We start from the raw sequence: 72089 nt of genomic DNA on the forward strand, positions 1-72089 counted from the left end.
CCCCCAGCTTTGTACGGACACCTTCGATTGATTGAGAATTTTCTTTTATGCCCTCCAGTATTGTTCGGGCACTTTCAATCGTTGAGGTTTTTCATGCCCCCAAGAGTTATTTGGGCACTTTCAATCATTGAGGATTTTTTTGGCACTTGCCCCCCAGTGTAGGGTGTGATCCTAGCCAAGGTTATTTCAAGAAAAATGCATTGGGCTCAAAAGGGGACTTCAAAGGATATATTTCAGCCTTGTGAAAGGATTATCAAAGATGGCCTTTCTTCATCTCAAATGCATGCAATTAGGATCGATAAGTCTTGCGTTCATGCGAGTATGCAGAGTGATTTCTTATTATTCATGCAGCCAAAACTCAGCTTTAGAGTCACATCATTGTGTTTTTTTTTCTGGGTTTTCTAGGTGTATGGTTACCTCTCTAAGGAATCACCTGAATTTCTGTCTTTTGTACTAAACTTTGAATTTCCAAAAATCCTTGTGAAAACATGCATGGTTTTGGAAGAAAGGGAAAAACACCAAAGAATTCTTGGTGCGATGGTTTTGTAAGTACAAAGGTGTGCTCAATATGTTATTTGCATGAACACACAAAAAAAGAAAACACCTGCTTTTATTCACAGGAAAGGCTCATTTGACAGAGAAAGTCTTGTGGCATTTTGAGCCAAATTACCGACAAAAACTGGAATAGGTTAAAACAAAAATCAAGGAGTTTTTTTTTGCAAGCATGATCAAGCAGGGGTATACAAGAACTAGCTCGCCATTTTGCGGTGCAATTCCCCTTCGGATTGTGTTGAGGCTTCTGACCATGTTTGCCCCCCAGTTTCTTTGGGTTAAGTTGTTGTTGGGGTTTGAACCAAGATGATAGGTCAGTTGGAAGGAACTTCCCTATGGTCATTTCTCAGTATTTGCTCGAGTAAGCTAGAGGCGAGTCAAGCTTTTGTTCAGAGACTCCAACTCTTTTTGAAAATGGGTGCTGCGGAGAGCACGTTCTTTATCTCCAATGTTTTCTTGCTTAAAATTAGGTGTTGTAGCCTCGGAGGGGACCCACCTTTTATTCTGGTGCATGCATGAGAAAATGTATGAACATGCAATCTATATGATGAACTTGCCCTTCGAGGGGTGACATATGATCGTCACTTTTGTATAATGAAACAAGAATATTGATTCTTGCCCAAACTCTACAATGAAAATTTTCGGAGTGACGATCATTCTGTCACCCACAAGTCTTGAATTCAAGATGTTTCAAGAAGGGTTCGTCCCAATGCAGATAAATGATAGCACATACAACCTAAAGACAGGTTCTATTCATCATGTGAACATGGGTAGGTTTTCTACCTGGTCTTAAAAGGGTCTATGAACTGCCCAGTGACCACCTCATGCGAAGGCGGTATAGGGGTTTACAAGGAATGGTCAGGGCACCCTGTAACCGCCATTACCGAGTAAACACTCAGCTCATAGTTGAATGTTTCACAAATCTGAACCCCGACTAAAAGTCATGAGGCAGACCGCTACTCCCCACCTAGCTTAGAGGCTTGTGTGTGCTTTCAAAAATAAATACAAGTGATGCATGAAACAATTCTAAAAATGCATGGATAAAATAAAACAAGACAAAAATGGCAAAATTTAAACACATCAAATACACAAAGCTTAGTCCAATGTTGTTAGAAACAATACCTTCCCAGTGGAGTCGCCATTCTGTCGCACGTCGGAAAACACCCCGCGCGCAGCGTCGCCCCGTCCTGGTGATGGCGGTTTTTGCTCTCTCTGTTATTTGGAATTGATTTTGTTTGGAGTCGCCACCTAGTATTTAATTGAGGGTTACTAGGAAACCCAAGTTGACTGGTCTTGTCAGAGATTCGCGGGTAAGGGACTGATTGTGTTTAGGGAAGGTATTAGCACCCCTAACGCACCCTACCTAAGGTAAGCTGCTTCGTGGCTGTGATGTGTTAAAGAAGTTTTAAAAACTTTGTCTTTTCATCGGATTTTAGAAACACAACTTCCGTACAAGTTTGTACTTCTACACCGTGATCCAATCAAAATATTAAATCTTCTTTATTCTTTTGTCGTCTCATTGAGATCCCTGAAATAAATACAAATATGCATTTTTGTTCTTTTGTTTTTTCTTTTTTTCTTTTTTTTTAATTCAATAACATAATAATAAAAGAAATACAAGCACAAACACACATTTTTTTATTATATTATATTTTTTCTTTTTTTTCTTTTTCTTTTTTTTTTTTACATCCACAATACAAATTATAAAATTCAAAAATAAATAAAAATTACACCAAATAATTCCAAATTTACAAAACAGTACTAAAAGCTCCAGAAATTGCAAGGGAACCACCGAAACTGCAGGAATTCACGCCGCAGGAATGCTGGTGGCGCGTGTTCCAACGCGCCGCCGTCACTGGCGGCGCGTGGGTTCACACGCCGTGAGGAAAACAGCCGGCCGGAACTGGCTTCTTCTCCTCCGCAACGCCGGCGACGCCGTAACCTGCAAAACAACGAAGAAACGCAACACAGGCAGTTGATTTTAGATTTGTTTTTTCTTCACACCCACTGATTGTGCATCAAAAGTATCATTAAGTCTCTTATTTTACATATGTATTTATTATTTTTATTTGAGTTTTTTATAATAATTGATGTGCTTTTTAGTAATGAAGTTTCTTTTAATGTCTCGATAGGTTTTTGGAGCTTAAATGATTTATTTTAGAAAATTCAACGTCAGAATTCGGAACAAAGAATTGAAGAGAAATTTAGTTGAAGATTGAAGCAAATCTTGGTTCAAATAAGTGCTCCAAATTTACCCCAAAAATCAATTCTAGTCCAATTCTAGAAAAGAATATCATATGATCTATTTCAAGCCCAAACATGCCTTATGTTGTGTGCAAACTTCAACCATCAAACACTCAAGGTTTTAATGTCAATCTTAGACCAAATAATATGTACATTTGTATCCTTATTTGATGCTTAAATTCAGCCCCAAATCAGCCCCAAATCAGCCCCCAAATCAGCCCAAACACAATTCATGATCCTACATGTCCACACAATAAATAACATTTGATTTATTTGGGTAATTCATTGATCCAAGAGGGCAAGCACATGGATGGAAAGCTGGAGGGGACATTGTAACATTATTTTGGGTCAAAAGAAGAAAGAGACAACTCATAAAGGAGGAAGAAAAACGTGCACCAAAGTGTTCTCCAAGCTGGCCTGGTTTAATTTTCCAGAACACCTTTCGGTGTTTTGTCCATACCTTTTGACTCAGATGTCCAAATGAGCTGTTCTTTAATGATCTGGAAAGATAACAGAATGGCCTATAAATATGTCTCTAATAGCCATCTCCGGGAGAGGCTTCTAAAAGGGTCGAATTGCTGTCCAAAGTTAGAGTCAGATTTGTGTCCGAATTTTTACTGAAATTGTGTTGTGTTCTTCTTTATAGATTTCAGTTCTTTAGCTTGTAAAACTCATTATTTCAGTTTGATTCAAGTCATTTTATGTTTATTAAAGTGTTATTATATATAATCATGGTTGGCTAATCTTCTTCTTGGATCCAAATCAAGGATGATGGTGGTTGAGGTGAGTTCTTTAAGATATGAATGAATCTTAATGTCTATCTTTTCATTTTCTTCATGAATGTTTATTATTGCAAAGAAATTTTAGAAATCATTTAGGTAATGTTATAATCTTGAATTTTTATGCACAAACCTTAGTTTTGGTATAGAGATTGCTTGATTCAATGTCTTACTTAATATGAAAATACTTGTTCATTCTTAAGCAATAATCAATTATCATCTTTTTAAACTTCATTGTAATATCTTCCGATCTAATATCACCATCGTTGATATTAGGTTGAGTTATCTTATATATGTTGAAGGAATCACCAATACATCACCATTAAAATTGATTTGGACCAAGACTTACTTTTTCTTGTCATTTAAAATCTATTTACACTTTTTCATCTTTGAAAACAAATCCATCAATCATTTTCAACCAAGTTATTGTTAATTTAATTTCTCTTGAGTTTTGTTTTGTTACCTAGCTTAATTTCCAGATCTAGCTCTTTGTGGATATGACCTCGATCTTACCGAGTTAATTGCTACATCGCACACTCGTGCACTTGCGAGTTAAAACAAGCCGAACATAAAAAGCGGTCAAGCACCCACAGCCGTCGTTCATCACCGTTGAAGCTACGGTGGAGATGGCTGCTTCGCTGATGGTCTTCACTCCAGTCGGCGGTGGCAGTCTGGGATGGCTGCTTCACTGGCGGTGCTTCGCCAGTTGAAGAGGCAGGCTGGACAGGCATTCGGCAGTTGTAGGAGGCCGGATCTGCAGATCGAAGGAGGGGCGTCGCCGCTGGGCTGAAGAAAGGAGTCAATCGCTCGGCCGTCGCGGGAGGCTGGATGGCGCCGAAGGAGATGACGGAGGCCGCTAGATGCAGTGGAAATCGGTTGAGATAAGGGGAAGACGCCGCTGCTGATGGCGAAGACCGGCTGAGAGGAGAGTAAAAGAGGCTGCCTCTTGCCGGTTGTGGGGTGAAGATTGAGAGAAGATGAGGAGCTGGAGTGGGTTCCTTGGCCGGCGAGAAGAAGGAAGATTATGTCAGTTTTTGGGAGAGAACCAGCTGCGGGTTGAAAGGAGGAAGGAAATTTTTAATCAGGTGGGAGGCGGCGGCTTCCCTTGAAAAAATGGGTTTAGGGTTAGGTTTTTTTGTATATTTTTTTTAAGTTGTCAAAATTGCCCCCCTCTTTAGCTGAAAATGAAGGCTATTTATAGGCAAAATAGTTTTTTCGGGTTTCAAAATTGGTCCCTCAAGTTTTGTGTTTGGCCCCTGATTTTAATCAATTCACTTGGTAAAAATTAAATTGGGTCTCTTAAAATTCTGATTTTTCAATTAAGTCCAAATTAAGCTCCCAAACTTAATTTTCACCAATTAAGCCCTCCAATTAATTTTGACCCGCTTAAAGTATAATTAAGTCCTTGCACTTAATTAACTCCTTCAATTGGACCTAAATTAATTCTTAAACATAATTAAAATTCAATTTGGCCCATGATTAAATCAAATTGGCCCATTAAAAATTTAATTATGTCATTGGACTTAATTTTTATGCAAATTCGTCCGATACTCATTTACTTTGACCTTTGAATTTGTATTTTTCTATTTTTGGGCATAACAGCATATACTTGGGCCTTTAAATTCTTCCAAAAATTGCAGCTTGATTGGAGAAGAGATTCAAAGAAGAGAGAAAGAGCAAAGAATTGCACCAATATACACAGATATCAGTTATTATGAGAAACTGAAAGAACCGACTTAAGTCACGGAGTACCGTTATCCGCCTTTTGACCGGGGTGAGAGAAACTAGCAAAATGAAACACAAAACAATGTGAGAAAACAAATCAATCTTTATATAGAGGATCACTCAATTCAATCGAGTCATTTTCAACTGAAAAATTATCAAAGTAGACTTTCAAACGATGTCCATTTACCTTGAAAACATTGTCATTCTTTGAATTCTCGATATCACAGGCCCCATATGGATACACATGTTTCACAATGAAAGGACCACTCCATCTTGATTTTAGTTTTCCAGGAAATAAATGGAGTCGAGAATTATAAAGCAAAACTTTTTGACCAACATTGAATGTTTTTCTCAATATTTTCTTGTCATGCAACTCTTTGATTCTTGCTTTATGAATTCTTGAATTTTCATATGCATCATTTCTTATTTCCTCAAGCTCATTTATTTGTAATTTTCACAGTTGACCAGCATCATCAAGGTTTGAATTAAAAGCTTTAATAGCCCAATAAGCTTTATGTTCAAGTTCCACAGGCAAGTGACAAGGTTTTCCATAGACTAGTCTATAAGGTGACATACCTAATGATGTTTTATAAGCAGTTCGATAAGCCCAAAGTGCATCATTAAGTCTTAAAGACCAGTCTTTCCTATTAGGGTTCACTGTTTTCTCCAAGATTTGTTTGATCTCCCTATTAGCAAGCTCTACCTGTCCACTAGTCTAAGGGTGATAAGGGGTGGCAACTTTGTGAGTGATTCCATATTTCTTCATTAAAGACTCAAATGGCTTGTTGCAGAAATGTGTTCCACCATCACTTATCATGGCTCGAGGGATTCCAAATCGACTCAAAATATTTTCTTTCAAGAATTTTATCACTGTTTTGTGATCATTGTTTCGACTTGGAATTGCCTCTATCCATTTTGAAACATAATCTACTGCGACTAATATGTACACGAAACCAAACGATGAAGGAAATGGACCCATGAAATCTATACCCCAACAGTCAAAGATCTTAATGACAATTTTCATAAATCTTACAAAATGCATGGGAGTCCTTGAACATGGTGGGCCAGTAAAATCCGCATTGTAAGATTTTTGCAGTTGTCTTTCTTGATGAGAAATGGCCCCCACATGCCTCAGAATGACAAAATTTAATGACATTACTTACCTCATTGTCAGGAATGCATCTTCGAAATATTTGATCAGAACAATATTTGAATAATTCATCAATCTCAATTTCACTGGAAGTGGTTTGAAATTGATCATGAACTAATTTTTCAGTAAAGTCCACTTCCTGTAAATCATTATCATCTCCAGGTTGCTTGCAAATGTTGAAAATATTCATCTCCAATGTCATGTTTCCAAAAGATAGCTTCATCAGTCCATTCCTACAATTAATCAATGCATTAGAAGTTGCAAGAAATGGACGCCCTAAAATAACAAGAAATGAATTACATGCTTCAACAGGTTGTGTGTCCAAGACAATAAAATCCATAGGATAAATGAATTTATCGACTTGTACTAACACATCTTCAACTATTCCTCTAGGCACTTTTACAGATCTATCGGCAAGTAAAAGAGTTACAGAAGTTGGTTTTAACTTACCTAGATTGAGACTTTGGAAAACTGAATATGGAAGTAAATTCACACTAGCTTCAAGATCAAGTAAGGCTTTTTCAATTTTATGTTCTCCAATAAAGCAAGAAATTGTAGGACAACCAGGGTCTTTATATTTCAATGCATTATTGTTCTGAAGAATGGCACTTACTTGTTCGGCTAAAAAGGCTTTCTTTTTCACATTCAGTTTTCTCTTCACAGTGCACAGATCTTTCAAAAATTTAGCATAAGAAGGAACCTGTTTGATAGCATCCAGCAAAGGTATATTGATCCTTACCTGTTTGAAAGTTTCAAAGATTTTAGAGTTGTGATTGACTTTCCTTTGTTTAGTCATGGCATGAGGAAATGGAAGTGCTGACAGAGAATCAGTCTTTTCTTTGCAATGATCAGATTCAACCCCTTCCTTACCCTCAGAGATTGATTCATCATCATTCTCACAAGGTTCAAGAGTGGGTTTTTCAATAACCTTACCACTGCGAAGAGTGATGACTGATTTGACGTGATCCATGTGTTGGCTTCCCGAACTACCTGCATTCAAATTGTATTGCTCCTTTGGATTTTGTTGTGGTTGAGAAGGAAACTTACCTTTCTCTTGGAAACGGAGAACAGATGTCAATTTTGCAAGAGTATCTTTAAAATCTGTCATGCTTTGAGCAAGTTGAGTGTTAATTGCCTCTTGCTTTTCCATAAATACATGTAATGTTTCTTCAAGATTTCTTCTAGGAGGTGGAGCATAAGGAGGTGCATATCCATGAGAATTTTGGAAATTATGATGTGCTTGAAATGGTGGCTGTGAAGTTTGAGCATTATTATTCTCACTCTTCCAACTGAAATTTGGATGATTTCTCCAACCAGGGTTATATGTTTGCGAATATGGGTTATGATTGGGCCTTTGAAAACTGTTTAATGCATGGGCTTGTTCATGGAGACATTCTTTAAAAGAAGGTAAGGTTGGACAGTCATTGGTTGAATGTTCGTTGGTTTCACAAATTTGACATGCAATGTCTTGAACAGATTTTAATTGACCACTCTTTTTCAATTCTAGTGCTTCGACTTTTTTAGCTAAAGATGCAAACTTGGCTTGGAGGTCATGATCTTTCTTAAGGTTGTACATAACCCCCACTAGATGTATGAGGCTGGGTTTTACTTGGTGCCTCATAAGTACCTGTGGTGTCCCAATTTTGTGCATTTTCAGCTAGTAAATCTAAGTACTCCATTGTTTCGTTAGGGTCTTTATCTTCAAAAGTTCCATTGCACATCAATTCAACCATTTGCCTATCTCTCGAAGTTAACCCTTCATAAAAATGTGAAACTAATCTCCATGTTTCAAAACCATGATGGGGGCAAGTATTAAGGAAGTCTCGATACCTATCCCAACATTGATAAAATGTTTCTCCTGGTTTTTGAGAGAAAGTAATGATTTGTCTTTTGAAAGAGTTTGTTCTGTGGGATGGAAAAAACTTCTTTAAAAATTGTTGTTGCATTTCATCCCAAGCACGAATGGATCCAGGTCTCAAATTTTATAGCCATGTTTTAGCTTTATCTTTTAATGAAAAAGGAAAAAGCTTCAATCTAATGGTGTTCATGCTACAATTCGAGTCATTATAGGTGTTGCAAACCTCCTCAAATTCCCTTAAATGCAAGTATGGATTTTCTAAATCTAAGCCATGAAAAGATGGTAAAAGTTGAATAATGTCGGTCTTAAAATTAAAATGAGATGCATCAGGAGGAAAAACTATGCATGAGGGTGCACTTGTTCTTGTGGGATTCATGTGGTCTCTAAGAGTTCTAACCCGAATATTCTCATTATTCTCATTATAAAGCGATTGGTTATCTTCTTCAGCCATATTTTTTGAAAATGATGAGGATATCCTACACAGTCTACCACTTAATGTACGTGACCACACTCTCATGCACGTGTAAGAAGAAAATAAAAACAAAGAGAAACAAAACAAAAGTAACAAAGTTAGATACAAGAAAAGAGAAAAGAGAAAATAAAGTAAATACTATAATTTGTACAAGAATTTACCTCCCCGACAACGGCGCCAAAAAACTTGACATGACCAAAAGATTGATGTCTTTTCCCAAGTGCAGGAGTGTCGAAGTAATAAATAACCCGGCAAGACCGGGGTCGAACCACAGGGAGGTTACTTGTATAAATTATAGATAACAATAATACTACAACAATAGTAACAATAACAATAACAATAATAATAATAATAATAATAATGATAACAATAATAGTGAAGAAGAACAGGAAGAAGTTGATGAGAACTTTGAGATGAAAGATTAACGTAAGGATTAAACAATGATAACAACAAATATCAAGGTTAGAGGATCCACTAATGGTACATCAAACAAGTATATTATAAACTCTTATTATTCAATTGGAAACCACGCACAAAGGAGGTTCCAATCGGATTATAAATTGTTAACTTGATTACATTAGTTATCTTATTCGAATAATGCTAATACTTGTAAATGTTGTCAGGCATTCATGATTATAACTTATGTTAACAACAAATCAAGTTCCTTTCATAGCTCAGGTGTCGGTTATACCATACAGTATGGGCTATGAAAGTGCCAAGTATTTGTTGTACCAAATGTTATACAACATAAATCTAGATTAACCATTTAACAAGCAAAGTATTATAAGTGAACAAGATAGCAAATATAAAGCATGTTAGTATCCAACATTAAGGTCCATGTTAAGTTTATATTATACTTATTCTTACACCATTAGTGTACCCTTTTCACCTTGACATAATAAACTTAGTTAAACATAATGAAAGAAAGAAACATAAATAAACAAGGAAAGGAAATGAAAAGCATAAGCAAGAGATTAATTATAAGCAAAACTTAAGCATTACAAAATATAAAGAGAGAAAGCAAGAGCATGATCTTGATCTGAACACCAAGATGCCTCAATACATGGCAAATGCCTCCTTTTATAGGCCAAAATTCGGAACTATTGATTTGTTGACTAATTGATGAGTGGGTGGCCACATCTTGACTTGGTGACAATTCTTATCTTCTTGTCTGCCAAAAACGTCATTGATGACGTCATAATTTGAACAAACTTGAATCATGAAAGTTCTAGGAAATTGTCTCATCTTTCTAGGGTAAAAATCTGAGATCATTTGGACTTCTAGAACTCGAGATATGGGCTGAACACTGAACAGTGTCTGGGCTGCAGGATAGATTCGGACTTCTTCTTTGTTGCTACAATTTGGACTTGAAAATGACCTTGTTAAATCTTAGGCTCCACATGAAAGTTGTAGGCCTATGTCTTAGCTTTCCATCCATATAAAATTGACCTCAATCCAAGATCTACAGCTTCAGATATGACCCAATTACCGAACTGTGTTCCAGTTTGGACTGCACCAGCATCTCTTTAAAACTGGAAATATCTTCATCAAGCATGAAAAGGATAGGAAATGTAGCACGGGAGCATATTCTAGTTCAAGAGGATAAGTGGGGCAAACAAATGGAAACAAGAGCTCAAAGAAGTCTACAATGTAAAGGGGGGACCTATGTTTCCAAAATAGATAACAAAACATGCATGCTATATTATCATAACACTAACCTAGCAGGAAAGGTGTGATGAAAGACAAAATAGCTCCAAGGTTTTGGGAATCGCTGAGGTACAAAATCTCAGGTCAACAGAATTATGAAAAAGAAAATGAACCAGCACAACTTCATTCCTCGAGGTAAGATGATTTCTTTTGAAGTTTAAAATGGGTAAGTCACTTGATATCGAGACCATTTTATAGAAAAAGCATGGAGTTTTTCTAAAAATCTTAAAACAGGCAGGTCATCCGATATAGAGACCATTTCCTAAAAAAACATGGATTTTTTTCTAAAATCTTTACAATGGGCAAGCCTCTATATATTCAGACCCCTTTCTAAAAACCTTTTCACTTACATCTGGGTAGGTCACCCATCATAATGAGACCATCATCTTTCATCTGGGTAGGTCACCCATCACAATAAGACCATCATCTTCCATCTAGGTAGGTCACCCATCACAATGAGACCATCATGTTTTTGGGTAGGTCACCCATCATAATGAGACCATCTTGCATTTAGGTAGGTCACCCATCACAACGAGATCATATTTTTTTTCCACTAAGGTAGATCACCCATCACAATGAGACCATTATTTTTCTAGGTAGACCACCTATCATAATAAGACCATCATTGTTTTTCTTTCTCTAGGTAGGCCTCCCTAACCTAAGCAATTAAGCCCGAAGGGGTGTTTTAACACCTAATATGTAAACACCCAAGAGAAAATATAGGTGTGTATATATATATATATATATATATATATAAATTGATGGTGCAGTTTTCGCTGTCGATTTCATGATCGGCAGCGACGCAATTTTCGCTGCCGATCTCAGTTTTCGCTACCGATTTCATGATCGGCAGTTTTCGCTGCCGATTCCTGCATCGGCAGTGACGCAGTTTTCGCTACCGATTTCTGCATCCGTAGTGACGCAGTTACTGTTAAAAAAAATTAAAATTAAATTAATTAACTTAAAGAGCTGGTAGAGAGGGGTAAAACCGGTTTTAGATAAACCAAAACAAGGATAAGAACACATCTAAACCAACCCCCAAACAACCCACCTCATTTCATGGGGAGTATAAGTACAAGGAGGAGAGAGAGAGGATGATCCATCCTCTTCCCAGAACAGCAACTGCATGTCATTCTTCCCTTCCTCTTTCACAACAGAAACCTATACCAAACCAATATATAGTGCTTTGTGAACGTGTGAGGGTAAGATGAGACCTTGAGAGAAGACTGGACAGCAGCCTAGAGGAAAGGAAGAAGAGGGCTGGAAAACGTGAGAGCAAGAAGAAGGAGGAGAACCAGCAGGAGAAGAGAAAGAATAGTGTCAAACCTTCCTCAACTTAGTTAGATTCGAAAGGTATGGGTCATGAAACTCCCTTCCTCTTCCCTTTAAGACCAAAAAACGAAAATGAAGAAGAAAAACCCTAAGGAAATTGACCTAAGACCTAAGCTAGCTGTGAAGGAAATTGAAATTAACTAGGAGAACAAGGAAACTGAAATGAAATGAAGCCAATTTCAGAACATCTAACAAAGAAATATGAATAAAATGGAAATAACAAATCATGGTAGAGGGCTGACTTTAACTAGGGGGTTGGCCAGCATAAAATGTGTGTGTTCTGCTGGAATTTATTGAAAGATTATATGGTGAAATTGATGGTTTTCAATGTGTGTGTTTTGCTGGGATTTTGTTGAAGGATTAGGTGCAGAAATTGATGGTTTCAATGTGTGTATTCTGCTGGAACTTAGTGATAGTGTATATGCTAGGGTTGTTAAAACATGTGTGGTGTGTGTGTTCATGCCGAATTGTGTGTTGTGCAACGAAACTCTGATTCGTTGTCGAAACTGTGTCAGCTGCAGCGAGTTAGCATTCGCTGCCGAAACTGAGTCTTCTGCAGCGAACTAGCATTCGCTGTCGAATTGGGTGTTGTGCAGCGAAACTCTGATTCGTTGCGGAAATTGTGATGGCTGCAGCGAAATTGTGATTCAGTGCTAAATTGTGTGTTGTGCAACGAAACTCTGATCCGCTGCCGAAACGGTGCCAGCTGCAGCGAATTTGTGATTCGCTGCCGAAACTGAGTCTTCTGCAGCGAACTAGCATACACTGCCGAATTGTGTGTTGTGCAGCGAAACTCTGATTCGCTGCCGAAACTGTGTCAGCTGCAGCGAGTTAGCATTCGCTGCCGAAACTGAGTCTTCTGCAGCGAACTAGCATTCGCTGTCGAATTGGGTGTTGTGTAGCGAAACTCTGATTTGCTGCCAAAATTGTGATGGCTGCAGCAAAATTGTGATTCACTGCCGAATTGTGTGTTGTGCAACGAAACTCTGATCCGCTGCCGAAACTGTGTCAGCTGCAGCGAATTTGTGATTCGCTGCCGAAACTGAGTCTTCTGCAGCGAACTAGCATACACTGCCGAATTGTGTGTTGTGCAGCGAAACTCTGATTCGCTGCCGAAACTGTGTCAGCTGCAGCAAGTTAGCATTCGCTGCCGAAACTGAGTCTTCTGCAGCGAACTAGCATTCGCTGCCGAATTCGGTGTTGTGCAGCGAAACTCTGATTCGTTGCCAAAACCATGATGGCTGCAGCGAAATTGTGATTCACTGCCGAATTGTGTGTTGTGCAGCGAAGCTCTGATCTGCTGCCGAAACCGTGTCAGCTGCAACGAATTTGTGATTCGCTGCCAAAACTGAGTCTTCTGCAGCGAACTAGCATACGCTGCCGAATTGTGTGTTGTGCAGCGAAACTCTGATTTGCTGCCGAAACTATGTCAGCCGTAGCGAATTAGCATTTGCTGCCGAAACTGAGTCTTCTGCAGCGAACTAGCATTCGCTGCCGAATTGTGTGTTGTGCAGCGAAACTCTGATTCGCTGCCGAAACCGTAATGGCTACAGTGAAATTGTGATTCGCTGCCGAATTGTGTGTTATGCAGCGAAACTCTGATTCGCTGCCGAAACCGTGATAGCAGCGAAATTGTGATTTGCTGCCGAAACTGTGGCGCCAACAACGAAACAGTTTTTGCTGCTGAACTAGCTGTCGGCAGCGAAATAGTTTTCGCTGCCGAACTAGCTGCCTGCACCGAAACAGTTTTCGCTGCCGAATTGGGTAGCCTGCAGCGAACAAGTTTTCACTGCCGATTTCTAAAATAAGCCTCCTAGGCAAAAATGACTTAAATGCTAGTAACAATTTCATAGTATGATGGTGTAAAATGTGGAACACTTGAATGTGAACATATGAACTTTTGAAATAAGTGTGGTGACGAATGTGATTCAAAAATATAAATGTGCTGATTTATGACCGTTGATGTCTTAGGTGGTGCGGTCGGGATTGGACCATCGTCAAGACAAGAACAACCCACAGGTGGAGCAGGTAGGTGACTTGCACCTTCCTTTTTTTTCATACGCTGATTAATGAAATACTTTAACATGATTATTACCATATTGTGTTAGAACTGATATTAGAATGTCGAACGCTTAAATGTTGACAAATGGTTGATTAGCTTCGGCTAATGGCATCCGAATGGATGGCCGGGACAAAGAATGATTAGCTTCAGCTAATGGCATCTGAAGGGATGGCCGGGACAAATGAATGATTAGCTTCGGCTAATGGCATCCAAATGGATGGCCGGGACAAATGAATAATTAGCTTTGGCTAATGGCATCCGAATGGATGGTCGGGACAAAGAATGATTAGCTTCGGCTAATGGCATCTGAAGGGATGGCCGGGACAAATCAATGATTAGCTTCGGCTAATGGCATCCTAATGGATGGCTGGGACAAATGAATGCTTAGCTTCGGCTAATGGCATCCGAAGGGATGGCCGGGGGTGAGTGAATGGTTAACCTCAGCAAATAATGCCTTAAGAGGATAACCGGGTTTAAGATTATGGTTGATTGTAAAAATTGGTGCATTTATATACACTACAAGCTGTTTATACCCAGTACATGAAGAAATTATAAATGACAATGCTTCACTTAACTGCCAGACTGTTTAGCTACCATTATTATTATTTAGTAATTACATTCTCTTAAATGTTTTGTACTGCTACAGGGACGTCACACCCACGAGATGTCTAGGGAACCCGATACACGGGGACCTACTTTTGCAAGGGATCATGTAGATGCATTCTAAATCACAATTGTATTTTGTATTAATCAATGTACTGAATGTATAACTTTTATTAGATCTTTTTTGTTTAAATTTGTAATGGCTATTAGTACGATAGGAATGCAAACTCATGTCTATGTGTGTATATTTTTTAACATGAACTTTTAATCATGTGATTAGTACTTAAAAGTGCATTTTTATCAAGGTTTTATATCATCATTTTGCACTTAAAGTATCAATAACTCCTTAACTAAAGCATGTTTTATAATAACATATAAAATTATATAAGATACCTTTAATGTATGGTAAATGTTCATCTTAAATGCAGGCCTATCAAATAAATGAAAGAATTGATTGATGAGTTGAAGTACTGAAATTGAAAGGACAAAAAGATAGCCAAAGAGATGCTGGTGCAGTCCAAACTGGAACACAGTTTGGTAATTGGGTCATATCTGGAGCTGTAGATCTTGAATTTAGGTCCATTTTATATGGATGAAAAGCTAAGACATAGGCCTACAACTTTCATGTGGAGCCTAAGATTTAACAAGGCCGTTTTCAAGTCCAAATTGTAGCAACAAAGAAGAAGTCTGAATCTGTCCTGCAGCCCAAACACTGTTCAGTGTTCAGCCCATATCTCGAGTTCTAGAAGTTCAAATGATCTCAAATTTTTACCCTAGAAAGATGAGACAATTTCCTAGAACTTTCATGATTTAAGTTTGTTCAAATTATGATGTCATCAATGACGTGTTTGGCAGACAAGAAGATAAGAATTGTCACCAAGTCAAGATGTGGCCACCAAATCATCAATTAGTCAACAAATCAATAGTTCCGAATTTTGGCCTATAAAAGGAGGCATTTGCCATGTATTGAGGCATCTTGGTGTTCAGATCAAGATCATGCTCTTGTTTTCTCTCTTTATATTTTGTAATGCTTAAGTTTTGCTTATAATTAATCTCTTGCGTATGCTTTTCATTTCCTTTCCTTGTTTATTTATGTTTCTTTCTTTCATTATGTTTAACTAAGTTTATTATGTCAAGGTGAAAAGGGTACACTAATGGTGTAAGAATAAGTATAATACAAACTTAACATGGACCTTAATGTTGGATACTAACATGCTTTATATTTGCTATCTTGTTCACTTATAATACTTTGCTTGTTAAATGCTTAATCTAGATTTATGTTGTATAACATTTGGTACAACAAATACTTGGCACTTTCATAGCCCATACTGTATGGTATAACCGACACCTGAGCTATGAAAGGAACTTGATTTGTTGTTAACATAAGTTATAATCATGAATGCCTGACAACATTTACAAGTATTAGCATTATTCAAATAAGATAACTAATGTAATCATGTTAACAATTTATAATCCGATTGGAACCTCCTTTGTGTGTGGTTTCCAGTTGAATAATAAGAGTTTATAATATACTTGTTTGATGTACCATTAGTGGATCCTCTAACCTTGGTATTTGTTGTTATCATTGTTTAATCCTTACGTTAATCTTTCATCTCAAAGTTCTCATCAACTTCTTCCTGTTCTTCTTCACTATTATTGTTATCACTATTATTATTATTATTATTATTATTATTATTATTATTATTATTATTGTTACTATTGTTGTAGTATTATTGTTATCTATAATTTATACAAGTAACCTCCCTGTGGTTCGACCCCGGTCTTGCCGGGTTATTTATTACTTCGACACTCCTGCACTTGGAAAAAGACATCAATCTTTTTGTCATGTCAAGTTTTTTGGCGCCGTTGCCGGGGAGGTAAATTCTTGTACAAATTATAGTATTTACTTTATTTTCTCTTTTCTCTTTTCTCTTTTCTTGTATCTAACTTTGTTACTTTTGTTTTGTTTCTCTTTGTTTTTATTTTCTTCTTACACGTGCATGAGAATGTGGTCACGTACATTAAGTGGTAGACTGTGTAGGATATCCTCATCATTTTCAGAAAATATGGCTGAAGAAGATAACCAATCGCTTCATAATGAGAATAATGAGAATATTCGGGTTAGAACTCTTAGAGACCACATGAATCCCACAAGAACAAATGCACCCTCATGCATAGTTTTTCCTCCTGATGCATCTCATTTTAATTTTAAGACCGACATTATTCAACTTTTACCATCTTTTCATGGCTTAGATTTAGAAAATCCATACTTGCATTTAAGGGAATTTGAGGAGGTTTGCAACACCTATAATGACTCGAATTGTAGCATGAACACCATTAGATTGAAGCTTTTTCCTTTTTCATTAAAAGATAAAGCTAAAACATGGCTACAAAATTTGAGACCTGGATCCATTCGTGCTTGGGATGAAATGCAACAACAATTTTTAAAGAAGTTTTTTCCATCCCACAGAACAAACTCTTTCAAAAGACAAATCATTACTTTCTCTCAAAAACCAGGAGAAACATTTTATCAATGTTGGGATAGGTATCGAGACTTCCTTAATACTTGCCCTCATCATGGTTTTGAAACATGGAGATTAGTTTCACATTTTTATGAAGGGTTAACTCCGAGAGATAGGAAAATGGTTGAATTGATGTGCAATGGAACTTTTGAGGATAAAGACCCTAATGAAACAATGGAGTACTTAGATTTACTAGCTGAAAATGCACAAAATTGGGACACCACAGGTACTTATGAGGCACCAAGTAAAACTCAACCTCATACATCTAGTGGGGGTTATGTACAACCTTAGGGAAGATCATGACCTCCAAGCCAAGTTTGCATCTTTACCTAAAAAAGTCGAAGCACTAGAATTGAAAAAGAGTGGTCAATTAAAATCTGTTCAAGACATTGCATGTCAAATCTGTGAAACCAACGAACATTCAACCAATGACTGTCCAACCTTACCTTCTTTTAAATAATGTCTCCATGAACAAGCCCATGCATTAAACAGTTTTCAAAGGCCCAATCATAACCCATATTCGCAAACATATAACCCTGGTTGGAGAAATCATCCAAATTTCAGTTGGAAGAGTGAGAACAATAATGCTCAAACTTCACAGCCACTATTTCAAGCACATCATAATTTCCAAAATTCTCATGGATATGCACCTCCTTATGCTCCACCTCCTAGAAGAAATCTTGAAGAAACATTACATGTATTTATGGAAAAGCAAGAGGCAATTAACACTCAACTTGCTCAAAGCATGACAGATTTTAAAGATACTCTTGCAAAATTGACATCTGTTCTCAGTTTCCAAGAGAAAGGTAAGTTTCCTTCTCAACCACAACAAAATCCAAAGGAGCAATACAATTTGAATGCAGGTAGTTCGGGAAGCCAACACATGGATCACGTCAAATCAGTCATCACTCTTCGCAGTGGTAAGGTTATTGAAAAACCCACTCTTGAACCTTGTGAGAATGATGATGAATCAATCTCTGAGGGTAAGGAAGGGGTTGAATCTGATCATTGCAAAGAAAAGACTGATTCTCCATCAGCACTTCCATTTCCTCATGCCATGACTAAATAAAGGAAAGTCAATCACAACTCTGAAATCTTTGAAACTTTCAAACAGGTAAGGATCAATATACCTTTGCTGGATGCTATCAAACAGGTTCCTTCTTATGCTAAATTTTTGAAAGATCTGTGCACTATGAAGAGAAAACTGAATGTGAAAAAGAAAGCCTTTTTAGCCGAACAAGTAAGTGCCATTCTTTAGAACAATAATGCATTGAAATATAAAGACCCTGGTTGTCCTACAATTTCTTGCTTTATTGGAGAACATAAAATTGAAAAAGCCTTACTTGATCTTGAAGCTAGTGTGAATTTACTTCCATATTAAGTTTTTCAAAGTCTCAATCTAGGTGAGTTAAAACCAACTTCTGTAACTCTTTTACTTGCCGATAGATCTGTAAAAGTGCCTAGAGGAATAGTTGAAGATGTGTTAGTACAAGTCGATAAATTCATTTATCCTGTGGATTTTATTGTCTTGGACACACAACCTGTTGAAGCATGTAATTCATTTCCTGTTATTTTAGGGCGTCCATTTCTTGCAACTTCTAATGCATTGATTAATTGTAGGAATGGACTAATGAAGCTATCTTTTGGAAACATGACATTGGAGATGAATATTTTCAACATTTGCAAGCAACCTGGAGATGATAATGATTTACAGGAAGTGGACTTTACTAAAAAATTAGTTCATGATCAATTTCAAACCACTTCCAGTGAAATTGAGATTGATGAATCTGACGATTTGCAAATGGTCTATTTTCAGGAAGAATCAAACGCAAGTAATTGGAGACCACAAATTGAGGAATTGCCACCACGATCAATTGAGCCAATACCTTCAAGTGTTCAACCACCAAAACCTGATCTGAAGCCGTTACCCCTCAATCTCAAATACTCATTTTTGGGAGAAAATGAAACTTTTCCAGTAATAATCTCTTCCAAACTTAATGCACAGCAAGAAGGTAAGTTATTACAAACTCTGAAAATGCACAAAAATGCATTAGGATGGACCATAGTTGACATAAAAGGAATTAGTCCTTTGATTTGCACTCACAGGATTTATTTGGAGGAAAATGCTAAACCCTCTAGAGAATTGCAACGAAGGCTTAATCCTAATATGAAAGAAGTAGTGAAAAATAAAGTCATTAAGCTTCTAGATAATGGAATCATTTATCCTATTTCTAACAGCAAATGGGTAAGTCCTACTCAAGTGGTACCTAAGAAGTCTGGAGTTACTGTGATAACAAATGAAAAAAATGAGTTAATTCCAACTAGGACTATTACTGGTTGGCGCATGTGCATTGATTATAGGAAACTTAATTCAATGACTAGAAAAGATCATTTTCCTTTACCTTTCATAGATCAAATTCTAGAAAGAGTTGCAGGTCATGAATTTTATTGTTTCCTCGATGGCTATTCAAGCTACAACCAAATTGAAATTGCATTAGAAGATCAAGAGAAAACTACTTTCACATGTCCATTTGGTACTTTTGCATATCGAAGATTGCCTTTCAGATTATGTAATACACCAGCCACGTTTCAAAGATGCATGCTTAGTATATTCAGTGATATGGTTGAACGTTTTCTTGAGATTTTTATGGATGATTTTTCTGTTTTTGGTGATTCATTTGATGATTGTTTGACTAACTTAGAAAAGGTTTTGAGCAGGTGTGAAGAGATGAATCTTGTACTAAATTGGAAAAAATGTCACTTTATGGTAACAGACGGCATTGTACTTGGTCACATTGTTTCATCAAAAGGAATTGAGGTTGACAAATCTAAAATTGAGTTAATTGCTAACTTGCCAACACCAAAATCTATTAAAGATGTTAGATCATTCTTATGACATGCTGGTTTTTATAGAAGGTTCATCAAAGATTTTAGTGTGATATCTAAGCCCTTGAGTAGCCTTCTAACAAAGGATAATATTTTTGAATGGACTGAACATTGCGAAGAAGCCTTTGTTAAACTTAAAAACCTGCTTACTTCTGCTCCTGTCATTCAACCTCCTGATTGGTCATTACCTTTTGAAATAATGTGTGACGCTAGTGACTATGCCGTGGGTGCTGTCTTGGAACAAAGAGAAGATAAGAAACCCTATGTGATTTACTATGCAAGTAAAACTTTGAATAGTGCTCAAATGAATTACACCACCACTGAAAAAGAATTACTTGCAGTAGTATTTGAATGTGAAAAATTCAGGTCTTATCTTGTTGGCTCACCTGTTGTTGTTTTTAGTGATCATGCAGCCTTGAAATATCTTCTTTCTAAGAAAGATTCTAAGGCTAGATTGGTTCGGTGGATTTTGTTACTTCAAGAATTTGACATCACAATCAAAGACAAGAAAGGCACCGAAAATGTTGTCGCCGATCATTTGTCAAGATTGACAACAGATTCAAAATCTGACATCACACCAATCGATGACTACTTTCCTGATGAATCTTTATTTTCTGTCTCTACGATGCCTTGGTTTGCTAATATTGTTAATTTTCTTGTTTCAGGACAATTGCCAGCTCATTGGAGTACCCAGGACAAATGAAAGTTCTTGAACGAAGTAAAGAACTTTTATTGGGATGACCCTTATTTATTCAAATATTGTTCTGATCAAATATTTCGAAGATGCATTCCTGACAATGAGGTAAGTAGTGTCATTAAATTTTGTCATTCTGAGGCATGTGGGGGCCATTTCTCATCAAGAAAGACAACTGCAAAAATCTTACAATGCGGATTTTACTGGCCTACCATGTTCAAGGACTCACATGCATTTTGTAAGATTTGTGAAAATTGTCAAAAGTTGGGATCGATTTCAAAACGTCACATGATGCCTTTAAATCCTATTCTTGTCATTAAGATCTTTGACTGTTGGGGTATAGATTTCATGGGTCCATTTCCTTCATCGTTTGGTTTCGTGTACATATTAGTCGCAGTAGATTATGTTTCAAAATGGATAGAGGCAATTCCAAGTCGAAACAATGATCACAAAACAGTGATAAAATTCTTGAAAGAAAATATTTTAAGTCGATTTGGAATCCCTCGAGCCATGATAAGTGATGGTGGAACACATTTCTGCAACAAGCCATTTGAGTCTTTAATGAAGAAATATGGAATCACTCACAAAGTTGCCACCCCTTATCACCGTTAGACTAGTGGACAGGTAGAGCTTGCTAATAGGGAGATCAAACAAATCTTGGAGAAAACAATGAACCCTAATAGGAAAGACTGGTCTTTAAGACTTAATGATGCACTTTGGGCTTATCGAACTGCTTATAAAACATCATTAGGTATGTCACCTTATAGACTAGTCTATGGAAAACCTTGTCACTTGCCTGTGGAACTTGAACATAAAGCTTATTGGGCTATTAAAGCTTTTAATTCAAACCTTGATGATGTTGGTCAACTGCGAAAATTACAAATAAATGAGCTTGAGGAAATAAGAAATGATGCATATGAAAATTCAAGAATTCATAAAGCAAGAATCAAAGAGTTGCATAACAAGAAAATATTGAGAAAAACATTCAATGTTGGTCAAAAAGTTTTGCTTTATAATTCTCAACTCCATTTATTTCCTGGAAAACTAAGATCAAGATGGAGTGGTCCTTTCATTGTGAAACATGTGTATCCATATGGGGCCTGTGATATCGAGAATCCAAAGAATGACAATGTTTTCAAGGTAAATGGACATCGTTTGAAAGTCTACTTTGATAATTTTTCAGTTGAAAATGACTCGATTGAATTGAGTGATCCTGTATATAAAGATTGATTCGTTTTCTCACATTGTTTTGTGTTTCATTTTGCTAGTTTCTCTCACCCCGGTCAAAAGGCGGATAACGGTACTCCGTGACTTAAGTCGGTTCTTTCAGTTTCCCATAATAACTAATATCTGTATATATTTGTGCAATTCTTTGCTCTTTCTCTCTTCTTTGAATCTCTTCTCCAATTCTCATTTGAAAATGGACACCACTCTTGAAAAATTGAAAAAGTATTTTCCCGCTCTGCCTCAGAATGCGATTACAAAAATTTACCATGCTAGGTGTGCAAGATTGAAGTTGTTAATGGATCATGGAATTCCTGAAGATATTCGCTGGCTGATTGAAGCAAAGGTCCGATTATCAGGTGAGTCCTCCAATTCTTTCATTTCACACATGCCTGGAACAGGTAAAAGCACTTTTGCAAAGAAACGTCGTGCAAAACGACTGAAAGTCTGTCACAAATGTGCCAGATGGACTTGCAATGCAACATGTTGTTCTCTAGGAATGGTATCTATAAACCGTGAAGATAAAATACAATTCATTAAGGATGGCCTGAGTAAGGGGTCTTTAGATAATCTTTTATTGACCCTTGAGACGCATCCTAGTGGAGATGTGCATCGTGCAATTCATGATTTATGGCCCCATTTTCATAAAGAACATGATAGACTTAGTCTTGGGAATCTGACTAAAAAAGACCCTGTTTGCCAGTTTTTAAGAAAACTAGATGGGAAGCCTATCCCCGACCCATAGAGGGCGTTTAAGCCGTTCTTGGACGTAAAACCAAGGGAAGATGTGAGCCACAATCACAACTACCTGTACATACACATGCTTTTTCAAATAAATAAATAAATTAAGAGAGAGAGCGTGAGACTCCAGCTGGCCTACATATAGGTGGTATGATTGCATCTTCAATTTCTCATCTATAAAATCTTCTTTTCCTTCCCCTCATTTCTACTCAACCCTTACATTAGACAGATATAGAAGCGTGTAGAAATGGCAGGTTCCTCAAGTTATCACATAAAAAATATTTGTGTTTTCAGTGGATCCAGTCCTGGGAAGGAAATAGCTTTTTTAGAAGTAGCAAATCATCTTGGTCAGGTACTAGCTGAGAAAAAGATTCATTTAGTGTATGGAGGAGGCAACCTTGGGTTAATGGGGGGTGTGGCAATAGCTGCATTTTTAGGAGGTAGTCAAGTTTTGGGGGTCGTCCCCGAAGCTTTAACAAAAGGGGACATCATTGGAAGAACAATTGGAGAGGAACTACAGGTTTCCACAATGTTTGATCGAATGAATACAATGTTTAACCATGCTGATGCCTTCATTGCCTTACCAGGTGGTCTGGGCATATTGGAAGAGATCTTTCATATTTCCTCTTGGGCCCAACTTCACATTCACCATAAACCTATAGGTTTGCTCAATGTTAATGGTTTTTATGATACTTTGTTGTCTTTTCTTGATCAAGTTGTGGAACAGGAATTTCTAACATCTTCGGCACGACAAATCATAATCTCTACTGCTACGGCTGAACAATTGATCGACAAACTACAATCTTTCACCCCTGTAATTGATCCTTCCATGAGTCGCATCAATTGGTCAACTATAGAAAGCCGTAAAAAGCTTAGATTGGATTTGAGCCTTCGTTTGTGAATCCTTGTGTCTTTTGGTTTTATTTCTAGCATAGTATTTTGTTCTGGTATTTCTTATATTTGTTTAAGTGTGTTTCAGGTTTGTCAGTGTTCGTTGTTTCAGGTGATGTCTTCTATACTCTATCTTTCTACCTTAGGACATTGAGGACAATGTCTCGTTTTGGTTGGGGGAGAGGGTAGTAGTAATTAAAAAAAAAAAACTAACCAACTAACTGTTTTTGTTTTTAAAAACCATTGGGCAAAACTGTTATTACTAGGATGGTAGAGTAAGGAGGAATGACTATTGAGACGCATCTTAGTAAACATTTTCTAATGGTTATTTGCAATATTCATAACAAGGCCTATTAGAATACTTCTTGAAATATTCAGGTTTACAAACTCTCGCATTGTTATCACTTAATTCTGCTCATATACTCATTTAACAAGTATTCTTAAAACTTCATTTTCACACACACACTTTAACATATGATTGTGGGTTGCACATTGGATTATTACATTATTTATGTTCTTTTGTTAAAGGTAGCAACTAAGGGATAGGGATAGTATATAATTTTAAAAAAAAAACAAAAAAAACAAAAAAAAAAGAGAAAAAAAGAATAAAAAAAATGATGATAATAAAAACGTAGATAAGTTTGGTTTCGTAGCCTCCCTAACCTAAGCAATTAAGCCTGAAGGGGTGTTTTAACACCTAATACCCTAAAGTCAACTAACTTGGGAGCTATTGGCCCAAAACTTGTTACATGGGTTAAGGAGAAAAGCTTAAGGGAATCAAACATTGCACTATCTACGTATCAGTATCTGCAACCCGAGTTACTAAGCTCGTAGGGGTGTCTCAACACCTAATGCCCTAAGATCAACTGGTCTGGGAGTCATTAGCCGAAAGCTCGTTACATGGGTTAAAGATGCATTGTGTTTTATGTTATATGTATAGATATTAAAAAAAAAGTAAAATAAAATAAAATAATCCCAACCCAAGGAAGTTAACCTTAAACATTAGAACAAAAATATTGTTTTCTTCCAACAAAAGCCCCATCATCTATGTTTCATACATTGAGCACATAACAAGGAAGGTTTATTAATATTTTGTTTAAGAGGTATTGAGTAGATATATAAATTTAATGAGAGTTTGTTTATCTGGATAGATTAATGGAAGTTGAATGATGAATGCCTTGCTTTGTGGAATTTGCAAATTGTTTTTCTATTTTAATGCCTTAATTACTAGGGACTAGTAATAAGCTGGTTGGGGGGTGTGATTAGTACTTAAAAGTGCATTTTTATCAAGGTTTTATATCATCATTTTACACTTAAAGTATCAATAACTCCTTAACTAAAGCATGTTTTATAATAACATATCGAATTATATAAGATACCTTTAATGTATGGTAAATGTTCATCTTAAATGCAGGCCTATCACATAAATAAAAGAATTGATTGATGAGTTGAAGTACTGAAATTGAAAGGACAAAAAGATGCCCAAAGAGATGCTGGTGCAATCCAAACTGGAACACAGTTCGGTAATTGGGTCATATCTGGAGCTGTAGATCTTGGATTTAGATCCATTTTATATGGATGGAAAGCTAAGACATAGGCCTACAACTTTCATGTGGAGCCCAAGATTTAAAAAGGCTGTTTTCAAGTCCAAATTGTAGCAATAACAAAGAAGTCCGAATCTGTCCTGCAGCCCAGACGTTGTTCAGTGTTCAGATCAAGATTATGACATCATAAATGACATTTTTGGTAGACAAGAAGATAAGAATTGTCACCAAGTCAAGATGTGGCCACCCACTCATCAATTAGTCAACAAATCAATAGTTCCGAATTTTGGCCTATAAAAGGAAGCATTTGCCATGTATTTAGGCATCTTGGTGTTCAGATCAAGATTATACTCTTGCTCTCTCTTTTGTAATACTTAAGTTTTATATTAATCTCTTGTTTATGCCTTTCATTTCCTTTTCTTTACTTAGTTAACTTCTTTCTCATTTATGTTCTTATCTTGTTTATTTATGTTTCTTTCTTTCATTATGTCTAGCTAAGTTAATTGTGTCAAGGTGAAAAGGGTACACTAATGGTGTAAGAATAAGTATAATATAAACTTAACATGGACCTTAATGTTGGATACTAACATGCTTTATATTTGTTATCTTGTTCACTTTTAATACTTTGCTTGTTAAATGGTTAATCTAGATTTATGTTGTATAACACTTGGTACAACAAATACTTGGCACTTTCATAGCCCATACTGTATGGTATAGCCGACACCTGAGCTATGAAAGGAACTTGATTTGTTGTTAACATAAGTTATAATCATGAATGCCTGACAACATTTACAAGTATTAGCATTATTCGAATAAGATAACTAATGTAATCATGTTAACAATTTATAATCTGATTGGAACCTCCTTTGTGTGTGGTTTCTACTTGAATAATAAGAGTTTATACTATACTTGTTTGAAGTACCATTAGTGGATCCTCTAACCTTGACATTTGTTGTTATCATTGTTTAATCCTTACGTTAATCTTCCATCTCAAAGTTCTCATCAACTTCTTCATCATCATCTTTATTATTATCATTATTAATAGTATTATTGGTATTATTATTATTATTACTAATACTACTATTACTATTACTATTACTATTACTATTACTACTACTACTACTACTACTATTATTATTGTTGTTGTTGTTACTATTGTTGTTGTATTATTGTTGCTTATAATTTATACAAGTAACCTCCCTGTGGTTCGACCCTAGTCTTGCCGGGTTATTTATTACTTCGACACTCCTACACTTGGAAAAAGACATCAATCTTTTGGTCGTGTCAAGTTTTTGGCGCCGTTACCGGGGAGGTAAATTCTTGTACAAATTATAGTATTTATTTTATTTTCTCTTTTTACTTTTCTTGTATTTAACTTTGTTTCTTTGGGGTTGTTTCTTTTTCTTTTGTTTTCTTCTTCCTTTTATTCTCTTTTTACATGTGCATGAGAGTTTGGTCATGTACATTAAGTGGTAGACTTTGTAGGGTATCCTCATCATTTTCAGAAAATATAGTCGAAGAAGACAATCAATCGCTTCATAATGAGAATAATGAGAATATTCGGGTTAGAACACTTAGAGACCACATGAATCCCACAAGAACAACTGCACCCTCATGCATAGTTTTTCCACCTGATGCATCTCATTTTAATTTTAAGACAGGCATTATTCAACTTTTACCATCTTTTCATGGCTTAGATTTAGAAAATCCATACTTGCATTTAAGGGAATTTAAGGAGGTTTCCAACACGTATAACGACTCAAATTGTAGCATGAACACCATTAGATTAAAGCTTTTTCCTTTTTCATTAAAAGATAAAGCTAAAACATGCCTACAAAATTTGAGACCTGGATCCATTCGTGCTTGGGATGAAATGCAACAATAATTTTTAAAGAAGTTTTTTCCATCTCACAGAACAAACTCTTTCAAAAGACAAATAATTACTTTCTCTCAAAAACCAGGAGAAACATTTTATCAATGTTGGGATATGTATCGAGACTTGCTTAATACTTGCCCCCATCATGGTTTTGAAACATGGAGATTAGTTTCATATTTTTATGAAGGATTAACACCTAAAGATAGGCAAATGGTTGAATTGATGTGCAATTGAACTTTTAAAGATAAAGAGCCTAATGAAGCAATGGAGTACTTAGATTTGCTAGCTGAAAATGCACAAAATTGGGACACCACAGGTACTTATGAGGCACCAAGTAAAACCCAACCTCATACATCTAGTGGCGGTATTTACAACTTTAGGGAAGATCATGACCTCCAAGCCAAGTTTGCATCTTTAGCTAAAACAGTCGAAGCACTAGAATTGAAAAAGAGTGGTCAATTAAAATCTGTTCAAGACATTGCGTGTCAAATCTGTGAAACCAACGAACATTCAACCAATGACTGTCCAACCTTGCCTTCTTTTAAAGAATGTCTCCATGAACAAGCCCATGCATTAAACAGTTTTCAAAGGCCCAACCATAACCCATATTCGCAAACATATAACCCTGGTTGGAGAAATTATCCAAATTTCAGTTGGAAGAGTGAGAACAATAATGCACAAACTTCACAGCCACCGTTTCAAGCACACCATAATTTCCAAAATTCTCATGGATATGCACCTCCTTATGCTCCACCTCCTAGAAGAAATCTTGAGGAAACATTGCATGTATTTATGGAAAAGCAAGAGGCAATTAACACTCAACTTGCTCAAAGCATGAGAGATTTTAAAGATACTCTTGCAAAATTGACATCTGCTCTCAGTTTCCAAGAGAAAGGTAAGTTTCCATCTCAACCACAACAAAATCCAAAGGGGCAATACAATGTGAATGCAAGTAGTTCTGGAAGCCAACACATGGATCAAGCCAAATCAGTCATCACTCTTCGCAGTGGTAAGGTTATTCAAAAACCCATTCTTGAACCTTGTGAGAATGATGATGAGTCAATCTCTGAGGGTAAGGAAGGGGTTGAATCTGATCATTGTAAAGAAAAGACTGATTCTCCGCCAGCACTTCCATTTCCTCATGCCATAACGAAACAAAGGAAAGTCAATCACAACTCTGAAATCTTTAAAACCTTCAAACAAGTAAGGATCAATATACCTTTGCTGGATGCTATTAAACATGTTCCTTCTTATGCTAAATTTTTGAAAGATCTGTGCACTGTGAAGAGAAAACTGAATGTGAAAAAGAAAGCCTTTTTAGCTGAACAAGTAAGTGCCATTCTTCAGAACAATAATGCATTGAAATATAAAGACCCTGGTTGTCCTACAATATCATGCTTTATTGGAGAACATAAAATTGAAAGAGCTTTACTTGATCTTGGAGCTAGTGTGAATTTACTTCCATATTTAGTTTTTCAAAGTCTCAATTTAGGTGAGTTAAAACCAACTTTTGTGACTCTTTTACTTGCCGATAGATCTGTAAAAGTTCCTAGAGGAATAATTGAAGATGTGTTAGTACAAGTTGATAAATTCATTTATCCTGTGGATTTTATTGTCTTGGACACACAACCTGTTGAAGCATGTAATTCATTTCCTGTTATTTTAGGGAGTCCATTTCTTGCAACTTCTAATGCATTGATTAATTGTAGGAATGGACTGATGAAGCTATCTTTTGGAAATATGAAATTGGAGATGAATATTTTCAACATTTGCAAGCAACCTGGAGATGATAATGATTTACAGGAAGTGGACTTCATTGAAAAATTAGTTCATGATCAATTTCAAACCACTTCTAGTGAAATTGAGATTGATGAATTTGATGATTTGCAAATAGTCTATTTTCAGGAAGAATCAAAGGCAAGTAATTAGAGACCACAAATTGAGTAATTGCCGCCACGATCAATTGAGCCAATACCTTCAAGTGTTCAACCACCAAAACCTGATTTGAAGTCATTACCCCTCAATCTCAAATACTCATTTTTGGGAGAAAATGAAACTTTTCTGGTAATAATCTCTTCCAGAATTAATGCAAAGCAAGAAGGTAAGTTATTACAAACTCTAAAAATGCACAAAAATGCATTAGGATGGACCATAGCTGACATAAAAGGAATTAGTCCTTTGATTTGCACTCACAGGATTTATTTCGAGGAAAATGCTAAACCCTCTAGAGAAATGCAACGAAGACTTAATCCTAATATGAAAGAAGTAGTGAAAAATGAAGTCATTAAGCTTCTAGATAATGGAATCATTTATCCTATTTCTGACAGCAAATGGGTAAGTCCTACTCAAGTGGTACCTAAGAAGTCTGGAGTCAATGTGATAACAAATGAAAAAAATGAGTTAATTCCAACTAGGACTATTACTGGTTGGCGCATGTGCATTGATTATAGGAAACTTAATTCAATGACTAGAAAAGATCATTTTCCTTTACCTTTCATGGATCAAATTCTCGAAAGAGTTGCAGGTCATGAATTTTATTGTTTCCTCGATGGCTATTCAAGCTATAACCAAATTGAAATTGCATTAGAAGATCAAGAGAAAACTACTTTCACATGTCCATTTGGTACTTTTGCATATCGAAGATTGCCTTTCGGATTATGTAATACACCAGCCACGTTTCAAAGATGCATGCTTAGTATATTCAGTGATATGGTTGAACGTTTTCTTGAGATTTTTATGGATGACTTTTCTGTTTTTGGTGATTCATTTGATGATTGTTTGACTAACTTAGAAAAGGTTTTGAGCAGGTGTGAAGAGAAGAATCTTGTACTGAATTGGAAAAAATGTCACTTTATGGTAACAGACGGCATTGTACTTGGTCACATTGTTTCATCAAAAGGAATTGAGGTTGACAAATCTAAAATCGAGTTAATTGCTAACTTGCCAACACCAAAATCTACTAAAGATGTTAGATCATTCTTATGACATGCTGGTTTTTATAGAAGGTTCATCAAAGATTTTAGCGTAATATCTAAGCCCTTGAGTAACCTTTTAACAAAGGATAATATCTTTGAATGGACTGAACATTGTGAAGAAGCCTTTGTTAAACTTAAAAACCTGCTTACTTCTGCTCCAGTCATTCAACCTCCTGATTGGTCTTTACCTTTTGAAATAATGTGTGACGCTAGTGACTACGCCGTGGGTGCTGTCTTGGGACAAAGAAAAAATAAGAAACCTTATGTGATTTACTATGCAAGTAAAATTTTAAATAGTGCTCAAATGAATTACACCACCACTGAAAAACAATTACTTGCAATAGTATTTACATGTGAAAAGTTCAGGTCTTATCTTGTTGGCTCACCTTTTGTTGTTTTTAGTGATCATGCAGCCTTGAAATATCTTCTTTCTAAGAAAGATTCTAAGGCTAGATTGGTGCAGTGGATTTTGTTACTTCAAGAATTTGATATCACAATCAAAGACAAGAAAGGCACCGAAAATGTTGTCGCCGATCATTTGTCAAGATTGACAACAGATTCAAAATCTGACATCACACCAATCGATGACTACTTTCCTGATGAATCTTTATTTTCTGTCTCTACGATGCCTTGGTTTGCTAATATTGTTAATTTTCTTGTTTCAGGACAATTGCCAACTCATTGGAGTACCCAAGACAAAAGAAAGTTCTTGAATGAAGTGAAGAACTTTTATTGGGATGACCCTTATTTATTCAAATATTGTCCTGATCAAATATTTCGAAGATGCATTCCTGACAATGAGGTAAGTAGTGTCATTAAATTTTGTCATTCTGAGGCATATGGGGGCCATTTCTCATCAAGAAAGACAACTGTAAAAATCTTACAATGCGGATTTTACTGGCCCACCATGTTCAAGGACTCACATGTATTCTGCAAGATTTGTGAAAATGTCATATGTTAAGTTTTAGCCATTAAAATGCTTGAGGTTGGTCACTATCTAGTCTCAAAAGGTCTCTCGCATGCTCAGTGATCGTCCTCGAAAGGTCGATATGAGGCTTACAAGTAGTGTGAAGATAGAGGCCCTGAGTAATTAAATTACCTTCGCACAGTTCTTACATTTGCACAATTCCAAACAAGAATGAAGAGAGAATGAGAACGACTTACCTGCTTTTGGAGATCGCGAGGAGGCTTGCAGCACGGTGATTTCGTTCTCGTCTATGTATGACTGCCCCCTTCTGTTTTCCTTTTGTTTCGGTGATGATGAAGGTCACGACTTGCTGCTTGGGTTCTTCCTTTTTCTGATTTGCAGGGGGGATTGAGGAGATGGTGATGTTAATGTTGGTTTTTTTTGGGTTTCTTTGTTTACGTTTTCTCTGTTTTTTTTTTTTTGCTCTGTGTATTTTCTTTCTCTCTGTTTTGCTGGGTTTCTTCCCTCTATCTTGCTCTGTTTTTTTCTCCACATCGCGAGGTCGCCTTTGCTCAGCCTTTATAGAGCTAGCGGCAACCTCGGTGGTGGTAACGGCTGCCCCCCCTAAATGCTCCGTAACTGACGCCTTCAATGAAGAAAACGTCCGCGTTGGCTGCCAACGGACGAAACGTCTCTGTCTTTAATGGCAAAGCCGTTGTAGAATAAAGAGATGGTGAACAGTCGTTGCAAAACAACCTCGTTTTGCTAGCTGCGAATTTGATCCTTGTAATTCTTCTAATTTTACAATCAAACCCCTGGTTAAAATATAATTGGATCCTTACATTTTTGCGCCATTTTCAAATTGGTACTTGGATTTTAATTTTTGCAATTTGGACCCCAATTAAACCTTAAACTTTGATATTTCTTCGATTAAGTCCCTGATTGGATTAATTAAATTAATTTCAAGCTTAATTAAGTCTCAAAGCTTATCAATCATGTTGCCCTTAACCCAAATTTTAATTCATTCTTCATTTTACTTGTTATTTATCATTATTATTATTTTATCATCATTTTTTATCCTTTTCAGTAAATAAAATAATAATAATAATTAAAATAAAAATGGTCAAATTTTGGGTTATGACAAGGACTGGCATGAGATGTTGCCATTTGACCTTCATGTGTATCACACCACAGTCCGCACCTTAATAGGAGCCATCCCGTACACGTTGGTATATGGGATAGAGGCAGTGATGCCTTTAGAAGTGGAAATCCCCTCATTGAGAGTATTGGTAGACTCTAGGATAGAAGAGGTAGAATGGGAAAAAGTTAGATATGAACAACTGAATCTGATCAATGAAAAGAGGATAGCTATAATCTACCATCATCAACTATACCAAAGAAGGATGACTAAATCATATGACTAGAAGGTCCGACCTCGAGGATTCCATAAAGGAGACCTTGTACTAAAGAAAATATTGACTTTATAAAGAGAAGATCAGAGTAAAAGGGCACCAAACTAAGGGGGCCCTTACGTGGTGAAGAAAGTCTTCTCGGGAGGAGCTTTGCTATTATCTAGAATGGATGAAGAAGATTTAGTTAGACCTGTGACTTTTGACTCTATAAAGAAATATTACGCTTGATTTATTACATAATTTTCCAATCAATAAAATAAAGTTCGGCCATAAATTCTCTCTGTAAAGAACCTTTTCTTCATAAAACGCATGATCTCATAGCATTTGAAATCTTTTACTTAAAAGAACTTTTTTACGCATGACTAAGGAATCATAATATGCTCAAGATGACTCCATCAAATTCCCAAATTGGAGAGAACCAAACCAAATCTAAACTTGACATATATTTGCACACCACACTAGGGGCAAGAAGTGCACGAAGTGCATATAGAGGTATATAGTGAACCAAAGCCCAACATTAAGGGGTATCATCATAAAAACCTCTGAAACACCTTTATGAGAATTGCTTAAAACAAAATTTGATGATTGCATGTTTCAATTTTCATGAACAAAACCAAATCTTTTGAGTTTTCCTCTTTAAATAATTTCTTAAAAATAGAAAAGACAATTAAAACATCAACAAAAGTATAATAAAAGGCGATATTCAATGGAGTAAGAAAGGGCCCTATAAGGAACTGGAAATATCTTCATCAAGCATGAAAAGGATAGGAAATGTAGCACGGGAGCATATTCTAGTTCAAGAGGATAAGTCGGGCAAACAAATGGAAACAAGAGCTCAAAGAAGTCTACAATGTAAAGGGGGGACCTATGTTTCCAAAATAGATAACAAAACATGCATGCTATATTATCATAACACTAACCTAGCAGGAAAGGTGTGATGAAAGACAAAATAGCTCCAAGGTTTTGGGAACCGCTGAGGTACAAAATCTCAGGTCAACAGAATTATGAAAAAGAAAATGAACCAGCACAACTTCATTCCTCGAGGTAAGATGATTTCTTTTGAAGTTTAAAATGGATAAGTCACTTGATATCGAGACCATTTTATAGAAAAAGCATGGAGTTTTTCTAAAAATCTTAAAACAGGCAGGTCATCCGATATAGAGACCATTTCCTAAAAAAAACATGGATTTTTTCTAAAATCTTTACAATGGGCAAGCCTCTATATATTCAGACCCCTTTCTAAAAACCTTTTCACTTACATCTGGGTAGGTCACCCATCATAATGAGACCATCATCTTTCATCTGGATAGGTCACCCATCACAATAAGACCATCATCTTCCATCTAGGTAGGTCACCCATCACAATGAGACCATCATGTTTTTGGGTAGGTCACCCATCATAATGAGACCATCTTGCATTTAGGTAGGTCACCCATCACAACGAGATCATATTTTTTTTCCACTAAGGTAGATCACCCATCACAATGAGACCATCATTTTTCTAGGTAGGCCACCTATCATAATAAGACCATCATTGTTTTTCTTTCTCTAGGTAGGTCAACTATTAGAATGAGATTGTTTTTCATTTTTCTTTGGGTAGGTCACCTTTTACAATGAGACCATTATTTTTTTGGACAAGTCACCCATAATATTAAGACCATTTACTTTTTGAAGCCCTTGGATGAGTGGATCACTCAGCAAACAAGATGGACCTTTTGTTTTCTTTACAAGCTTAACATGCAAAACATTGAGGAAGTTTTGCTTCGTAAACATTGCAAAGAGGGGGCATTTGTTGTTACCTATTTTTAGCTTAAAAACAAAAAAAAAGCAAAAACCAAGGTCGAACCCAAAGAAAAAGGGTCCTGGTCGGCCCCAAAAAAGGGCCAAGCCGTGGCCAAACCCAAAGAGGAGAGGGGTCCTGGTCGGCCCCAAAAGGGGGCCAAACCGTGGCCGGACCTAAGAGGAGAGAGGCTCTAACCGGCCCTAAAAGGAGGCTAAGTCGTGGTTGGACCCAAAGAGAAAAGGGGTCTTGCCACCCCTCCAAAGAGTGGGTCTCGGTCGACCCTAAAGGAATTTGGGCTCACACACGACCCAAGAAAAAAATAGGTCATGACACCCTCCTAGCTAGGAGTGGGTCTCGGCCGACCTCAAAAGCAATTGGGTCAAGTATCAATCCAAGGACGAATGGGTCTTGCCACCCTAAAAGGGGTGGGTCTTTGTCGGCCTCAAAGGCAATTGGGTCAAGGCTAGACCCAAAGACAAATAGGTCCTACAACATGCTTAAGAGTGGGTCTCGGCCAGCCCCAAAGGCTATTGGGCAGAGGATAGACCTAAGGACAAATGGGTCCTGCCACCCTAAAAGGAGTGGGTCTCGGTTGACCTCAAAGGCAATTAAGTCGAGGCTATACCCAAGGAGAAATGGGTCCTGCCATCCTCAAAGAAGTGGGTCTCGGCCGGTCCCAAAGGCAATTGGGCCGAGGCTTGACCCAAAGAGAAATGGATCATGTCACCCTAAAAGGAGTGGGTCTCGGCTGGCCCCAAAGGCAATTGGGTCGAGGCTAAACCCAAGGAGAAATGGGTCTTATCACCCCAAAAGGAGTGGGTCTCAGCCAACCCCAAAGCCAATGGGGCTGAGGATAGACCCAAAGACATATAGGTCCTGCAACCTCAAAAGGAGTGGGTCTCGGCCAACCCGAAAGGCAATTGGGTTGAGGCTCACCCCATAATCGTTAGGTCTCGACCCACCCCGATATGAAACGGGTCAAGGGTAACCCAAACTTGGGTAATTAATGACATTACATGCAGAACAAACCAATATTCTGCACACAACGAACCCTGCAAACCATTCCCGCTAGCTTTTTCTTCTTTGGTCCAAAGGTAATGACTTTGAACACCTATATGCCAGCTATGGAAGAACGCAAAAGGGAGTCACACCATCACCTAATGGCTGATATTCTACATGTGGGAAATAATTACCGAGATCATAGAATAAATCAAAATATTTTGCTTCCTAATTTGCTCTATTCGATTGTAAACCACCCATGATTGTGTCCCTAGATTTTGTTCCCTAAATAGAGCTGCGTTTTAGGTATATAAGCCTCATTTGCTGCGACACGTAGAACAACACAGGAACAAAAAAATGCGGACTAACAGACGACACATACACTAAAAAGAAAGGAAGAAACCCAGAGAACAGGATGAGCAACACAAGAATACCAAGCAGACACTAAGGGAGACAGGGAGAACAAGATAAGAAAAAAAGAAACCAAGCAAAGAAAAGCAAGACTAGAGGAGAAGCGCACAAAGAACAGAGGCAGACCTAGTTATATAAGATCTAGGGTCAAGTTGGTAATTCATTTATTTGAGATCTGATATGGGTTTGTTTATGATAAAATTTAGTTTTTTTTCTTTCAAAACCATATTGTTTTAGGTTTATGTATCATTTGAAAAAACGTCTAAAATGACAATTATTTTTTACCATATGGGTCTAGTTATTTTTGTTCATCTACTTCTGGCAACAAATCTAAGAAACCATTGTAGTATTCAAATTGAAATACGGTCCATTAGTTGAGCATCTTGAAAGAAAAAAGAGAAAACTCACTGAATACTGACATAGAAAGAGAAAAAACAAGAAAAGGCAAAAGGAAAAAAAGAAAAGAAAATAAAATGGTAGCATATGTCCTCTCATCACCATGATCAGTCAGCGACAAACTCAATCTTGACATTAGCAACGGTAACAGAATCACCACCAGTCCGAGGCACTAAAGTCACCACAAGGGTATCATCTCCTTCAGCTTCCAGATCTTCCAACAATCCTGTAATCCCCAATACCATAGTTGTCTTTGATTTTTTTGCATGCTTGTGAGGCACATTGACAAAACTTCCTGCAAACTCGGAGTTGTCTGGTCCACCAGGTGAATCAGGTTCATCGTTGACGAGGACATCGAACTTAATTAATTGATTTTCTTCGTACTCAATCCCTTCAATAACTAAAACTTCATCTTCATCTTCTTTCTCTGTCGCGCTTCTTGATTTCTTTGGCCTGGAAACCTCCACACTTATGACTTTATCCAAGACAACAGGGAATGCACTAATTGGTGTTAATACAACGCTTTTTTCAGCTGCACGACGTGATTTTTCCTGCCTTGTTAATTTTGGTGTTGCTCTAGTTGTCAGCCAAGGAATAGGAACATCTTGAAAGCCATATCCTAGCTTCTTGGTGTCAAGAGTATCTTTAACCTTTACACGAACCAGCTCTTTATTCTCATCCCAGAAAAGAAACTCTGAATTAAGCCAATCAGGATCCTCGATATCCTTTCGCTTCCCTCCAGGTATTTTCTTCCACAAGTCCCACATTCGGTCGACGTTCGAGTGATGACAATAAAATATGGGATCTCTCCCTGCTGAGTAGAAATTGCCCATATTTTCCCCTTTAGTTTGATTGGGGTCGCCGGTCCAGATGTGAATCTGAGTGTGTGGGGTGGTCTCAATTGTACCCATTCCAGGACTTGGATCATCACCAGCACGGTATGGTTTTCCAAAAAAGAGAGTAGGCTTTGTGGCACCGGACACCATTTGCCTGTACATTACGTTAAGATTGCTTGCATACAATTCCTCTGCTTTTGCAGGGTCTGGATTCGCATCTCCTGTGGCGTAATTAAGATCAAGCAATGTCGGAGGTTGGTGATTCGCATCGCGAAGGGGGTCATAAAGTGGTGATTCGGGGTCAGTAAAAATGGCTGGCATTTGCATGCCGGCAGGGGCATCCCAATTCCAGAAAGGCAAAGCGAAAGTTGGATCATCAATCAGTTTACCCAAGATTCTTTCGAAGTAGTATAAATAGAATCTATGCCAGGGAAAGAAGAGCCACGAGAAGTGAATTTGAAGTTCTAAATCAGGAAAACCTGCTTGGTGATAAGCACCATCACAATAAGCACAATGAACGTTGGCTTGGTTCTTGAAGCTACGTGGATCATCGTCAGGAAGACTTTTCATCAGTGCAATGGCTTTGGCGTATTTAGCTAAGTAGGCTTTATCAACTAAATGAGCAGCAGGCCTAATGCGCATTGGGGAGGACGCAGAAGGGAATTCGAAGTTTTTGATCTTTGTGGATGTTTGAGGGCAACAGTTCGTGGGATTACTTTCGGATGGCAGGGGAACTAGCTCACATTGGGTTATGTCTGGGGGTGCAATGGGGTTAGCATAGGCAAATGGATCACAAAGACTAGTTGCTCCATAGAGTCCACCGAGACCAATGAGCAGATCTCTTCTGGTGGCAGGGTTTTGTTCATGATCATTCTTGCCTGATTTGCAAGAAACAATCGGGATATTGGGACGGTTTGGCTTTTTAAGCCTGGAAACTCGGTGTGTTTTCGGGAAGGAAGGCAAGAAAGAGGAGGCAGCTAAAGGGATGCTACTGGAAAGAGAGATACAGGAAGCCATGGTTTGGTTTGGTGTGGGGGTGAAGGATTCTTGGATACCTTATATAAGAAATGTCTATGGTGAAGCGAATACTGTGGCTTCCATTAAAATAATCTCAATCCGGGTGAATGTGATCCGTAAATCTTTTTATTGTATTTTTTTTAATGGATCATGTGTTCGAGTTTTTTCAATTCCTTTAAAGATTTATATAATTATTAATTTTAGAGTTATATAATTAAGCAAGGTATGCATAAATTGATGTGAAAACTCTTGTTAATAAAAAATATTATATTTAAATTAAAAAAAGATGTGCTTAAGTTGACGCGAAAATTCTTATTAATAAAAAAAATATATATATTTAAATTGAAAGAAGCTAATAGATGCATCAGTTAATACAAATTTGAGATTATAATAGTTTTTATTTTAAAAAAATTTATTTATATAAAAAAATTAATATTTTATAGTTTTTTATAATTTTAATATCAAAAATTTTATTTAATATATTTTCAAATAAAATCTTTTTTACAAAGTACATGACACAACCTCAGAGGATTGGACATGAAATTATGCATCCTCTATATTCTGTCCTCGTTGTCCTTTTACATCCAATTTATTGCATTTATGTGGTGAGCTTCAAAAATCTAATGAGCCTTCTGAGCATGTGGACAATGTGCTTTAATCTTCGAAGGCTTTTCCACAGCTATAGCCGTCTGAGCATGTGGGACAGGAGAAAAGACACTAGTATCAGATAAACCTTGTTTATCAAAAGTTGCCGCATCTGTATTTCATTTTAATGATGTTTGTTTTTGTCATGTTTACGAGTTTAAGTTTTTTTTAGGTTTGATAGAAGAATTATATGATTATTAATTTTTAAATTTATAAAATTAATTAAGATAGAAATAAATTAGTTTAGATATATGTGTTAATTAAAACAATAATATTTATTTTTGTATTTTAAAAATATATTTTTTAAAAATTAGTTTTATTTTAAATTAATTTATTTGATATTTTTATATTGTTTTAATGTGATAGTGTTAAAAATAATTTTTAAAAAATAAAAAAAAAGTATTTTATTGTATTTTTAAGCGAAATTTTTTTTATAAAATAACCGCTACTACACTTCTAAACACCCTTTAAATTTTCTCTAGGATAATTTTAAAAACACATCCTTTATGTTAGCCTGCTACATAAAAAAAATATTATTTTTTAAATATTAATTAAGATTTAAATCCATAAAATCAAATAATGGAGCTAATCTCTATAATCATTAAACCAATGTCTTAACATTAATAATTATAAAACATGATTAGAAATAGGTCGACCCTATGATAAGACCATAAGAGTAAAAAATGAAAAGAAAAACAAATAGATAAAAATGTTAAATCATGAAACTACACATTTTGTTATATAATGGATGAACCATTTTTATTTTATATTCTTTTTGAACAAGTTGGTATACATTTTGTCGACACTAAGCATGTCACGAATCGAATCTTCTCCAAGGGTCAAAAAAGATGTTGTAATTTGACCACCGTGCACGGGTGTAATAGGGTTGAATAGTTCGACCTATAATACAAAAGTTACATTTTAGCTCTAAGATTTTAAAATTTTGTAATTGAACCCTCCAACTCAAAGTTTATTTTATAAAAAAATACATGTTTTCACCTAAAAATCATAGATTATCCAATTGGAACCCCAAATCATAGTGTAAATTAACAAGATCAATTGCGAAAGCATGCTTAGATTGGAAGTTGTATATCCGATAACTTTCTCAAGGTTTGACTTTCAATGACTATAATTTCTTTTATTTTCTTTTAAATTGAAGAGTAATGCAAAAGATTAATTTATAGGAAACTCAAATTCATTAAAACTTGAAAAACAATAAAGATTTAGAAACTATTGCAAAACTTAGGGTGAGGGTTAAGATTTAGAAATTGAGAGTAATGGCCATATATTGTTGTTATAATTAAACCAGATTAATTGTTGAACAAAAAATAAAAAATATTATTAACTTAAAATAAGTATAAATAGAAAAATGTCTTAAAAAAATCAAATCCAAAAATTCACTCTCACAACCTGCACCCCCTTCCTCCTCTCAACCCTTTTCTCTATAAATAGATTGTCTCTCATATCAACTATAAATAAAGGATGCTATTGAAAGCTGGGTTAGATATGAAATAGAGAGAAAACGAGAGAGGACAATAGAGAAAGAGCTTGAGTAAGTAGAGTTGAGTTGAGAAAAGTTTTTCTTCTCCTCTTTTTTTGTATTGTTTCTTTAAGTGATTAATACAAACTAGTTGCTCCGTAGAGTAGGCAAGTTATTGAACCACGTAAATTTTTATGTGTTTGATTGCTTGAATGACCCAACAAAAGAAACCCAACCAAATAAAAAAAACTCAATATATTATTGAAGTCTTGATATTTTATTCTTCAGCCATGTTAAGGATTGTCAATTGAACACATAAAAACCAAGTTTAACAATTTCATGACCGGAAAATACCTTAATTGGAGTATTTTTCCTTTCTTTTCGTTTCTCTTACAGCTATTTAGAGATAAAAACAAGAATATAATGAAATATTGTTACTTAAATGCAAAGATTATTAAAACTAGGAACTCTATTGCAAATATTAACTAGAGCTACATCGAAAACTTCAAAAAAATGCATAATAAATGGATAGTATTTTAATTAGGAATGAGAAAAAAAAACCAAAAAACTTATTAAACTAAAAAAAACAACCAAAAAACCCTAACAAAAAAATAACCTATTAAAAAACAAAAATAAATAAATTCTGTTTAGTTTCGGTTTTAAAAATCTAAAATCGATTGAAAGAGACCGGACTAGAATTGTTAAACCAAAAAATTAAAAATATTATTAACTTTTAAGAAGTATAAATAGAAAAGTGTCTTAAAAAAAACTAAAATTCAGAAATTCACTCTCACAACCTGCACCCCCCCTTACCCCTCTCAACCCTTTCTCTCTCGATGTCCACCAAAGCCGTTTTCATAGCCAACCCCGCTTCTGCCTCTCTGGTTGTCTCGCATTTTTCTTCTCTCCCACGTCTCTATTTTGAAAGCACGATTCTTCAAGTTATTGTCGACTTTGGCTGCTGCTTTTGTTGCTTGGTGGGTTTTAAAAAGTGATGGCTACGAATCGAGGAATAGGAAGAGGAGGATGGTAGATTCCACTGGGGAACAATGAAGGTGAAGTGTGAAATGACTTTATTTATTTTGTTTGTTTTATAAGAAAATTGACTTTTTGGTTTTAGGATAATATAGAGTTATGGAAGGCATGTGTAGTTCCACATGTGGATGTTCCCAAGCATGGAGAAAGAGTGTTTTATTTACCTGAGGGTCATAATGGACAAGTAAAGATTGGATTTTGAATACTTTTCTGTTTAGTGAGTGATGAAGTAAATGGGTATGGTTTAATTGGGATCTTGAGTCTTGGATTGGTTTTTTATCTTTTATTTTTTTCTAATTTCTTGTACTATGTTACCTTCTCTTTTCTTCCTGATGCTAACATGTGACCTTGTTTCAAAATCTTTTGCAATTATATAATAGTGCTGCCCCGCTGAATTATAAAAAAATCTTGCATTCTTGTCCCTCTTTTCTTGCTTTTATTTATTGTTTTTTTATCTCTCTCTCTCATTACTCATATGACGTGGTTGGGTTTTTAATTAAAGTAACGAATCAATGAAATGTAATGTATTATCATTTGCTTTTCAAAATCATTGGTTCTAACTACTATAAATTTTAGAATCATTAAAAATTTATATAATTATTAATTTTAAAACATATAAAATTAGTCGAGGTGTGCGCAACCTGACCTAAACACTCATATTAATCTAAAAAAAATAAAAAAATTAATAACATTATATTGTATATTTGAATCCATTAATTTCTTAAAAACATTTGATGTGCAACGTTTTATTTTTGTTCTATAACATTTCCTTAGTGTCAATATTAGCATTTGGAAAGGTTGATACTTCCTCTCTTTGTTTTCCTTTTACTATTCTTTTTTACTCCAATATATATATATATATATATATATATGATATTCTTCTCTGTTCTCCTTTTCTTTTGCACCCCCACACATCTTCTGTCCTCTTCCTTTCCTTCATCGGATAAGATTAAAATGAGAGGTATTTAATAGTTATTTTATTGAATAGAGAAAGCATGTGAAAAAAAAAACAAACATTGATGGTATGTCTACTCATGTCTTTAAAGAAAACAGTAGGATACGGTGCAATAATTGAACCTATGATAGAAGAGAAAATAATGAAGCTCGCCAATTAGAAAAAAAAAAAAACAAGAAAAAGCATGAACATTTTCAAGTAGAAAAGCCGCCTCTAGGACACTGAAAATAAAAAGGAGAGAAAAAAAAACATAGCATATGCATCTGCCATGATCAGCCAGCAACAAAGTCATGCAACAATGGTTTCTGATATAGCAGCAACAATGGTTTCAGCAACTTGATTTCCAGCCACACCATCAGCAACAAACGCCAGCCGCTCCTCAAAACAAGCTGCCACTGTGAGCAGGAGAATGCTCTTCTCAGCAAGCTGCCACTATAGAATTTAAGTTAATTCGAGTAAATCTATCCATCAATAACTTGAATTTTAAACATGATGGATCTTCAGTTCAGGTTTTATTATTAACAGAATTTAAGATCTGTGGAGAAAAACATTGTAGTTATGCCTTTAATTACTCTGAAATTGCTGGTGGTCCGTTGGTTGAGAATACTGCATCCGATGTTGTCCATGTAACTGGCGAGACATTAAATTTAGCCAAGAAAGAAATTATTTCTAAAATAAGAAAAAGTGAAGCATAGAACACATGCACATAAAACTCCCTTTGTGCACTGGTCAAGCAACTTTCATATCAGTGTATTAAAATCAATAAAGTTGACACACAACTGAGATCTATGTAGCATGCTCTCTGATAACATTTTATCACCCCAAACTATAACAAAACCCTCTTGATTGTAACACAGAAGAAAAGCGAACGTACAGGACACTACTAAAAAATGGAGTAATTAGCAACGGACTATTCCGTTGCAAATAATACTAAAATCCGTTGCTAAAACAATTTAGCAACGGTATCAGCAACGTGATATGATTTATATTATTCTCTAACACACCCCCTCAAGTGAAAGCCCTTTGGGCTTGAAACTTGCACATGCCCACTTTACCTTGTGCTTAATTTTTATCAAATAACCATCTCAACCCAAAAGCTTAAGCTCTTAGGTGAGGTCCTAGGATATGATTTATATTATTCTCTAACACACCCCCTCAAGTGAAAGCCCTTTGGGCTTGAAACTTGCACATGTCCACTTTACCTTGTGCTTAATTTTTATCAAATAAATGAGGATGGTGAGATTCGAACTCGTGACCACTTGGTCATCAAGGCTCTGATACCATGTCAAAGAACCATCTCAACCCAAAAGCTTAAGCTCTTAGGTGAGGTCCTAGGATATGATTTATATTATTCTCTAACATTATCCGTTGCTGATTTGGCAACAACGGATAATCCGTTGCTAGTTTTGTGAATCAACAACAGATTCTCCGTTGCTGATTCATGCATCAGTTGCAATCACCAACGGAGAATCCGTTGATGATTGCATTTGTTTTTATTAAATTAATTTTTATTTATTTATTAAAATGACTTTTAATTTATTTATTTAATTATTTATGGATATTTTAAAAGTTGTAGAATTTATATAACCAACATAAATTAATTAATATTAAAAATAATTATATCATTAATAAAAAACAAAATAAAAATAATATTCATATTATAAAAAATTAGTTAAACTTGCATTAATACAATTAAGTTCAAATACAATAAAAAAAAACAACAAAAGATACAATCATGGTGCTGGTTGCGAAGACGAATCATGATATTGTGGATCAACACAAGATTGATCAGGATATAAAGGTCGAGGTGTAGGTCGAAAAATTGGTTGAGATGCGGGACTCATAGGTGTCATTATCTAAGGAGCCATAGGTGGCGGTATTGATGGAGTCAAAGGTGGTGGCATACCTTGATCAATATTTGATGTCTCACCATGGTATCCAAGATTGTTCACAAGATATTCTTTCATGGAATCCATCTGCCGTTTCATTTCAAGAATAAAATCATCTTTTTTCTTTATCTCCTCTTCTTTATCCTTTATCTCCTTTTGCAATGCTCGATACGATGAACTGGGATATGATGACTCCACCGAGAAGGAATGTGAAGAAGAGCTTGTACTAACTTTTGATTTTGGCATACGAGGTGCACCATATACCCTACCCTTTGTAACTCCTTCTGAAGCCACACACCAAGTTGCTCCATCAAATGAAGGATGATTTTCCCGATCAGTTCCATACTTTGAAATCATCTCCATTTTATAATTTTCCTACAAATAAAATACATGCAATAATAAATTAATTTGAATGTTGAATAATACTTAAGTTATATTAAGAAATAATCAAATAAAAATACATACAATCATTTTTTTAGACTTGTTGTCGACGAAGCTACTAGATTGCTTAGTACTTTGATGCAAAGCTGAAAAGACATCATCCCATGGAGGTTCTTTTCCACCAGCTTCCTCTTGCTTTCAAGATTAATAAATATTATAAAAGATAAATATACAAATTTTAATTTGTTATCTTAAGCATAAAAAAAAATCCATACCATGTTAGCTCGATATGATGCAAATGACACTGTTCCTCCAGAATGAGTGCTTATTTTGCCATCTGTTTTGGTTAATCGATTCCTCCTAGCAGATTCAGATCTTCTTTGAAATTCAGGGGTGGACCAAACATCTTTGAACATTTGATTCCAGTCATCATTATTTATCCAAGCAGGACCTTTATCAAGACAATCTATAATATTTGTAGTGTTTTCTTTTGACATGGCTTTCTTGCGAGCTCGTGTCAATTGTTGATTTAAAGCTATCCTAGCCTTATCTTCCCAAATATTACGAACAATCGACTCATCTTCCTCAGGAAAGAAATATTTTTTCTACCAAATAATATATATACCAAGTAAAAAGAGTGCACAAAATTTCAAATTATATAAATAATTAATTATATTGTGTTATCTTGTTCAGAATTTGCAAGATGATTTAATAACTAAAGAAATTAAATGATATTAAAGAGTAAACAAGAAATAAGAACAAATTATAACACAAATCAGTCATAGCTATTCAGTTGATCATTTTCATAATTCTACATTAAAGTGATCAAAATTGAAAAGAATATTATGGCAATTAGTGTTGGTTCTTACCTTAAACTCTTTAAAGAGTTCATCCCTGCACATTGGATCTACTTTTTCCCAAGAGTGCCATGCTCCCTTAAAATTGGACCTCAAAATATCTCCGATTGCACGACCCTCTTCAAATAATGATTTAAAAGAGATTAATAATATTTTTAAAGTAGCTAATTGACATAAAATATAAATTAATTTTATTAAAATGCTTACATTATTTTTTAACCAATTTGGAAAGATCGCTTCACATAATTTTTTAATTTCACCATCACTCGCATATGGTTGTTGTGACTTTAGCTCTTGTCGACATTGCCTAAAATTTTAAAATGTTAAAGTTAATAATAAATTATTATAAATTTAGTACAAAATAATATTTCATACTTACTCTAAATAAGGCTTCAGTTCTTGACAATTGAATATCACATAGTTATGCGCAATTTGCATTTCAGCATGTGACAACTGCCTTTTATAAAATATTTTGGATAATTTTTTCCCTAGATAGGAAAAAATAGAGAGACATCCATCTACACTTCTAAGGCCACCATCATCATTCCATGGAACTCGATTCCAAATTGTTTGCATGTCATCACCAAAATAATGAGATGCAAAATTCGTAATTTCATCAATCAAGTATGCTTCATATATGAAACCCTCAACTTTAGCTTTATTGGTCACTTTCTTCTTCAAATAAAACATATACCTATATCATTTCTGTCAATTAGTTTATTTTTAAAAAATAAAAAGTGAATAAAATTAACATAGTATGAAAACATACCGTTCAAATGGATACATCCATCGATATTGAACTGGTCCACCAACTTTTGCCTCGTAAGGTAGATGTATCGTCAAGTGTTCCATGGAGTCAAAGAAGGATGGAGGAAAAATCCTTTCAAGTTTGAAAATTATTTTAATTATATTCATCTGCATTAACTCCATGTGCTGGGCATTTAAATTTGTTGAAAAAATATCTTGAAAAAATACAGACAGTTCCGTTAATGCCTCTCACAGTGGCCTAGGTAAGTAAGGTCGAAAAGCGGTTGGAAGAAGTCTTTGAATGAAGACATGACAATCATGGCTCTTCATCCCCGAAACCTTACATTGTGCCTCTTTCACACATCGTGAAATGCTTGAAGCATAACCATCAGGAAATGATAATTCCTTCATCCATGACAAAACTTCTTGTTGTTGTTTCTTATGTAGACAATAAGTGCCTTTAGGTTTGTAAACCCGACCACTCATATCTTGTTGCAAATGTAAATTTGGCTTCTGACAATACAATTGAATATCCAACCTAGCCTTTAAATTGTCCTTGCTTCTATTCGGACAATCCATTACTGTATAAAAAATATTGTCAAAGACATTTTTCTCAATATGCATGACATCAAGATTATGACGAATCAAATTTGTATGCCAATATGGAAGCTCCCAGAAAATGCTCTTCTTCACCCAATTGTGCTTAACACCAAAGCCAGGAATTTTATCATTATATGATGAACCTCCATTATATCTCTCAGTATAATTGGACACTTCGTTTAACATTTCCAAACCAGATGGACGAGGTAAAGGAGGAAGCCTTTCAATTACTCCTTTCAAAAACTTATCAGATTGAAATCTATATGGGTGGTTCATGGGTAGGAATCGTCGATGACAATCAAAAAATGTAGTTTTCCCCCCATTTTTTTTTATCTAAAAGCCTTGCTATGCTCTATAAAATAAGGACAAGACAAATTTCCATGAGTACTCCACCCCGATAACATGCCATATGCTGGAAAGTCACTAATGGTCCATATCAAAGCTGCCTTTAATTGAAAATTTTCCTTTCTGTATACATCATATGTTTCAACACCAAAAAACCACAAATTCTTTAACTCATCAATCAAAGGTCTTAGAAAAACATCAAGCTTTTTACCTGGATTCTTTGGCCCAGGAATCATCATTGTCAAAAATATGAATGGTCTAGTCATGCACTTCCACAGAGGCAAATTATAAACAGTCACAATTACTAGCCAATAAGAGTATGTATTTGAAGACATGTCAAATAGACAAAATCCATCAGTGCACAACCCTAACCGAATATTTCTCGGATCTGATGCAAAGCTTAAGTGGACACGATTAAACTCCTTCCATGCCTCCCCATCAGATGGGTGCACCATAACCCCATTATCAGACTTATGAAAATGATGTCATGTCATATCTTTGGCATGATATGGAGACATGAATAGTCTCTGAAGCCTTGGTGTTAGAGGAAAGTATCGGAGTTGCTTCTCCGCCTTATTGGAACCTTTATTAGTTGGATTTCTAGGTTTGTATCGTGAACTTCCACAAAAATCACAATTTATTTTCATTGCATCTGCCCCATAGTACAGCATACAGTAATTAGGACACACATCATATTTCTCATAACCAAGTCCAAGTGGCCGCATAAATTTCTTGGCATCATAAAAATTTGAAACCAAATTTTCATCATTAGGCATGCAACTTTTTGTAAAGTCAATAAAATTGTTGAAGGCATTCTGAGTCAAATTTAAAGTTAACTTCATATTAAGCAATTGTACACAAGCAGATAATTTGGATTGCTTGGTACACCCATCCCGCAATGGCTCCTCCGTAGCTTTCAAAAGCTTAAAAAATTTAGTTGCCTCAGGATTTGGAATTTCCCCTGCTACCATAGGACTAGACACATTATCATTATAGAATGCATCACCAACCCCCATTGCATCCATAACCAGATTCCTATATGGATTCTCTAGACAAACATCATTCACATCATGACTCATTATAATCGATGAAGGTCCAGCCAATATTGGTTCTGCGACATAAGACTCCCCATGTACAGTCCAATTTTCATAACAAGGTAAAAAACCTTTTGTCAATAGATGTTTACAAACATCATCTTCCTTTAAAAACTTTTCATTTTTGCACCTCACACAAGGACATCTAATTTTTCCCCCAGATATATTTTTATCAATTGAAAATGTAAAATTGATAAATCTTCTAACACCAGTAATGTATTCAGGACGAAGGCGACCATCCATAAGACGACGATACATCCACGATCGATCATCCATGTTAATCTAATTAACATGACAACACCAATAAGCATTTTTTGAAATACGCACACTTCTTTAACTACTAGTACTTAAACAATCCTTTAAAATAAAATATGTACCACATGAATAAACTTTAATTATTTGTCCAGCTCAAACATATATGAAGCTAAAAAATGGATAACTGTTTTTCTTCTACTTTTTCTTATTGAGTTTTTAAATATATGGGTTGTTTAGTGTGACAATATGAGTGTGTGAGGAATTCCCACACACTCATATTGTCATTTATATTTTCTAACTAGTGACAAAAATATACTTTTTAGATTATGTTTGGTTAGTATTTTATACAGAATGAATGGATAAAGAAAAAAAAATATTTAATTGAACAAATATTAAATAAATTTATCTTTATAATAGTTTTGGAGTTTATTTTTTTTTATTGGTCCTTCTAACTTTTGTTACCACCTGAAATAGTTTTTTTTATTTTATTTCGATCCTTTTATTTTTATTGGATCCATCAAACTTTTTATTTTTATTCGGATCTTTTTTTGCTCAACTAAGAAATGGTAAATGAAATCAGAAACATGCGAGGTAATACAAGATTAAAGAATTTTTTTTATTTTAAAAAAAGATGAAAATGCAATATAAAAAAAACATAATTTATTATGGGTTATAATAGTTACTCACATTTGTATCTTTGTCTCTTATCATATACATTGTATCTATCTTTTATGTCGTAGTGAAATAATAATTAGATAATAATTATAATACTGGTGGATGAAAATATAAATACATTTGTTTTATAAATTCTTTAAGCACAATCCAAATTAGTTAATTTCATGTGCTAGTAGATTTGTTGCCTTCTTTCTTCTCTTAATACGTATGGAGCATAATATTATTATTAATTAATTAACATGAGCAGACCATAAGAGAAATGTTGTCTTCTCAATCTCAACGTCACAATATGTTTCAAGACTTGACAAATAGCACGACATTTAAATTTGCAATTAATTGATATATTATTCAGCCACCTCTAGGTTTCATTTTGGTCTCATAATTTCCATAAAAAATAAACTCAATATCAAATTTAATAAAAGAAAATCATTCAATTAGTTTTCTTATACAAACTATCAATATTGTCCCAATGAAAGGCAGAGTTCCAACTACTTGAAAAGATTACAATAGGCATGCCCAACAAAAAAATTATGCACGATATAATTAAGCAACCATGTAAAAATGGAGCAAAATAGACTTACCTAAGCCCCAAGAATCAATGGCACAAGGTGGAGGTTTTCTTATTGCAACCCAATCAGATTTAGCCAACTCTATTGGATTATATTGTGATCCAATAAGCCATTCATATTGCTGGAAAAATAAAAAACATAAACAGTATATTACACCCATCAAGTTATAACAATTGCTAGTCTTTAAAACAAATTCAAGTTAAATTGATTCCAAGGATGCGTTTGAGAGGGTGGAAAGACATGAAGGGAAATAAAATGCACAGAGGAATCGAATGCTTGCTTTGTGTAAAAAGCTTGAAATGATCCAGAAGACAAGGTCTTCTAGATATGTGCTAGCTAATTGGAATCTGTTGGAATTTAGCAGGAGAAAAAAGCAGACATCTCCTTTTCAAATGGGAAATCATTACTTGCAATGAAACTTCACTAGTTAGTAACTACTGAATGGGGAACTTTTTTTTTTCCTTTTTCTTCAGTTTACCCTTTTGATTTTATGTGGAGTACTCAAGTTCAGTTTTACTTTTTATTTGAAGCAGTCCTATACTAGGTCTGATGTGGATGTCTGATATCCATTTGACCAATTAATTTCGCACAGGAGTGTTCATTGATGATTCTACCATTTGGGGTTGCTAATTATAGAGTCTGACCATGTTATCAATATGGTTGCTGTTCACATTTTTGTTAGCTAATTTTGTTCTTTTATATTTCTATATTGTTAGACTTGAGTGGTTACAGGTCTGATGCCCAAACAACTTCTGTATGCTTTAGTCTGTCAACAGAAGAAATGGCCGAGACATTCTTGTGGTTACAGGTCTGACGAGACAGATTTTTAACATAGAAAAGAATGTGTACATCAGGAAAAAGCGTTGCTTTAGGTCTCTTTTATCTTGGAATTATTCAATCCAATTCTTATTTATTACTACATGAAATGGAAGGAAAAACAATTAACGTCTGTGCTTTAATTTACAGCAATACTTTCATTTATGATGATGTCATATGAGGCCCGTGTAACATAAGAGATTTACTTTCCAGTTGATATACAACTTCATTTGAAAATAAATATCTTTACAGTGGAGAATAAATAAATAAATCAATGTAGTATTATGACAGTCCAAAACATCTCCTCCTCCATCATCCATTCACAGTGCAACAGCTTGCTGTCAACCAATAATTTTATTTTCTTTCCCTGTAATTGTAAATCCAATTTTACCTCAAAGCTACAAAACACCACGACTTTATAAACAAATTAAGGAATCCTTAAACAGTCACCACACCCTCCACTAGCAAAAATAAAGTTTCCCCATAAGATTCCGCCCTTAAATATGTCCTTATCACCTCTTGCCTCATTCTTTTTACTCTTGTAATGTCCCCCCCCCCACAGCTTATTGTAAAAAGCATTAATTATTCTTCTTAAGAGGAAAAACACCAAAAACATGAACTTCAGGAAGCAATATGTAAAAGCAGAAATAAAAAAGACAGTACTATGCCCAGAAAAGTTAATTGAATATAATCCCAACATCATGTTCACATAAACCTCCAAAACTAGGATCTACAAGGACAATAAATTTAAAAATGAATAATCTTATCCCAATGAAAAGCAGAGTTCCAATTAATTGAAAAGATTACAATAGGCATGCCCAACAAATAAATTAAGCATAATCTAATTAAGCAACCATAAAAAAATGGAGCAAAATTGACTTACCAAAGCCCCAATAATCAATGGCCCAAGGTGGAGATTTCCTTGTTGCAACCTAATCAGACTTAGCCAACTCTATTGATTTATATTGTGATCCAATAAGCCATTCATATTGCTGGAAAAATAAAAAACATAAACAGTATGTTAAACCCATCTAGCTTTATCAATTGCTAGTCTTTAAAACAAATCTAAGTTAAACTATGAAGAACAGAAAGAATATCCAAGTTAAAGTACTGTTTAGTTTTTATATTTTCATGGCAATTGTCTTATCATAACAATTTTTTTTCTGAATTGAATAAGGAAAAAAAAAAAACAGTCCCATGCCTTCACAGGCATAGACGTGACATTCCAGCTGATAGACTGGCTAGCTCCTTGGGATATGATGTGTTCATCATGCTAATAAGGGGAACTGACTACTCCCATGCCTTGTGTTTGCATATATGTGATGGGTCATCGCAATTTCATGTTTACTCCAAGAAAGGCTGGATGTCTTTCTGCCCAAATAAAGATGCGTTGATTGTCACAGTTGGAGATCAAACACAGGTATTACAAAAATTGCTTAAAAAAAGCAGAATAATCACCCTAGGCTTTTTGTTCAGTACTACATCAATTTGTTTAACCTAAAAAGATTCATAGTACACGATATCAAAAGCATCTATGCCCTCTTTACAACTGTGATAGTAATGATAAGGTATGTGTGGAAATTAAACTCAACATCATGAACATAAACATAAACAATCTCTAATCAAAAATTAATTCCTGTACCTTAACTTATCCTTATGTTCCCTTTATATCCAGTGACAGTTATTTTGATGTGGTAAATGCGTATAAGTTTTGCAACTAAAACTAATAATTGTATATTTTGAAATAATATCTACATGAATCAGCAACCACCATATCCTAGTAAGTTAGATTGGCTGTGACTAAAAGGCCGCACTAAAACTCTGCAAGCATGCTCAATCAAATCACAGCAAGAAAAAAAGAAAAAAAGAAACACTTGGACTGCTACAGAAGAAGAAAATGCATCACAGGTTAACCAGTTGCTAGACTCTCTAGATTTTAACAGCATCCATACGCTGTTGTAACACTTCAAAATTATAGAATTAGAGCATTACAATGTAAAAAGTTGAAGCAACAGGGTAGCAAGTTACAACAGGGTATAATATTCAGAGCCAATTTCAATGGGACAAAGAAGGAGTTATTTAGCCAAAAAGCCTTGCTTTGTTTAAACAAAATTACATGCCTGAGGAGACGAGAAAATGTGGAGATATAACATTGGATCTTACAAAACAGTAGTTTGAAGAGAAAAATGCATCCCACTTACACGATGATATGAAGGTATCTCATGGGGGAAAATAACTATCTACTGGCAAAAAGAAACCAAAGGGAAGCAAAAATGATTATAGCTCAACTGCTGGGACATCAAAAAATTTATGAACCGTAACCCTAAAAATTAAATTAGGGGTTTTGATTTATTTTCAATTACACATGCATAATTAGGTTATAGATCATGGTAAAAACATTTCATAAACCTCTATATTACCGAATTAATAGCCTAAAACCATTATTCAAAGTATTGAAAAAAAAAAGTTACATGTGTTCTTGAGTTACAGGTGACCGAGATCGTTCTACAAGACAGAAAGAAACCTGGATTGGGAAAGTTAGGTGAAAACTTTTTAGTGCAAGTTAAATTGCAACAAACAAAAACAAAAACCCTTAATTACTTACCTGAACTATTGAAGAAAACCATGAAACATCCAACCTGTTTACAAGGAGATACCTTAAATCAGCACGTTCGATGGTGATAATGATGGGTCTGGTTCGATTTTGTTCAGATAAAGGAGAAGAAGATGAAGAAAAGAAATTAGGGATGCTGAAGACACGAAGAAGATGAAATGTTTGGGATAAAGGAAAATCAAATCGATGAAGAGAGGGTGATTTTTCTACAGTTCTGGTTCGATCTTGTTAGGGACGAAGGAGACTGGAAGAGTGGAAGATCATTAATTTTGATATGTTAGTTTTGTTCATTTCGTCTAGATCTGTTTGCATTTCGGTGAGGGGAGAGAACAATGGTGTCGATTTACCAAAGCCAGCGAAAAATAAACGGTTGGGATTTAATCCTTGTAAATGTAATCAACGGTGTTCGTAATTTTGGTTTTATATTAAAATTTAAATAATTATTTTTTTAATTAGCAACGGAAAATCCGTTGTTAAATTCAACGTAAATGTTGCAACGGATTATCCATTGCTAAAGTCCGTTGCTGATATTAAAAAAATAATATATATGTAATCCGTTGCAAATCCGTTACTAAATTTAGCAACGGAATTATCCGTTGCTAAATTCAAATGCTAATACCCCGTTTTTTTTGTAGTGGGAGAAAGCTTAAAATTAAAATTTCACAGGCATACATCTCTCTAGTAGCATATTTCTAATCACGAGGCACAACTTCAAGAGTGATGCACATCTCTCTAGTAGCATATTTCTAATCACGAGGCACAACTTCAAGAGTGATGCCCATGAGCCCAAAATGTGAATTATATTTCTTAAATATAATTCACACAACTTGAGAGTGAAACACATAGAGCCAGACTCGAGATATTGGTAGAGATGCAACATGCTTTGGCTAATAACTCAAAGATATGATCTAAGAGAACTAATAATAAGAATGATAATTATAAGGAAATTGACAGAAAACATATAGTATTTTGTTGGACAGCGGATATATAGTAGTTCTAGGCAGTGAAACAGAAAGTTCAGTTCAATTAAAGTATTTTGTTGCCTCCTCAAAGTTTCATAAAAGCTACAAAAATACAAGGATTCATTTCAACCCAAAACTAAAGATGATCTTTTACCCAATAATAATCAATTATTCGTCGGTAAATTCATCGTTAATGCATCCCAATAAAAAGACTGAATCCCCTTATTTCACAAGAGACAGACTCATTTCTTATTATTATTCTTCTTCTTTACTATATGTAAAAAAACATCAATATCTATTTCTTCTCTTTTTTTCTCTCCTCATCTCTTTCTTTTTTCCTTTATGCTCGGATATGTCTTCTTTTTCTTTCTTCTTTTATCCTCTTAGTTTTTTTTCCAATTAATATGCTTTACAAAAAAAATTTCTCTCCTTAGCTTCACTTGCAATTACATTAAGGCCATGTTTGTTTCCTGGAAAGTAATTTCTGAGAAACCACTTTCTAAACTTTCCTGTGTTTGTTTGTCATTAGAAAAGGTGGTCAACGGAAAACACTTTCTGGTCAATGGAAAACACTTTCCAGTCAAAGAAAAACACTCTCCGGTCAATGGAAAACATTTTCCAGTCAAAGAAAAATTTGACTTGGTTTCCAGGAAAGTGTTTTCTCTTTTGGCTGTGTTTGTTTTTTGAAAAGTGGTTTTAAGGAAATCATTTTCCAAACTTTCATGTGTTTGTTTGCCATTAGAAAAGTTGGTCAACAGAAAACACTTTTCAGTCAAAGAAAAATTTAGCTTGCTTTTCAGAAAAGTGTTTTCCTGGAAAATTTAGCCGGAAAACACTTTCTGAAAGTTGTGAAAAAATTAGAAATGTCATTATTTGCTGATTATATCAAATTTGATCCTCAAACTTTTGATTGCTATATATATTTTGTTTTGAATATTTATTTTTTAATTTCATCTCTTAAAATTTAATTTTTATATTAACTTTGATCTTTATTTTTATAATTGCTATTTGCTTTTTCCTTATCATTTTTCTATTGAAATTTTTTATCTATCAAATTTAGTCCTCATTCTTTTGATTGTTACTTCTTTTACTTCATAATAATTATTATTATTTTAATTTCTTCATCTTTCAATTTTTTTTATGTTTTATTTGATCTCTATTATTTTGATTATTATTTATTTTATCTAAGATAATTTATGAAATTATATTTTTTTTCAATTTCATTCCCATTCAACTTTTTAATTTATAAGATTTGTTCCTCATTATTTTAATAAACTTAAAAGAAATAAAATATTAATAAGTTATTTTCCAGCTTATTTTTCATAACATAACCAAACACTAGAAAGTGTTTTCCAACTTATTTTTCATTACACTACCAAATATCGGAAAAGACTTTCCCGGAATTCACTTTCCAAAAGAAAACTACTTTCCAGCAAACAAACGGGACCTAAGGTAACATTTTTATTTTTTCTTCTTTTTTCATGATTTATTTCACTATATTTGTTTTTTATTTTTTTTAATTGTTTTTGTTTTTAATAATTGTATAAATGTTGTTGCGAGATTATTTTTTTTCATATGAGATCAATTTTTAGTTGATTTATTTATAGGATTTTTAAAGTTTTAACAATTGCAACTTCATTTTTTTCATATGAATTTTTTTAGTTGAATTTATTTTTTCATTTTATTTATTTGTTGCAAATTTGTTTGAGTTGATTTTCTTATTCTTTTTTCCAAGCATTTTGAGTATATATTATAGACATTTTGATTCAACCCAAAACTAAAGATGATCTTTCACCCAATAATGATTCTTAGACATACATAGAGAATTTATAGACATTTTGGATTAACTCGGGTTCGCATAATTTTTTTTATTATGTATTTTCTTTGCAACTTTTATCATTCAATATTAAATTTTTCAAGCCTTGTGATATTCTTGACTTTGTCCCCAAATAAGTTAATCCATCTTCTATCATTGCATAAAAAGATGTTAATTACACATTAATAGATATCAACACAAGTTTACTAAAATTATAGATAAAGTGTGTCTAACAAGAACTTTTAAAAATTTTAGATATCAGCTAAAGTACTTAAATAAGATTTCAAATCAAGCATGAGGCATAGAGGTTGATGGTAAGATTATCATAGCTAACAAAGTTGGAAAAACTTCTATTGAATCTAGCCTTTCCATTTATTCGTTTTGAAGGATTTTTTTTTAAGTTGTGCCTAGCACAACTTAGAACTCTTACGAAACAAGTTCTAAATTGGAATAACGAACCTGCATGTGCTTAATTTAATAAATTGTAAGAGAAAAATAATTATAATAAAAAATAACAATGTAGAAAAGTGTATGTTGTAATTTGTAGGGGGCGAGTAACTTGCAAAATGAGTTGTTGGTTGTTGTGCTATTAATTGGTGAGACATGGTAGCATTGTACTAGCCATTGATGAGACATGTAAATGCTCATTCTAACAATTCATGCACTCGCACAAATAGCTCTACAACAAAGAAGTGGGAGTCAATCGGGACATGGTAGCATTGTACTAGCCATTGATGAGACATGTAAATGCTCATTCTAACAATTCATGCACTCGCACAAATAGCTCTACAACAAAGAAGTGGGAGTCAATCGGGCAATACTAGTAGGTGGTGGTTGTGTATTAATGAAGAAAATGTGCCCATAAATTCTACAATAAAGAATTAGGTGTGAGCAGTGTAATACTAGTAAATGGTTGTGTAGTGTCATACTAATAAGTTGTGTACCTATAAATTCTGTAAATTAGGTATGCAAGGTCTTTCTGATTTTCAATCAAGGTTTATATCAATATTTTTTCATATTATTATTTTTTATCTATTGATCATATATTTAAACTCATTTTTATTTTTATTTATTTGCTATTTATTTTATTTTTAATTTTTTATGAATTTACAATTTGGACTAATTTTTAGTTCGATCCTATTATAAAATCTAAAAAATAAAATTAAGTAGTAAATAGCAGGTACTCTTTCAAAATTTTCAAGTTCTTTTTAATAATAGATCTTAACAATTAAGCACACATTTTATTTTTTATCCAATTGTCGGCATTCTTGTATAATCTTTTTATACTCTGATTACTCTAAAATTTTAACATAATATAGAAAACTATATTAGGAGACTCTTTGTAAGATTTCAACATGATCTGATGGTTGTATAGAGAATTATACTTCATAGTATAAAACTGGTCGGTAGGTGATTTTACATCAAAATCTAAATTTTCTTGTGCTGTCTTTATATGGATCGTATCGATTATTACAATAAATTCTCGGGATTATTTTTTTATTTCAAAATATATTTATTTTATCTTTTTATCATTTAGTTTATTTGCAGATTTAATATCGTTTCATGGTAATATTATTGATTTCAACCCAGGTTTACAAGAACACTTTTCATACCATTATTTCTTTTCCTTATCTATTGATCACATATTTAAAATCATTTTAATTTTAATTTATTTTATTTTTAAATTCCTAGAGGTTAACAATTTAGACTGATTTTCAGTTTGGTCAATTATGAAATCTAAAATATAAAATTTATGGTTTGATTGTTCTTTTACCCCCAAAACCTAACAAATTAAAAATAATCACACCTAGTTTTAATGATTTATGTTATGTATCTAGGTATATATTTGATTTTCACAAACACACGACGTGATTGAATTTTAACCTTTTTTTTAGTAATATTTGCTCTATGGAAATAGAAGTAAAACTACGTTGCCTTTTCAAAAACGATTTTGGGAATATTTAAAATTTGGCTTTTTTTTTCTCTTAAAAATAGAAGGAAAAACCTCCTCTTTTTTAATCGAAACACTCCTCGTCCACCGCCGCATTAGTAAACCCACCTACGATGATGAAGCGCGGCGTCAGTGTAAAAAAGGGAGAGATCTCCCAATTTCTCATAAGATCATTCACGAGGTAGGAAGTACCTTTCGGGGTCTCGCACTCTTATTCCTCTTCTTCTTGCTTTTATTTTTATTTTTATTTTTATTTTTTTTCCTTAACGGTGTTGCTGGGTTTTTAATTAAAGTAACGATTCCAAAATGTAATGTATTATCCATGCTCAAAGGCAAAGTATAAATTAATAACACCACTTTTATATTTGCATTTCAAAATATAAAAATACATATTTTAAAATGGAGAATATATATATATATATAAAAGAAAAGAATTTGGGGAAGATAAGGAAAGAAGAAGAACGGAGGTTTTGTAGAGTATTTTTGTTATTCAATGTCCTCTTTAATACAGAAAATGTGAACCTAAATAGTCCACCTCAATACAACAATAATTCAAAATAATCAGGACTCCAGTAGTGGAGCTGAAGACTAGGAATGCTTTCAGCAACTCATATTCCCACATTACGTTATTAATTGACTAATTCAATTAAACACAAAACAATAGTAATCCACGTAAGCCTTATACCCAGCTATACCCCAGCCATACCCAATCCCCCACGTAAATAGAGATTTCTTATCAATCCACCCCCCTAAGAAGTGCCTTACCCGCAAGGTTGAAATGAGGATAAATTTTGGCGAAATGCCACAAGTTTTCCCATGAAGCATCTTCAGGTAGAGCCCCTTTCCACTGTACCAAGACTTCTGTTTTTGGACGATATTTGCCCTTTCAGATAAGCCTACGGTCCAAAATTAATTCAGGTTCTGGTAATAAGACTTCATCCGCTGAGACAGGAGTAAGAGTTATCATAGTATTATCGATGACAGGTCCCCATTTCTTTTTGAGCAAACTGACGTGCAAAACATTATGTATTTGTGCCCCTGTTGGCAGGTCCAATTTGTAAGCAACTGCCCCAATTCGAGCTAGAACTTTGAATGGCCTGAAAAACCTTGGTGACAGTTTTAAAGAACTTCTAAAAGCTACTGATTTTTGGCAGTAGGGATGCAGTTTAAGAAACACATAATCACCGACTTCGTAGGTGATCTCGCGGCAATGCAAGTCTGCGCGAGACTTCATGCGAACCTGTGCCTCCAACATATTTCGCCAGAGATCACGAAGTATGACTTCTCTTGTGTGCAACAATTTGTCCACAGCTTGAATTTTTGTTGTGCCTAGAATGTAAGAAGCCATAGACGGAGGAGGAACCCCATAAACTGCTTCAAATTGAGACATTTTAGTCACTGAATGAACTGCCATATTGTACCCGTATTCTGCCCAAGCAAGCCATTCCATCCAGCCTTTTGGTTAGTCATAAGAGAAGCAATGTAAATATTGCTCAAGAGTTCGATTTACCACCTTAGTTTGGCCGTCGGATTGAGGGTGATAACTGGAACTGTAATAGTGTTGTGCCATGTAATTTGAGCAGAGACTTCCAAAAAATGCTAATGAAGATTTTGTCACGATCGCTAACAATTGAAAGAGGCATCTCATGTAATTTCACCACATTACTGAGAAAACATTTGGCTACTGATACAACTGTGTAAGGATGTTTCAGTGGCACAAAATGTGCATACTTTGAGAGTCGATCCACCACAACCATAATCACATTGTAACCTTGTGACAACAGTAATCCTTCGACAAAATCCATGGATATATCTGTCCAAATTCATTGTGGAATGGGAAGGGGTTGAAGCAATCCTGCAGGCCGAAGGGTCTCATGCTTGTAACGTTGACACACTTCACAGTCCCGAATAAAACTTTTGACAGAGGTGTGGATGCCAGGCCAAACAAAACTTGTTGAAATACGTGTGAGAGTCTTCAGGTATCCAAAATGGCCACCTGAAGGAGAAGAGTGGCCATCAACCAAGACAGCAGGCAATAGCGATGAAGTGGCACTCAAGAGGACCCATCCACTTTGCATCCAAATATATACCATCTCGTTGAACACAGTTTAAAGACTGATTAGTAAGCAAATAATTATAATAAGGCTGTTGGAGTACATCTTGCTGTAGAGTTTTCCACCAATCTGCAATTGGCAATGACAAGGCATGAAATTGGAACGCTGCCACACGAGAGAGAGCATCAGCTCCTTGGTTCTCTTTTCCTTTACGGTATTGAATAAAACCCATTATTTTTTGCAGCCACCGAGCTTGAGAAGGCGTTCTGAGTCTTTGCTCTAATAAATACTTAAGACTTCGATGGTCAGATTTGATCACAAATGACCTGCCCAAAAGGTAGGGTCGCCATTTTTGCACTACCTTCACCACAGCTAGCATCTCCTTGTCGTAAGTGGACAGTAATGTAGATTTTCCCTTCAAGGCTTCACTGTAATAAGCAATTGGTTGTTTGTTTTGAGACAATATTTCACCTAAACCATCTCCACAAGCATCACATTCTACGACGAACTGCTGTGAAAAATTGGGCAGCCGTAATACAGGAGTTGAAATGAGAGCTTGCTTTAATTTGTTAAAAGCCAACAGAGAATCTTCAGACCAGCAGAACCCATCTTTGGTGAGAAGTTTTGTTAAAGGCGCAACGATTGTATCAAATCCCCGCAAAAACTTGCGATAATAACTGACCAATCCAAGGAAACCACGGACACTTTTAGGGGACGTTTACACCGGCCAATTTTGAACAGACTATATCTTTACTGGGTCTACTGCCACACCCTCAGAAGAAATGAGGTGGCCCAAATACCCCACTGATAGCACCCCAAATTAACACTTGGAGAGTTTGACATATAGCTGATTGTCAGAAAGAATTCCCAACACTTGTTTTAAATGTAGCAAATGATCCTCCTAAGACCTGCTATACGCTAAAATATCATAAAAAAAAGCTAGAATAAACCTTCATAAATGTGGCCGAAAAATATCATTCATGAGACTCTGAAAAGATGCTGGAGCGTTTGTCACTCCAAATGGCATCACCACAAACTCATAGTGACCGTCATGAGTACGAAACATGGTTTTCGAAATATCATCATGTTGGACCTTGATCTGGTGGTAACCAGAGCCCAAGTCCAGTTTTGAAAAAACTTTTGTGCCATGTAACTCATCAAGGAGCTCATCAATGACCGGTATGGGAAATTTATCCTTAACTGTAATCTCATTAAGTGCCCGGTAGTCGACGCAGAAGCGCTAAGACCCATCTAATTTCTTTATTAACAATACTAATGATGAAAAAGGACTCCAGCTAGGGTGAATAATTCCGGATTGAAGGAATTCTTTTACCAATTGTTCGATCTCATTTTTTTGGTAATGGGGATACCTGTAAGGTCTTGTGTTAACTGGAGGTTGGTTTGGTAATAGTGAAATTCAATGGTCGTGGCTACGTGTAGGGTGCAATTTGGTAGGTTCGTCAAATACATGTGCAAATTCTGACAGAATTTGACTGAGATCTGGTGGCAATTTAGTGTCTTGAATGGGTTGCACATCTGAAATCATATGAACAAAAAACCCCATATCTGATAAGTGCAGCAATTCTTTTTCACTTAAGGGAGCGAGCTTTGAATTGGTCATCCCTTTCAATATATGAATTATGCCTGCTTGTGTGAAAGACATACTGAGCTTCTTGTAGTCAGTCTCAATTGGACCCAAAGTTTCCAACCATTGTACTCCTAAAATTGCTTGACAGACAGCCACTGGAAGAACAAAAAAATCAGCTCTTATGATGATTCCCTTGAAGTGATAAAGAGAGCCCCAAACATCTCCCGGTACATTCAATAACTTCTTTATTGCCGACTGTCACCTTGAATGTCTTGCCACGAACCATTTGCAGTCCCAACTTGGTAACCACAAACTGATCAATAAAATTATAGGTGCTTCCCCCATCAATGAGCACAATTAATTATTTGTTTCCTACCTTTCCAGTAACTTGAAATGTTTATGGGTGGGTTGTACCAGCCAAGGCGTGGAATGATATTTCTAGTATTGCTTCCTCTGCTGACTCAATATCCATGTCCACATCATTTTCTTCCTCATTCGGCTGCACATCTACCATCATAAATAATTGTGGTCTGGAACAACGGTGTCCTGGGACATACTTTTCATCACAGTAGAAGCACAATCCTTTTTCACACCTTTCCCTTGCTTCTTGTCCTGTGAGTCGTCGGACAGGTCCACTAAAGGTATTTGTTGTTTGAGATGTCCGTTGAGAAGGGGAAGAACCAAGAAGTCCCACTGTGGAATTCTGTTGTTGTCTTGGATGGAATGGAGGTGCTGCCGGCCTACAGTGATTGCTTGTTTTCCTTTGGAACTGGTTGCATTCTTCTATTAGATGAGCAACACTAATGGATTCAAAACGAGTTTTTGGTTGCTTAACACATACATCCAAACGAATTTCATCCTTCAGCCCTGCAACAAAACAACCCACCAAAAAAGTTTCTGGGAGATCATCCACCTTATGGGATAATTTCTCGAATGCCTCTTGGTACGCATTGACATTCATGGTTTGCTTGAGTCGCGACAATGCTTCTGAAGGGTCTTCATAATCTGTTGGACCAAAACGATGGAGGAGAGCTTTGACAAACTCAGTCCAGCATAACTGACCCCTGTTTTTGGTATACCATCGATACCATTGAAGTGCTACATTTGATAAATGAAATGATGCCAATTGAACCTGTTGTGGAGCATCAATATTTTGAAATTCAAAGTACTGCTCCGCTTTGAAAATCCATCCTGTAGGGTCCTCACCCTCGCCAGCATAGGTAGGAAAATTTAGCTTGAGGTTGGTGTGATTCCTGTTGAAATTAGAAGTGTTTAAAGTGGAAGGCCTGTCGTGGGAATTATATCCCGCTGCAAACAGGTTGACTTCCCTGTCAAGTGTGCGGTTGGATTGGGCGATTCTCATTGTCTGCAACTCAGCCATGACTCCCTATAGGGCGTCACTGACTCGACTAAAATTGTGATTCAATTCATCGAAGTTGGTGTCGTGTCGGGCAAGGGCTTCATTGACTTCAACGCGAAACTCCGCATGAGTTTTAATGCGTGTATCCATGAACCAGAATGGCTCTGATACCGATACCACTGATAAGAAAAGAATTTGGGGAAGATAAGGAAAGAAGAAGAATAGAGGTTTTGGAGAGTGTTTTTGTTATTCAATATCCTCTTCAATACAGAAAACGTGAACCTAAATAGGACACCTCAATGCAACAATAATTCAAAATAACCGGGACTCCAGTAGTGGAGCTGAATACTAGAAATGCTTTCAGCAACTCATATTCCCACGTTACGTTATTAATTGACTAATTCAATAAAACACAAAACAATAGTAATCCACGTAAGCCTTGTACCTAGCTGTACACCAGCCATGCACCCAATCCCCCACGTAAATAGAGATTTCTTATCATATATATATATATATATATATATATTTTGTTCTCTTTTCTCCTTTTCTTTTCCACCCCACATCTTTTGTCCTTTTCCTTCATCAGATAAGAATGAGAGAGGTTTTCTTTTTATATTATTATTATTATTATATTGAATAGAGAAGGCAAGTTATTTCTTCCGACCTTTAACTAGGCGTCACAAATCTACTGAAGTCTTTAAAGAAAACAATGGGATAGGGCCCATTAATTGAACTTATGATAGAAGAGAAAAAATTGAAACTCACCAAAGAGAAGAAAAACAAGAAAAAGCATGAACATGGATTTCAAGCCGCCTCTAGGATACTGAAAACAAAAAAAGAGAGAGAAAAATTATTTTAATTACCTATAGTTTTAATTAATATATATCATTAGATTTTCATACAAATATCTATTTTTTTGGAAAAAAAAAGATAGATGTTCAATTCAGGTCTTATACTTCTATATAGGCTCGCCTGGCCTGGAGCGCTGCCAGGCACATTAAAGTTTAGAGGAAGATGGATTTTTATTTTTTTATAAAAAAAAGAAACCACAACTGATTTCTTCTAAACTTTTTTTTTTTTTCTGGGGGGGACAGATCTAAGAAATCATTATCGTATCTAAATTGAAAGAAGAGCGAGAAAACTCACTGAATACTAACATAGAAAGAAAAAAGGATTAAGAAAAAAGAAAAGAAAAGAAAATGGGAGCACAGCCCCCCTCATCAGCAGCATGATCAATCAGCAACAAACTCAATCTTGACACTATCAATGGTAACAAGATCACCACCGGACATGTCTTGGCCACCAGGTGAATCAGGTTCATCGTTGACGAGGACATCGAACTTAATTAATTGATTTTCTTCATACTCAATCCCTTCAATAACTAAAACTTCATCTTCATCTTCTTTCTCCGTCGCGCTTCTTGATTTCCTTGGCCTGGAAACCTCCACACTTATGACTTTATCCAAGACAACAGGGAATGCACTGTTTGATTTATCTTTAACCTTTCGCGTAATTAAGATCAAGCGATGTTGATTTATCTTTTTCTTTCTTTCTTTCTACTCTTTACAACTTCTGGATCATGTTGTTAGGATTTTCTTTATTGTTGTTATGATATTAATTTTTTTTTCTTATGTTGTTATATTTTCTTTTAATTTTTTCACATACCTCTTCTCTTCTAAAATTAATTGATGATTGTTATTATTTATTTCCTCCATAATACGGTGTTTATGATATAATCGGTGATTTAATATTTTTTTGGATAGTGAGAGCTGATTTTTTTTAATGCAAAAAATAATGTTTAGCTATTGCTAGATTTTTTTTTATAAAAATATATGTGATTTAATTCATAAACTTAACTAGGAAAAATAAACTGATTTTAATTTAATTAATAAAAAAGAAAAAAAAACAATAAATGGATCCACAACTCATATAAAAGAACAAAACAAGTTAAAAAATTACATAAAAAAAATTATTTTCGTCAATCCAAATTAACATGTCAAATCTATAACCCTGATAATTAGGGTCGAACTAATTCGGGATATCCTATCAAACCTGCAGGTCAGATAATAAGACTTGAATAACCCAATAAAAAAAATAAAGAGGATTATAAAGGTATTTTTTTAAAAATAAAATTATTGTTAACTTTTTAAACTCGTGACCTAGGTTATTAAATCTAAAACATCCAATTTAAAAAAACCATGAAGTTCAATTATCAATTAACTAAATATTAAAGGATAAAATTAAAAAAAAATTAATTATACAAAATAATTTTAAAAAAAGTTAATTAAAATAATAAAGATAAAAATAAAAAAACAAAATAATTTTTTTATTGTATTGAAAGGTGCAATTGAAAGGAAAATTCAATTTAGTAAAAGAAAAAAAATCAATACAACATAAATCAAAATTGACATCAAAAAATAATATTTTAATTAAAAAGTGAAACAGAAAAAAATAATAATTTTCACAAAAAGTTCATATTAAAAAACATAATACTATCCTTTTGAATTAAATGATAGTCATTGCACCACACGTCTTGACAACTCTTTTATATTTATTAAAATACCACATTTTTTCTAGGACCAAATAATTATTATGAAAAGATAATTGGAAGATTATAAATGAGCCCTTGAAGTCAAGATTTGAGAATTTTGATTTTAAAGATAATAGATTTATTATACTATTCTTAAAAAAAATGAAATATAAAAAAAGTTCCAACACCATAGTTAAGTGTTGTTTTACTTCTAAGGGTAATCAAATAAATTAATCGTGCAAAAGAATTGTGAAAAGACAATGTTGCCTTAAAAAAATTAATTGTGTAAAAGAATAACAAATGAACGATGTTAAAAGATCCAATTACCATTCAAGGTCAGTTTATTTATTTTTTTGTGAAGGGAAAATGTATAATTTCACTATTTTAAACCATAATAAATAATGGTATATGAACAGTATTTTTTCACATAATTTCTGTTATGTTACTGTATCAATATTGAATCAAAAAATATTATGATCATGTAATATATTATTATTAAACTCGATTTAATAGATTAAACCTCTTAACTACCTATCAAATTATCAATTTCATTCAATAATTTTAAAGAATGCTAATAATTGCGGTAATCTCATCTGATTACCAATTAATTCTAGCTAGCAACCCTAACAGAGTGCCCATGAATCCAACATTCTTATATGGAAGTACATAATTTTAGTATTCTCCCTAAATACTAATTACTTTGGCAATCTGGATGCTAAATAATCTGGTATTTTTATTTGGAAGTCAATCAATTTTGTATTTCCAGTTGAATACCCACACTCCAACTATCCCTCTTTTGGATGTCATTCCTTCATTCTTTTTTTTTTTTATGTTTTTTAAGATTCATACATGTCATTTAAATAAATTAAAATTATTATTAATTAATAACTTACTAAATCATATTGAGGTGAAAATCACCTATAGAATCCGTTTTTAGCATTTTTCATCTGAATCAAATACTAAGTGATGATTTTCAAATCAAGCAAAACGAACAAAAATTGCTATTAACACCGCGCGGGTGACATCATCATTTAAACTCTTTTCAGATTAAAAAACCTTTCCATAAAATTTGTTTTTTTTTTATTTCCACTCATTCCATAATTTATTTATAGATTAAGAGACTTTCAAATCTTTAAACACTAATATTCTTTTTCATCAATTAAACTTTATTCATTTATTCCAATTAACTTAATGTCTCTATTGATTCTCATTATTCAAACATCACTATCAACATGTTTATTTTATTCTCCTATGCCAAAAATTCAATTTAAAATAGTAATGATTTCTTGTTCAATTCTTCATTTATTTTGAATCTTTTTAAATTCACCCCTTCATATTTTCCTTCCTTTTATGTTAAATTTATCTAATTTAATCCATATGCTTAATAGAATTCATCCTCCTTTTTATTATTTCTTTGGTCAACAATAAAGATTAAGGAAAATGGATTTTTTTTTTTCAAATTCCCAAACTTTTTATGTCTTTTGACCATTTTTCATCTGAGTTGGTTTAATTCTACATAATTCATACAACAATTCAAACAAATGTCCTCAAACCCAAAATCTCTACTTTGCCGAGTAGTTTAGTAGTAATCAAGGCAACGCTTTCTAAATTTCTCCTCAATTCTCCCTTCATTCTAACAATTCACATTCCAACTAACATAATTCTATTCATGAATGACTAGATTCAATCAAACAATTCCATGCCCTTATACCCCTTAAATTGCCGAATTATCCATGTATAATCAATGGTAGATTTGTTTTTCTTAATTCTTGTCTCAAACCTATTATCCAATCATTTCTCATATCAAGAGTCATGATTAAAATAAAATATTTCAAATCAATACACTAATTTATCTAACTAAATGTTTACCTAAGAGTTCATCTACACAACTCATCAATCCAGAAAAATGAATTCAAAATAAGCACAAATCAAGCTTTTTTTACCATTTAATCACAAGAAAATTGAAAATAAAAAGGCAAAGAAAATGAGTTTTCTCCTCTCTTTTTTTTCTCCCCATTCTACCCACCACTATTCACTCTCCAAGAACTTTAAGAAATCTTTGGTTTCTAGTCCAAATCTATTCTAAACCCTTTTTAATCCTTAACTCTTTCTATTCTAGTGTTTAATTTGTTATAATCTAGGTTAAAATCAAGTTGAAACACGCAAAACCCTCCTCCCCACTCTTCCTCACTTAGCCGACCATTAATGGCTTCTAGAGGAAGCCATTCATGTATTTATATACGTGATTGTGGCTTATTTGCAACTTTTTCTGGAATTTCTTTTTATTCTCATGTGGTCCCTATTTTCTCTTTTATCTTTCTTATTTATCAAAATGCTCTTTTTAATTTCAGTTTTAGGTCCCTCGTTAGCTAATCAAAATATTACTTTTGATTCAATTTCTTCTTACTCTTATTATTCCTAAATGAACCTCTTTTTTTTTTCTTTTTTTTCATTCAGGTCAGTTTATATTTCTTTTTATCTTAAAATATATTTTCTCTTATTTATTATTTTATCTTAGCTTATTTGATTTTATTTTATTTTCTACCAACCCAAAACTTCTAATTGGTGGTTTACAAACCCAATCCATTTAACTAGACAAAAGCAACCTAGATCACCTATAAAAATATGATTTAGCTATACAAATAAATGCAAAACAATAATTTTTTAAATATTAAGATGATGACAAATTGAATTGATTCGGGTTTTATTGCTTAACCCATTAAACCTACGACTCAGGTTATATATAGACCCTATTAAGTTTAATAACTTTGTGTTTTTGTAGGTCAGACATTAATGAGCCAGAAGTAAAAGGCTAGGTGAGTCTGGGCTTAGAAGCCCAGGCCCATGTCTTTTTTATTTTTTCATTAGGAGCAGGTAACATGTTGCTTTTTCAGCTTATAAGGTTTTTTTTAAGGAGGCAACATCTCAAAATCCAGTCATCATTATGGTAGCTGAAAAATAAAGGGGAGGGGTTTTTTGTCCTCAATATTTATTTTCTAGCTATTTCCACATAAAAAACCTCAAAATACCATAAAAATATCAATAAACCACCTGCCAACTTAAAACATCCTAAAATCACTCAAATAAAAAATCAATTGAATAAAAAAATCCAAACCAAGCTTAATCTATTTTTTCATGCATATTTAGGAAAAATCCTCCATCAATGAACTTGCCTTATTGAATGGAACAATTGTCACTAAGAAAGACAAGTTTCATTACTAAAATGTGATTATTCACTAACTTTGTCTCTCCTTCATTATTTTCAGGAGACTTTCTCTCTCATTTTTCTAACTAAGGAACTAATATGTTAAGAAAATAATTTTTTAGAGAAAAATTAAAATGAAAAAAACTTTTATACTTCATTATTTTCACGGCAAATCATAATCTCTACTGCTACTACTGAACAATTGATTGACCAACTACAATTGTTCATCCTTGTACTTGATCCCTCATTTGTGAAACCTTGTGTCCTTTGGTTTTATTAATAGCATTATATTTTGTTACGTTATTTTCTTATATTTGTTTAAGTGTGTTTCAGGTTTGTCAGTGTTCGCTGCTTCAGGTAATGTCTTCTATACTCTATCTTTTTACCTTAGGACATTGAGAACAATATCTCATTTTGGTTGGGGGGAAAGGGTAGCAGTTGACATAAAAAAAACTAACGTACTAACTGTTTTTGCTATTATTAAAACCTTTTGACAAAACTGTTATTAGGATGGCAGAGTAAGGAGAAATTTTATTGACTCTTGAGACGCATCTTAGTAAATATTCTTATCAAGGTCTATCAGAATACTTCTTGAAATATTTAGGCTTACAAACTCTATCATTGTTATCACTTTATTATGTTTATATACTCATTTAACAAGCATTCTTAAACCTTCATTTTCACACACACACTTTAACATATGATTGTGGGTTGCACATTGGATTATTACATTATTTATGTTCTTTTGTTAAAGGTAACAACTCAAGGAAATGGATAGTATATAATTTGCAAAAAAAAAATTGATAATATTGATGATAATAAAAATATAGATAAGTTTGATTTCGTAGTCTCCCTAACCTAAACAATTAAGCCCGAAAGGGTGTTTTAACACCTAATACCCTAAAGTCAACTGACTTAGGAGCTATTGGCCCAAAGCTTGTTACATGGGTTAAGGAGAAAAGCTTAAGGGAATCAAACATTGCACTATCTACATATCAGTATCCGCAACCCGAGTTACTAAGCTCGTAGGGATGTCTTAACACCTAATGCCCTAAGACCACCTAATGTAGATAAGTTTGATTTCGTAGTCTCCATGACCTAGACAATTAAGCCCGAAGGGGTGTTTTAACACCTAATACCCTAAAGTCAACTGACTTAGGAGCTATTGGCCCAAAGCTTGTTACATGGGTTAAGGAGAAAAGCTTAAGGGAATCAAACATTGCACTATCTACATATCAGTATCCGCAACCCGAGTTACTAAGCTCGTAGGGATGTCTTAACACCTAATGCCCTAAGACCAACTGATATGAGATTCATTAGCCGAAAGCTCGTTACATGGGTTAAAGATGCATTGTGTTTTAAGTTATATGTATATATATTAAAAAAAAATAAAAATAAAAAGATAATAATCCCAACCCAAGGAAGTAAACCTTAGAAAAACATTAGAACAGAATATTGTTTTTTTTTCAATAAAAGCCCTATCATCTATTTTTCATACATTGAGCACATAAAAAAAAATTTATTAATATCTTGTTTAAGAAGTATGAAGCAATTATATAAATGTAATGAGAGTTTGTTTATTTGGATAGATTAATGGAAGTTGAATGATGAAAGCCTTGTTTTGTGAAACTTGCAAATTGTTTTTTTTAATTTTAATGCTTTGATTACTAGGGACTAGTAATAAGCTGGTTAGGGGGGTGATTAGTACTTAAAAGTGCATTTTTATCAAGGTTTTATATCATTATTTTGCACATGAAGTATCGATAACTCCTTAACTAAAGCATGTTTTATAATGACAAGTTTGATAATATAAAATACCTTTAATTTATGGTAAATATTCATCTTAAATGCAAGCCTTCACATAAATCAAAGGATTGATTGATGAGTTTAACTACTGAAATTGAGAAGACAAGGAGAGGGGCAAACTTAGAAAAGAGATGTTGGTTCAGTCTAAACTGGAATACTACTCGGTTATTGGATCATACCTAGAGTTGTAGAACTTGGATTTAGGTCTGGTCTATATGGATGGAAAGCTAAGACATAAGCCTAAAACTTTTATGAAGAGTCCAAGATTCAAAAAGGTCGTTTTCAAGTTCAAATTGTAGCAACAACGGAGAAGTCAGAATCTGTCATGCAGCCTAGACATTGTTCAATGTTCAGCCCATATCTTGAGTTCTAGAAGTCCAAATGCACCGATTCTATTTATATTGGAAAGTTGAGGCAATTTCCTAAAACTTTCATGAAGACTATCTTTTCAAATTCTGATGTTAGCAATGATGTTTTGTTTAGACAAGAAGATAAGGATTGTCACCAAGTCAAGATGTGGCCACCCACACAATAATTAGTCAACAAATCAATAGTGTCGCACCCTCGCGGCGGAGCACGGCGTCGTGGCGACCCTCAATTGATTTCAGGTTGTTTTTGTTTTTGTGAATAATGGGGTCGCCACCTAGTATTATGGTTAGTAGGAACCCTAACTAGTCTTTCAGAGATTCTAAGGCAAGAGATTGGTTGTCTAAAGGGAAGGTATTAGCACCCCTACTATGCCCTACCTAAGGTAAGCTACTTGATGTTTGGTTTGCCTTATAATTGCTATGGTGTTGGTGTCTCTTAATTAGTTTTCCTAGGATAGGTTTGCTATGATTAATGGATTTGGGTTCAAAGTCTAAAAGTAAAAACTCTTGGCCAATATGGATCATATCTTTAGATATGTCTACAAAGTGCCAAGGAAAACCAATGCAAATCTCTTTAAATCTGTGTTTGATTTAAACTAAATTTATTAAGATAGAAATCCAAGGAGATTTACATGTACTTTAAAAGCTCATTTTTCCCTTAGTATTTCAAGAGTTTGCGACTTGTAAATCGCATGGAGGAAGGACAAAAATTTAGAAATTTAAGGAAATTCAAGGCCCTTTAAAAGCTTATTTTTGTCTTAGTGTTTCATACTCTCACGGCTCATAAATCGTGGAGTCAAAATTGAAATGTCCTCGATTATAATCAAGGCTTCTTTCAAGGCTGCGTGATGACTTATTATTCCTAGAAAATTATTTTGGATATTTACTACTGAGAGTTTCTTTATCTAAATATTAGTACTGAATAATAACAAGTTATTCCCAATAATATTTTGGATATTCATCCCTTTGGGATTTCTTTATCCAAACATTAACGGTGAATAATAGATGAATTCCCCCCAAAAATAAGATTTTTGTATTTTTTGGAATATTGGCCAATACCTTTGAAGTTTTACAAATATGTTGTAAAATCCAGAAATGCAAAAAAATAATTTTTTTGTGTTTAAGAAATCCATGAAAAAACACATTTTCAAAACTTCCAATATTTTTCATAAAAAAAAATGTTCAAAACATGTTAGGGTATTAGCCGTATGTAAAACACAAGAAAACATTTTTTTTTTTGACAAAACACAAACATCACAATTCGACGTAAACATCAAAATGGAAAGTAACAAGCCATCATACATATTATAAGATTTACAAGAAGCTTGAAACAACCCGTAAAAAACCGTTCAAAGCCAAATCAACTTAAAATTCTATAACTGGAAAAGAATAGACCCATATGCATGAGGGAGCCTAAGTTCTAAAACTGAAATTTTAAACTCGAAACCATATGTTCGTTCCTCACAACCCCACTAATTCCTCATCTTAAAAACAAACTGCCTTATTCGTTTCACCACGCCAACAGAGAGAGAAAAAAGAAACTGGGAAAGCATGCTTTATTATAAACAAAAAGACAAAGTCATGGCCGGTTAACCTTTCCTCCAGGAGGCGTAAGAAGATAAAAGAACGTGAGGGTCCCTAAAGTTCTCGCAGCTGGAGCACTAGGGAAGAAACACCTACAGATCCTTTCCTCCAACAGGCGTAAGAAGAGAAAAGAATGTGAGGATCCCTACAGTTCTCGCAGCTGGAACACTAGGGAAAAAACCTGCAGATCTTGTTTTGCAGGAAATGAAACAAAAGACTAAGAAACAGCTCACGCGAGCCTCCTGACGAACGAAAACAATGACGTTGAAGCTGTGATGTGCTGGTGGAGTTCGTGTTCTCTTGCTCTTTC

General features: G+C 34.7%; 2 protein-coding genes and 2 pseudogenes across 2 annotated transcripts; all 4 read right to left on the minus strand.

The window, feature by feature from the left end:
* Nucleotides 1-2313: 2313 nt before the first annotated feature.
* Nucleotides 2314-47135, minus strand: LOC133704546 (uncharacterized; annotated as a pseudogene).
* Nucleotides 16958-17068, minus strand: LOC133681224 (small nucleolar RNA R71; annotated as a pseudogene).
* On the minus strand, nt 35681-37627 carry LOC133702875 (polyphenol oxidase, chloroplastic-like). Its single transcript, XM_062127202.1, has one exon. It carries the CDS (start codon nt 37596-37598, stop codon nt 35853-35855), a length of 1746 nt encoding a protein of 581 aa, XP_061983186.1. The 5' UTR covers nt 37599-37627; the 3' UTR covers nt 35681-35852.
* LOC133704627 (uncharacterized) lies at nt 47018-47902 on the minus strand. Its single transcript, XM_062129549.1, has one exon. It carries the CDS (start codon nt 47900-47902, stop codon nt 47018-47020), a length of 885 nt encoding a protein of 294 aa, XP_061985533.1.
* Between the last annotated feature and the right edge of the window lie 24187 nt (nt 47903-72089).

Source organism: Populus nigra, chromosome 1 (assembly GCF_951802175.1).
Source record: "Populus nigra chromosome 1, ddPopNigr1.1, whole genome shotgun sequence".
In the NCBI taxonomy this organism is placed as follows: domain Eukaryota; kingdom Viridiplantae; phylum Streptophyta; class Magnoliopsida; order Malpighiales; family Salicaceae; genus Populus; species Populus nigra.

Bases quoted from the DNA above. Each gene is read 5' to 3' on its own strand.
- LOC133702875 (XM_062127202.1), bottom strand. From the start codon at position 37,598: ATGGCTTCCTGTATCTCTCTTTCCAGTAGCATCCCTTTAGCTGCCTCC.
- LOC133704627 (XM_062129549.1), bottom strand. From the start codon at position 47,902: ATGGATGATCGATCGTGGATGTATCGTCGTCTTATGGATGGTCGCCTT.